This window comes from Psittacula echo (assembly GCF_963264785.1).
Source record: "Psittacula echo genome assembly, chromosome: 7".
Classification (NCBI taxonomy): Eukaryota; Metazoa; Chordata; class Aves; order Psittaciformes; family Psittacidae; genus Psittacula; species Psittacula echo.
The window spans coordinates 35,664,467-35,736,555 of record NC_137740.1 but is presented as its reverse complement, the minus strand read 5'-3'; the positions used below and the strand labels follow the sequence as shown (position 1 = coordinate 35,736,555).

At 37.4% G+C, this 72,089-nt stretch overlaps 1 protein-coding gene across 1 annotated transcript; it reads right to left on the bottom strand.

The window, feature by feature from the left end:
* Positions 1-29,577: 29,577 nt before the first annotated feature.
* ZBBX (zinc finger B-box domain containing) lies at positions 29,578-55,871 on the bottom strand (the record flags this gene model as incomplete). The annotated part of the gene is made up of 18 exons (XM_080624011.1): positions 53,387-55,871; positions 52,721-52,834; positions 51,072-51,165; positions 48,742-48,790; positions 48,501-48,610; positions 42,401-42,568; positions 41,736-41,910; positions 40,752-40,872; positions 40,337-40,467; positions 40,017-40,120; positions 39,515-39,621; positions 38,522-38,553; positions 35,207-35,448; positions 34,270-34,426; positions 33,625-33,780; positions 32,355-32,591; positions 30,648-30,783; positions 29,578-29,650 (listed from the first exon to the last, which is right to left on the bottom strand). Exons 1-18 carry the CDS (start codon positions 53,452-53,454, stop codon positions 29,578-29,580), a joined length of 2,274 nt encoding a protein of 757 aa, XP_080480137.1. The 5' UTR covers positions 53,455-55,871.
* Positions 55,872-72,089: the final 16,218 nt, after the last annotated feature.

The following is a 72,089-nucleotide window of genomic DNA, read 5'->3' as shown; positions in this document are numbered from 1 at the left end:
CAGCCCTTACGAAAATCTACTGCATGAATCAGCCTTCTCCTGAGGAGAGAGAGGTGGCCAGTCAGCAGCCATGGGAGGTGAGGGGATAAGCACAGTGGTCCAAGGTCATTCACCAGGCAGAGGACAGGGAATCCCAAGGCAGAAGGCAAAAACTGAGTAAAGCTCACAGACTTCCTGTGTCAGCTTTACATCATTCCACCTGCTGTATCTCTAAGAAAAACATAGAATTTCACCCCGAAAATGCTGTCTGACAACAGAGCAGTGGACAGAAGGCTACCTTTGTGTTTGCAAACTGGGCAGAGTTCCACATTTAATAACTTCACATTTAACACCATTATTTGTATTTGCTAAAATGCTAAGACAAATAAAGTTCAGTCTAAGACTGTTTGTTTCGACTGTTCAGCTTCAGGTATTTGTATTTGGTGGCTGATCGTTTGTTATTTTTACCATGGCTAAGATTACAAACATTTTGAGGAACAAAACAGTTAGAGCAGAATGTAAATCATCTTCCTAGCTTGTTCTCCCAGTAAAACTTAAAGCCTACTCCCATTGAAAAGCTGACATACTCTGCAGTTTAATCTTGAAACAGATCCAGCCTAGTAAAACAGTGTCAGAAGTTCAAGGGCTTGAGCTGTAGCCAAGAAAAAGGAAAGTTAGCCAAGGTGCTATACAAGTACATACACAGTCTGTGAATAAAAGGAGTAACTGTCCTTTCATCTGAGGGAGGTGAGGAGAAGCAGCTGAAAAGTTCCACTAGCCATGTGACTTAGCCTAGTTAGAGCTTAGCAGAGCTTACAACACCATGTGAAAAAAGTAATAAATTTCTGTTTGAGGAGGTCTGACTTGAGACATTACAATATTTTACATACATACAACATTACCCCATGCTCAAGACACCAAAAGCATACAAAATCAGAGTAGAAGCTAAAATAGCTAAGTGATAAAACCAGCCAGTTTATAGAAGTTGGTTACAGTGGAGAATTGGTGTAGGACCCCTAGGGAAGTCTGGGATATCCATCTCTGAGTCTTTCCAAAACTCCAGTGTCTGTCAAGATGTACTTACACGCAGTTCTCAATAAAATGATTTAAGCCATTTTTATCAGAATATCATTAAGAATCACAAAAGCTGAGTCAGTTCACAGCTGCAGACAGGCATAAAGATTAACCTCTCTCTTGCTGCTACTGCTAGCAACAGAAGATGAAGGAAACCCATGTAAAATTGTAAATCACAAATTTTTTTTTAGAGCTTCAAGACCATATTATTAATGATGTAATAAGAAAGTTGCAAGTGGTATCACTGTGGGGACAAAGTATGGTTTAAGTCATGGACTGTAGCAGTAATAGACCACTTTACCAAATCACCTAAGTGCATAGAGTCAAGAGATCCTTGGAAGGATGTGAATTACCACAACCAGTGCCTCTCTAAACTGGCTGCTTTGCTTTCTCTGACAAGTTGCTCCACTTCTGTCAACAGAACACAAAACCTCTAAATTTTTCAGTTCTGCACTATTTGCAAACCAGGATTTCTTCTGTGCCCACCAGCACTAAAATAGTGAAGGTTACTACCATCATTCTTCCAAAATACCAATGTTGTCCAAACTCTCAATTTTTCCAACTAGGTGACTCTTCTCCTATATCCATTTTGGTGAAGAAAATTTTTGATGCATCATAGAGCCCTGACGAATACAGTAAGGCTGTGGAGTAGGAAAAGTGCATTCTCACAGACTGTAAAATACTTGGTAACAACAATACAGATTTCCTTTGGTAGGAATAAAAAATAGAATTAGACTTAGAAAAACAATCAGCAGAAAATCTGGCTGACTATTCTTATATAAAAGATCTATGAAAGATTTTAAAGAGCAACACAGAAGACTTAAAATTTGTAGTTTAAAAATTTGTAAGTACGTATAAAAAAAATTCCCACACATTGATCGGTCTGATGTCTAGTGTCTTTCACTTATGAAAACAAGTTTGGAGTGACCCTTAAAAGTATTCCATAAACATATATTTTGGAAATAAGTTCCTCACAGAACTACAAGAGATTATGGTGCATGGCACATTTCAAAAACATAGCCCACTCTCTTCACTGAAAAAACATCTCATATGTTTGTTTGGATGTAAGGCATTATCCAAAAGACTTTCAATGAAGAAAAGATGAACATCAGCATCAGCATTAAAGATAAACACAGACCATGTTAATGGATAAACAGAGTACCTGGGGGAGGGAGGTGGTGGGGGTGGGGGTGTTTCTTTGGTTTTAACTTATTTGGAAAAGCTGTGGATTTGGATTTAGGTTTCAATTAATTATCATCTGCTTGTAAAGAAGCTAAAGAAATCTTTGATCTTAAAGGAGTCTTTCTATTCCAAGTTAAAGACGTGCATGCTAAGAAAAAACAGTACATAAAATCATGTTGTATCTTGTTAGTAACACATGGAAAGTGTGAAATCAGTAAGCCACAGTTTCATTGTATGCCACACGACAGAGCCAAGATTACAGCTCGTTTGCCTAAGCATGTGGCTAAAATGAACCACAATCACAGCATTCATCAGAAACATCCATAAACCAGTTTTTCAATATCCACAGCATCGGACAACAGTTTTAATCCCCCCCATCTTTGCAAGGCTGAGTTGACTGCCAGTCTCAAGGCTGGAGTATAGGGCTCTGGTAATGCATTATGCATTGCTATACATTAAACTCCTGTTGCTGTTTTACATGTTTTGAAGGCACCATCTAAGCAGCAAGTGCTAATTCACATTCCTCTATCTTTGAAAATAATAGGATGAAACAGGCAGTGCATAGCTAAATGTACAAAGAATAGTTCCAAGTCAGTTGAGTATGACCTGCTCCACTCTTAAACAGGATTTTCTTATAATCTAAATCAACACAGTTGTAATTGTTCTTTTAATCACCAGTATTCATCAGCTTTCTCGGCAAAAATTCACAAGGCAAAAACCTGTCTCCATTTCAGATTACCATCTCTTCATGTCATATATTTTTTTTGCAAACTAGTAGAACAAATGACTGCTATGATTAAGAGATTAGCTCTGCAAACAGCTATGTTTTAGTGAAAAACAAAGCCACAAAACTAGAAAGATGTTACATTAAATGAATATTTAATTCAAGCAATCACTTATAAACCATTACATGCTTTAAAGCATTTTCTTTCACTACAAGTCATTGTGTAAATGAAACAGCTTCAGCTCCAAGACTGGTTATATTTCTGGTCTGAGATTTCCCAGGCACAAATATATGCAGAAGAGAGCACAGCTGCTCTGTACTGTGCAGTAAATCCAGCACTTTGGAGATGGCACTGGATTTGCTGTACGTGCACAAATTAACTCTAAGTCTCCTGCTTTCTTGAACAGCCAGAACCGTCATGGCTCTGAGGGACAGTCTGCATATTCACGGCAGACATATCCAAGATTTCTAGAGCTGAAGAGGTCACTTAGAGCTACTGCAGAGCAGCTACGAGGTATGAGATTGCTTCATGTCCAACACGCAGAGAGAGTATCCTCGAATGATCAATCTGAACAACAAGAATGATTCCTCAGGGCATTTTTGAACAACATTCGGAAGAAAAGGATAAAATAAAATAAAATAAAATAAAATAATAAAAATAGATTAAAAAAAAAAAAAAAAAAAACACCGGAAAAAAAACCCAACTTCTAAGGGTAGAACCAAACCAGGAATAGCAGTTACACAAATAATCCAGTTCAAGTGATGGACAGAAGCTGAATGCAAACCTAAGCTACAATAGCAAAGATGGATAAAATACGAGCTGGAAGATTTCTTATCCAAATAAGAAGGGTCTTTTGCTTTATTTCCCTTTGCATTTACTTTCATGGCAACTGAAACAGGAAAAGATACCCACACTTTTTTTAAACTAGAAAAAACAGTCAAAAAAATGAAAAGGATCAAGAGTTTGGCATTCCTGAAAGATGGCTGCCCTTATTAATCTGCTTTATCACAGCACTTTATACGGCAAGTGAAAAAAAGATATGCTAAGGGGAAGTTAAAATTGATGGGTCATACCATCAAAAATGCATTCATGGAAAATTTCAAGATACATAGATAAAAATCTGAAACCTCACCCATCAGAAAACTGTGAGGTGCAAAATGAAACACTGCTTTTAGCTGCCTTAACTGTGCTCCTTCAAGGCCTTCAAGCCTTGCTTCTTCACAGAACACATTAACCTGCTTTCTTTGCTTGCAAAATCTAAGACAGTAGCTCAGGTGATATGGTTATTACTTTTCCTCACTACATCATTCTTTGTTCTTTTCTAGAACTTTTCTTAATCTGTACTTGGCTACAGACTATTCAGGATTTCACTAAGATTTCACCCAGCTAACACTAGATGGTGATGTGATGCACTGAATTTTTTTGATTGCGGACTGATCCATTCTTTTGGGGAATGTCATTATTCCAATTGACTAATGTTGAAATAATTGGGATGACTTACTTAGGAGAAAATAAAAAACCAAACAAAAAATCAAATCCAAAAATAACAGCCATAACTCTACATTCCCTGATTTTTTAAAACGCTAATTTGATTATATTCATTCCATTCTAAATTGGGGATGGTAACCTTAGTCAATTGACTTAGAATTGCAAGAAGGGAAATTACATACTCTCTTTTACACCTCTCCATCTTTTAAGTTTTCCATACCAAAAGAATCACAATTTCTAGATGTCTAGATGACATTCTAGACAAAATGTCTAGAATGACATTTTCCTAAATTTGAAGTGGGAAAAAAAAAACCAAACCAAAACAAAAAAACCCTAAACATAATATGCTACAACAAAAGGCCAAACTCTTGGCATTGAAACAAACTGCTCTAGAGAACAGTTGCCCCAACATTCCCCCTTAGGTCTTCGAATCATCTACAGAAAGACTGCCTGAAAAGGAACGGCATAAATCAAACCCTTGTCACTTCCCTCTGCTTCCCAGATCATCTATTCAAATCTGTTTGAAGTAGAAGAAAAAAAAAAAAAATCTCTCACCTGTCACTGGAAACTGAAGGAGTGAAGTCACTTTTTTAAACGTCAGTTTTAGCTACTCATAGTGATCTGTTCATGGAAATTTAAATATCATTATAAATACCATTGTGGTAAAAACTTTAATCTGAACTACCTTAGTAACATTTTTCTCTTTGTAAAAGATTTAAAGAGGGGGAAAAGTTTCATTTTATTAGTTTTTTAAAAGTTCATTTGCATATGTTCTACTTTCTTCTTGAACAAGAAAAATCTTAAGTTTTCATGACTGTCAGGCCACTTTAATGAGTTGAAAAAAGTGTTTTCTTATAAAGTATTCATCTCTTTGCTCCCATATTTTTTCATTTCTTCTTTTCTTGCTATATTATATTAATATTATATATCCTCTGCAATAAAATCCTTACTTCAATATTACCACATGTGACTTTTCCACCAAAAAAGTGTAATAAATTGAGTGCTGTACAGAATTCTGACTACAATTTCAATGTATCATACACAATTCATCTTTTTTCATCTGTCCTCCTTTTTAATTTCTTTCTTTTTATCTGGTGGGAGGATAAAGTAAAAGGAAGGGAGGAATGTGAGACTGATGAAGTAGCCTTGGGAGTGTGAAGGTTCACGAAATGCCTAGTAGCTTTAACTTGTCTGGCTAATATCACATGCTTCAAGTAAAATACCTAACATTGTCAAAAAACATAAAGGATCTGACTAGTATAGGAAGAAAAATCACTGAAGCTATCTAATGATCTATTTATATCCTGAAGCATGAGAACTAATGATCTGGTAATTTTTTCCCAGCTAGTGAAACAGCATACTCTATTCTTATATTCACAATAAATTAATTTAACCCACCAGTGATTTAGAGTCTTACTGGGACAACCAGAGATGAAGTAGTCTTAATCTACAATAAATTACTCCATTGCTTTTGGCTAAGTAGAACAGAATCTCATAAATATGTTTTCTTCATATACTAGTTTTTACAAAGATAACCACAAATAGTGAAGCTCTAACACAAAAAGAAGCAGCTGAACAATTCTGGTAAATATTAATGCTACTTATTAGTCCTTTGGAAACGTTCACATCTATCAAAAAGACATTGGAAAGATTATACCTTACAGGAAAGTGATCACACAACTCCCAGGCAGAGATGTGAAGCTGAATTACTCAAAAACTTATCTTTGGCTCCTTGAAATTATCAGAAGGTGCCTAAAGCTAGAGAAATCAGAAGGTGCTTAGCATGACCAGCAGGTCAAAGGAGGTGATCCTGCCACTCTGCTCTTGTGAGATCCCACTTGGAGTACTGTGTGCAGTTCTAGTGTCCTCAATGTAAGAAGGACATGGAGCTGTTGGAGCAAGTTCAGAGGAGGGCCATGAGGATGATGAGGGGGCTGGAGCACCTCCTGCATAAAGACAGGCTGAGAAAGTTGGGGCTGTTCAGCCCAAAAAAGAGGAGGCTGCATGGAGACCTCATAGCAGCCTTCCAGTATCTGAAGGGCGCCTGCAAGGATGCTGGAGAGGGACTCTTCATTAGGGACTGTAGTGACAGGATAAGCGGGAACGGGTTTAAACCTAAACAGGGGAAGTTCAGGTTAGATATAAGGAAGAAATTCTTTACTGTGAGGGTGGTGAGGCACTGGAATGGGTTGCCCAAAGAAATTATAAATGCTCCATCCCTGACAGTGTTCAAGGCCAGGTTGGACAGAGCCTTGGGTGGCATGATCTAGTGTGAGGTGTGCCCATGGTAGGGGGCTGGAACTAGATGATCTTAAGGTTCTTTACAACCCTAACAATTCTATCATTTTATGATTCTATGAAAGCTAATAATTAGTACTTAGACTTCAACATCTTCTCTCCCACCATAAAGATTATTGTGTCTGGTTCTTTCTGGGGATTTAAACTAATTTACATTCTATGGCTTGTCTCTTTAGAGAAACAACCTGAGCATGAAGGAACAATGAGTAGAGGCTACACACCAAGAAGGGTCTTAGAATTTCACTAGTAAACTACACAGCAATTAAGATCTACAAATGCAAAGGTCACAAAAAACAAACAAACAAACAAAAACAAAAACCCAAACAAGGAATTCATCTTGGACAGGTTCCAGAAGTGAGAAAAAGAGAGAAGCAATAGAAGTGTAAAATCTTGCAAATCAATTTATTACAATAGTGCTTGAAGCTCAAAGGATGGGGCATAGGATGAAAAGAAGCAGCTGAAGCTCCAAAGAGCATGCACACTGTGTATTAGACACATACAGAGTAATGGAGTGATAAAACTTGCACAAAGAGGGGAACAAAAAAAAAAAAAAAAAAGACAATGAAAAACAACCCCACCAGAATATAACGACAGGAAACCGCTCACTAAACCAAAATGTGTGAGGAGTACATTCATTGATTGTTAGGCCACCATAGATACAGCCCCACAGAGTACCAGTATCTGGAGCAAGTCACCATGTAAGTTCCCTTAAAAGTTGGTGTTAATCACAGTATTACTACATGGAGCAGCTTGAAGTAGTTAAAACATATGTCATACCCTCAGCTTGCCACACAGAAACACACAAAACTGCAGAAAAGTCATCCACAGTTTTACAAGCCTGCCTTTATCAGAGTATCGGTCCATCTTAGCCAAATGATTACAGAAGTACTATTCTAATTCCAATTTCTTCAATAACAGGAGACCATTACAGCTACAGAAAGGTTGGCAGACAGCTCCTCTGAAAGTGGAGACACTTCTGTTCTCAAGAGAGCCTGTGTCTCACCATCTTCTGAAAATATTCCATTTCAAACTCAAGCAAAGCTGTAAACTCTATGCTAATACATATAGAAGGCTCTGTCCCGTGCACATAAAAGCTCCACTTTCATGCCCAAACTGAGGTAGTAAACCAGTTTCTATTAAACAGATTAAAGTTCTTCTAATAGTTTGCTGAATATTTGGGGGGGGGGGCTGAATATTTGGGGTTTTTTTCCCTCTCATTCACTGAACACTTTTTTTTTTCTCTCCACAGAAGTAGACAAAGGTCTTTCCTTAGATTTAGCACAGCATGTAAAATCCCTGCTTCTTAACATGTAATTTCCCAGTTTGCTAATAAGTGCCCAAATGCCTACTTGAGATGATCTCCTACAGCCAGACAATCAGAGCTGTTCTAGTTTCTTGAGCTTCACATAGCTTCTCTATTTAATTAACTTCAAGTGCTGTATTCTCCAAGGAAGCAGAGGGAGAGTTTATTAGGTGGTGTGGTATAAATTACTATGTAATTTGAACAGAGTGGAAATCCAAGACAGTTTGTGTGCAAGACATCTTTAACACCCCTGCTGTTTGAGAGGCTAAAGGCCAGAACTTGGTTTCCAGCTCTTATTTAAGACCACATGGCAGTGTGATACCTCAGCATCTCTAGCAATTTGATCCATTAGGTATACACACAAAGACAAGCTCCAAAAGGCTTTGTACAGACTTTTAGATCTTAAATCTAAACTACCTTTGAAAAAAAACCCACATTCTTGCTTGTTGCCTAGGTGAGAAACTCAGAAAATCTCCCTTTTTGGCTGAACGCTTTTAAAGTTGCATCTGCAGGAGCCAGCCGTCAGGAGCCAGACACATAAATCCCAAGTCCCTAATTAAGCAGAGGGCCTTGGAACACCCTTGAGACAACAATCTATTATATATGTTCCAAACACAGCTAATGGACAAGAGCAACTGTACTGGCTTTAAATGACTGCCAGAGTATCACTTCTACATTATTAGATAATAGCTTAAACAATTTGAACAGCCCTCCAGCAGAGTGGCAAACAGGTCAACACAATCTTTATCCAAAGAGGATTCAAAACCACATCATCCACCGCTGATGACAATACCCAAGTGAGCATCCTGTAAAGCAAGCTATGTAGAAGAATGAAGGCAAACATGTTTGCAAAATCATGCTAAATTAATGTGCCACAAGGAAAGAGTGTAAAATTCACCATGATGCTGCAAGTCTTGATCATGACACCTGCCCTAAGTTGAAACAGTGACCCTAGGTCTGCGCTCATTACCGGTTTACACATTTTAGCTGCAGAGTCATTAGGTTAAGGAAGAAATAACTCACATGTGGAATTCTTTTTGAAAGATAGGACTTAAGCTACAGCTTCTGACATACTCTCCACAGTTATACCTTTACCACCAAAATACCTGCAATTGAGTCCTTCGGAGATGTGAATATATACTTAGGCTGAAGCACGTATTTCTGGCTACAAGAGGCAGGTTCAAGGCATCTCCTTAAGACATACTTCAAAATAGTAAGCCCTGTTCAACACTTCTTTGAGAATGTAAGTGCATAGTCTAAGCAGAGAGAGCAAGTAGCACACACAAAGGGAAACAAAGCAAGGTTTACAAAGCTATGACAAGCAACACCATCAAATCCATGTATACTAATAATTTATTCTCTCAGCAATCAGTTAAGTACGACTATGAAGTTTCGCAACATGAAATGGCCACATTTTGGTGCCAGTGGAAAATCTTTATTAATTCCATCTGCTTTAATCTTACTAATTCATTTTAACTGTCAGCATTAACATGACAGAATGTAAACTATTTGGGAGCCTTTCTTCATGGCAACATAATTATAAAGGGTAAAAAATTCTCTTGCATCAGGTTCATTATTAGAAAGGATAAGTAAATAAATCTATAAAATAATTTATTCTGTTAGTTGCTGGGAAACCTCCTTGTTGATATGACAACCATGGCATGGTAAAACAGATTACAGCTTGCTTCTCTCATCTGTGTGCATTCTACACTTTCATTAAGGGAAGCATTTCCTATCTGCTATACTATAGTGACACCTACAGAAAAAAAAAGTATTTAAAATAGGGGACTTGGGAAGGAATTGGATTAGAAATGATTTTTAAGTGCTGCATAACCACACTTGTGAATGTATGCAAGAAAATTATTGTTTGAAATCCAACAAGGATGCTTTTGAATACCATATGTCAATCTTTTAGGGCCCAACTTATAAATGTTTTCATGGTAGTCATGTCAAAAAAACATGCTAATTGCAAGTTTCCAAGTAATGTTGGTTATTATAATTGCTGAATATATGTTGCTAACATTTCTTCAGAGGCAGAATTTTTAGGTTTTGATGTATCAGCACTTTTTCCCCTGTAGTGCTGCTGAATTCACAAAAAGAAACATCTTCAGAACCTTCTATTGATTTGGTATTGTTGCATTGTATTGATGTTGTACAATGTATTTTCTCCTGAAAATGTACTCAAGACTTGGCTTCTGCTTTTTGCAGAAGGAAGAAATATTCTTTTCCCTAGGCCCCCTTTAATAACTCAAAATTAAATGCTCTAAGAAGTTATGCCACATCTTTTAAGGTTGACATCTTCAAAATCAGAAGCCATTTCAGTACTCTAATTCATTTAATATCACATTCACGAATACTAAATCCTGACACTTTAAGCACTATTGTCATTTTCCTTTTCAACAAAAATCTGGCAGTACAACCTCCTTTCTGTTCTTTTCCCAGTGGACCTTAACACTTTCAGGTATTACAGTTAATGAAGAGTTAGATAGAAGCATAACATCAAAGGCTTCTATGAAAAGGCCTCTCTTGAAGAAAGATTTGATAGAAAATCCTGAATCAATTAAAGAAAAGCCTTCATTACATTTCTGAATATAAAATTATAATTATTATATTATAAAATCAGTATAATTTTCCTGGAGAGGAAGTTCAGCACTGAGGGTATCACTAAACTCTGTTAAAAAATACAACATCCAGAATAATCCTGCTTTTTAAGAATTACAACATACACTAAACACGTGAGATTATAAGAAAAAGATACAATGTGTTAAACAATAACATTTTAGCATATCCATCATAAAAACAGATTCTACTACTCAGAAATAAAAAGATGTTAGTGATATGCAACCTTAGCATGACAGAAATCTCACATGGGCTCATAGAATCTCATGAAAAGGGTTGGAGGGAATGACCACATTCTGGAGATATAACAGTTCAAGAAATCTGCTGTTTCATTGACTTTATCTAGCATCCCCACTCAATAGAGGCGTCCTGGGTGTAAGAAAGTTACTTTGCCTTTTAGTCAGTAACAGTTCCACAACCAGAGGGGAATAACTGTGTAAGGTTTCTTCTCCCCCATATCCAACATTCAGATATAATCAGAGCAAAGGATTCATTTTATTTGAATTTTTAAATACCTGGACTTGGACCTAAATGTAACACAACAAACAGCTCCTGCAGTTTCCTTTATTCACCCTTATTCATTTAACTTATTCCTTTTCCTTTAAGATAAAAGGATTTTTCAGAGTTTTGTCAATTAACTTGACCTCAATTTGTACCTTTCCTCAACATACGTATTTGCTAAATTGTACTGATGACACTTATTTACACAGAGTAGCCACTATGATTAACCTGAGCAGACGATAAGGACCCTAGTGCTTGACCCCAGTCTTAGGACTGCAACAGTTCCAGGCTGGCAGCAGGCAGCTTCTGTAGAGTTCTTTGTGAGTCTATGAATAATATAGTCACAAAAAAGTTACTATCCATAAAACATTGTTTTATTACTCCCTACACTTAAGTGTTTATTCAAACTCACTGATGATCCTTTCTAAATCAAATGATAAATGAAAAGAAATTATGTGGTTACACCATCAAGAGATAAGGGTTAGTTTCTATCCCAGTACCCAAACTGAAATGGAGAAGACTGAAATAAATAAGCAAGAGGCAGAGACATTTTTGACAGACACTGCCTGTGAAGGCAAGAATTTTTTACTGTGTGCAGCAAGAGTTAAAAACAGCTCCATTAGCTCCTTCCTTAGAAAGCTCCTCACATTCCACCTATGTTAAATTGCTCTCTGACTTAAGTAATCATCTCTTTCAAGCCCTTAAGCAATAATAGCTGACTGGAGCTAGGGTGAGTGAAAACCAAATAACACCAGTATCAGTGGAGGTAGCACAGCAGAACCAGAAGTATTTCTGGTACCAGCAAGTGCACAAAGTATTTGCAGTTTAGAAAGGAAAGAATCTGTTTACATATTACAGACATACTGAAGTTAAAATATTAAAAATCTGAGTGTTGCCCTAGGCCTCCCAAAGTTTGTTGAATGACATAATTCATTTTAACAATTCTCTCAGAAATGGAAAGCAAAAATAAAATAAGTAAAAAATATCAAGTCAGGCATACCTGTGGTTTTGTGGAATCTAAGTCCACAGTTCACCCAAAGTGTTGGTTCTCATCTAGACTCATGTTCTCATCATCTCTGCTTTTCCTATGACATCACAGACAGCTTCTGGAGTCAGCAATGCGACATGGCAGGTGTCTGCCCTAGCAAAGGAATGAAATGGCTCCTCCTTCTACAGCTGTCTGCTGACGCCGCACATTTTTTTTCCCCCATATTTGAAAGCACTGTGCTATCCATCTAGCCATAGGTCTCAGTGCAGCTGCATCATGGTGTTCATAAAGTACTGTATTGTAGTTAATACAGTCAAATGTCCAAGTGAATGCTTTGTACAAAAAGCACACGGGTGTGGATGTGTTCAAGTTTTTAAAGCACTGGTGGCACTAGGTGTCCATCACACATCACACCATATTGTTGATGTCATTGGATTTTTCATTTACTTCAGTATCTGAAGAACAGCAACTCTGGATTTGATTTTTGGATCAAATAGCAGGGCTGCCTTAAGGCCCCTACACTGTGGCTCAACTCTCATACAAGTATGCTGCCTTAGCTTCCATTATCTTTTCCGACTGTTTTAATTTTGTTCTGTTCATCACATATCGGTAAAGAGTCAGTTATTAGGTTTCCTCCTCTCCTAATCCTTTGCTGTAGCCTAGAGAAAGAGATCATGTACTATTTTCAAGCAGTATCCTGCAACAATGGTAAAATAAAAACGGGAAAATGTGTTCCCAGATGTCTCACCTAGCTCTTTTGCACCACCAGTTTTTAAATTCATCACATCCAGGTCTGTTTATGGCAGTTCAGCATATTATGCAACAAGAAATGTCTTTGCTGTAAAGTGAGCTTTACACTTACTCTGATTACTTCTGCTCTTCATTTTGAGGGTTTGGACTGTGTATGCATATAAAGGGCTGATCACACTTTTGGCAATTGAAATACACCTCTGGACATCAGCATAATTTCATCTTCCCTCAAAGCAAATCATCTTGGTGGCTTTGTTTGGTAACAGAGCTTTCAGGTTTCACTTTCCGACTGTGGTGAATTTTTATGTCAGAGTAGTATTTCAGCTAGTTCCTGCTCTTTTAATCATTCAGGATAGGAGCAGGCTTATTTAATTCAGCTCACATTCCTTCCTTTATTTCATTTTCTTTTCTTTCCACAAATTGGATTCTCAAGTCCCATCTCAACATTCAAAATACACTGCAGAATATGCAACACTGACCTAAAAGAAACTGCATATACAAATCCCCCCTCTATATTTAGCTAAGCACTCCTAACCAGTAATTTCATTCCAGTAAAGTCCAAGCATAGCTTTTAACCTCTGCTTTATATGCTACCCATACATAAACAACATCAACCACATCACAGACAGGACAACATTGCATGGGGTAGGAGTGTAGAATTTAGATTTCTATAATGCCACCTGCAAAGTTTAATTTTATCAATAGTTCTGGTTCTCACACATGTCAGTATCAGTTCACTGATAGTTCACACTTCAGCTATCATATCTGAATATGTGGATTGAGACACTCTCAAGAAGTGTTAGACCAAGTGACATCTGTTTCAAACGCTCCTGAAAATCTCACTCTAAATGCCCTCTGAAATCCACCCTTTATATTACACATGAAGGCAGAGGAACAGTCACATAGTGAAAAGAAAATTTGTGATGTATGATCATGTTAGACACATAGAACACATTGCACAGAATTTAATATTACATATTGGATATGAATCTTCTCAGCTTTCAGAGGCAAACACCACACGCACCACATTCCTCAACAGGCCAATCTAAAACTCTTTGAAGTCATCTACAGATAGATATGCTTGGTCCTGAAAGAAGTCCAAAAATGTACACACAAATGAAGAATATTTTTGGCCACCACCGCAACAGATAACTTCAGAAGAGTTCTGAATTCAATGAGGACCTGATAAAACAAGCTATTCAAATGAATAATAAGCCATCCAACCAAGAGAGGAAGGAGAAATGTCTGTAGTATCTCAGGTAGTTTCCCTCTATTCACTGCCCTTACAGTTTCAGCCAACTTTAGCCAAGCACTGAGCAAGCAAAAATAGCTGAATAGTTTGAATATGATGAAAAAGCAAGACAGAGCAGTGCATCACAGGCATACTGATAGCATTATTACTCCAAGGACTTGGATAGTCACTGAACAAAGAAAATTACACAAACATAAGTATTTGAGCTGAGATCAGGGGACAAGTACCACATTACAGGAGAGAACCACCCTCCTCCTGACCTCCCCCTCCAAAAGACTGGAACCAGTCAAATTATTTTCTCTAAATTATTCAATCAAGAAAACTGTATTAACTCCATTATCAAAAACTAAGGAAAGATGTTTCATCTTAGTGTCTAGAAGACTAGTCAGTTAGTTCAGTTACTTTACTTTTTGTTTTGAATGCAATGGGACATAACTTGACTTTCACAGGAGATCACAGTAGCAAATACCACAGCAATGAAAGGCAGTTTTCCTTAAGTAACTCCAAATGTCTGAATTAAGCACCCAGCTGCTGTGGCAGGGCCAAGATCCTGAGCCAGCCCAAGGCAATCGTCCTCCTCAGAGAAATGAGTGCTTTCAAGATTTAAAAAAAATAGTTCACAGGTGGCCAGCAGTAAACGGGATATAAATCAGATTACAGAATTGTCAAATGCAAGATTAACTGTTCTCTATGCAATGGGGGGAAAAGGCTCTCTCCATTGTTATGTTTGCTTAGGAAATTACAGAAATCATATCCCTGAAAAATACACAAGTTCATTCTTATTTGTTGAATAGCCTTAGCTTTGCAACAGAATACAGCCTTCAAAAAGCAATGTAAGCTAAACTACTCCTTTAGCTTGGACACAAGAGTGTTTCCAGTTACTGAACTGCTAAAAAAGAAATTTACCTTTGCATAAACCCTGGATAGTGAGAAAATTATTTTGCTTCCACTTAGTGACAGAAAGTTCTTTGTCACATGCTACAGAAGACTATTCTTTTGTAGCTTTTTTTTTTTTTCAATTTAGGTTGGGGGGGGGAGGTATCTGTCTTAAAACCCCATTATTTAAAGCATCTTAAATTTGAATGTTAAATGTAACCATTGAGCTTTATTGGAGGAATAAGAAATTAAGAAACTATACAGCAAATTTCCCTGCAAATTTTCAAAGTTCTGTTAATAAAAGCTTCATTCTTTCTCAAATTGTGCTATTATGTATTCTTATCACTCACTTGATGCTTTGCAGTACAGTTTTCCATAAGCACCTCTGATCAAAAGCAGCCAAATATTTTCTTCTACCTCTGCCAAATGCCAGATTTCACATCTAAGCAACAAATAAGCAATTTTATGAGCATAATACAGTCAGACTGCCTGGAATCTCAAATGTCATTCACTTCATCATGTGGATAGCTGCCTTAAACCTCTTCTAAACCATTTAGCTACATTAATAAAACAATGTATCTCACATACCTTTCTTACCAAACATAGCTGTAATCATGAAAAGAAGAATTAGTCACATGCTGTTAGGAGGACCAAGGGGGAAACGAGCATCTTTGGTTAGTTTAGTAAAGTACTGTCTTTTGGGTTTTAATTGATGCCTCTTATTAGATACAATGAATTGAAAGAAAAGCACTAATGGAGAGAGAAGATACATTCAAACTAAAAATGCTATTTAAAAATAAATTTCTGATGGCCAAAAAAATAAATAAAATCAAAGTTAATCTAGAAGCAAGATGAAGGTTCCAACTTGACTCAAAGCACTAAGGTTCCAGAAGCACCTTGCAAACATGGTATCAACAGCAAAAAAACAACCAACCAACAAAATTACGTGCTGCCTGAAAATAAGGATTAGACTTACTGATACACAAGACTGCTTCTTCTAGATCCTATAATGGAAATTTTTTGTCCTAGAGCAGACAGGGAATTTGAATCTTTCTTCTAACATTACATAACAGTGCCACTGTATACTGAACACTGTAGCAGAACTAGCATCCACATAAAGAATTAAATACACGGCAGTTTGACTGCCACTCAAGCTAACATTTTCAAGGAACTGTAGATCATTATCTCTGAACTAGCAAATTCAAAACTCATCCACAACTTTGACTAAGGTTCCTTCCCACCCACAGACAGTAACTCATTTGTCAATATTCAATTTCCTCTATCATACAATTATTTCTGTAAGCTTGCACAGTCAGTTTTAATTAGAATATTCCAAGCATTTTTGTATCAACAGCAAATTGTCACCCATTTACCTCCTTTTCCAGACCACATTTGTTACATAGCTGAGGCCTTGTAATTGTCCTTCACATGAAAACATACAATCTTGTCCTCCAGTTTTGGTTGGGGTTTTTTTCCCCAAAAATAAGTTACAAATGCATAGAAGGCCTGCTCTTTATTTATGGCCTGGGCTTAAATAATGACAACTCCAATACTTGTTCAACTTCTTAAAAGCTTTTTATAAAATTTAGGAAACTTTTTGGAAAAATCTAAACACAATATGTAAATTATGTTACCCACATTAACATATTTGTTAACTTCTTCAAGAATCTACAAACTTCCAGGTACTGTTTATCTTCATAAAAGTTACAGTGATGACTCTCCAACATATGTTTATCTCTTCCTCTGACAACCTTACTTTTCCCTTATGCAGTACTAATATGTCAGACTTCCTTGTCTTTGAATTCAGCTACACACTGAAACACTAAAAAAGATAGTGTAATAGTTACTCCCTGCTATTCCTCCTGCACTGAGGCAGATTTAAGTGATATACCACAGCAGCAGCCTGGTAATTTTAATTCCCTTACAAGTATTGGATGAAGACCATCTGGTCTTCCTGAAGTGTTACTGCACAATTTATTGATTTGTTTCAAAATCTGAGGATTGCTGAAGAGAATAAATCTGTGTTATAAAGGTCAATTCAGTTCAAACTCTACAGAAAAACTCGTATTTTGCAATATCATTTACCTAGAAAAGCTCAACTACAGATGTGGTGTCTGTTTTTCTACAAAACATAGCTTGTTTGCCATCTTTCTGGCTGGGTTAAGTGAGGTAGGTACTACAAGGAAATCTGACTGAAGTCACAATACTAAAACTATTGTATATCTTGCAATCTTAATACAAATAGCCTTTATTAGGCCATTTACACTGCTTTTATACACACATGCTCTGAAAAACATATGAACATAAGGTTAAGCATCTAGAAATACATTACTGCTCTTGCAATACGTAATCTTTTCATTTTAAATCTAGTTTCCTTGTGGGAAAAAACAAAAACACCAAAACAAAAACAAAACCAAAACAAAACAAAAAAGAAACAACAAAAAGAAAACCACCACAAAACAGCTCCCTAGTTTCACAGTCATATACACATGCTATATGCATCCATACAATTAAACCTACTCTGCCCTTCTCTCTAACATACTTTTCCCTACTCCCTTCATCTTCTAAAAGAGAACCTGGAATCCAAACTGATTTTGATAGGGCTTTGTCTACTGAATGCTACATTTCTAAAAATAAAATCATTCTTATTTGATAGAAATGTACACAACTTCCAAAGTTTTAATTGGTACGAAAGAATCGTGTTGTGTGCATTTTGTGGAAGCTTTACTTCTTGACTGTCATACACACAAAAGAATTGCAATCAATTATATTGGTTGCCTGACCTGAGATCTATATGAAGTGTTTAGAAGGGGCTGCCTACCAAAGAGGAATACAGATGAACAAAACAAAGGCTGCAGCAAGAGAGATGACTGAGGAACACAGGTCCCTACTGCCTAACAGTAGGGAATCAAGAAAAAAAAAAATCAGGAGAACCTTCCCTTGACTGCAGCAAGGGTTGGGGTGGAGAGGGTTGTTGGGTGGGGGAAGAAGCCTGGGTATGTCAGGCCTGGACACCAGAAATTTCCGTAACTAGTGTCAAAAACAGAAGACTTACCATTAAAGAACAACTCTGCTATGCAATCAGACACATATTTTTCTGGTGGTCTCTCTCTTCCATTTGCTCATTACCAGCTACAATGGAAAGAAAAGGAAAGATTAAGGGCAAGAAGCAAAATTTCAGGAACAAGCAGTAGATGCTTCTTATAACAAAGGATAAAGGAAAAGAAGGAATTGTGAATGCTTACACAATAATGGTTTATTTGCTTTACCTTGCAATATTCTGTATCTTGATTAAAACCACTGGAATGAAAGGGGACAAGGACAGTTGTAGGACATGAGAAGAAAGCACAGAAGAATGTAGGAAGAAACTGGTCAAATCTGTAATGGTGTTCAACACCCACAAAAGTTTGCACAGAGTCTGGAAGCAAGCAGCTTACTTAGAAACCTAGGTGAAAGTTTGGCTTTTTACTCTTAAAGAGGGTTACTGAAAAAGGCATTTCTAAATTAAGTATTAAAATATACTTCCACTAAACAAAACAAACAGCTACAACATTCCTCAGTTATCTTTTATATAACATGAACCTAAGAATGGAACTGCTGCTACATTTGGCTGATGATCTGTTGACGTTTTGACACACCATTCAAATTCAGAGCATCAGAGCATTTTTCTTCTCTCTGAAGCAAACAGATTTTGCTTTAAATAGCCCATTTCACGCAGTGATACTTACAGGCGCAAGTCTTTGGTTGTCATTCATGAAAAATTGTTGCACGGATTTATAACTTATGAGTGACTTAAAAGCCCAGAGAGATTTTCACATTGTAAGACAACAGAATTTAAATCAAAATGAAGAGTCAGATATAGAATAGGTATCAGCCAAAGGAGGAGACACAATGCTCAGGTTATAATTAAGAAAAAATAGCAACAGCACACATAAGGATATTTAGCACTTACTGAATTCCTGGACGCAGGCACTGACACATAGCACTCCATGGGCAAAGTGCGCACCAACCACACAACTCATGCTCTGCAACATGAGCTACAATGCTGCAGCCAGAAACTGCGGAAAACTTGGAAACGCAAAAGCTCTGTAAAAGGATACAAGCATGTTCAGGTCAGCCTTACCATACAAAAAACATGTGCTGCCAGTAACACGCATACCACTCTGTTATTTCTTTCATAAAAATTTCTAAAAGTGTTTCAGTTTATTCCATTTCTTGAGTTTATGCCTATATCCGTATTTAATTTCTCATTTTGATTCAAATCCTGTCATCCAATAATGTGCTCTCAAAAGTCACTCAGAATTGACAAATCAAACATTTTCACATGAAAAAAAGTTCATGCCTAGCCTTACAAGGCTTAGCTCCCTGTCATGGTTTAAGCCCAGGCCGTAAATCAGAACCATGCAGTCCACTTCCCCCCACACCTTTCTTCCCTCCGCTTCTGGAAGGACGGGGAGAAGAATCAAAAGAATGCAGCTCCCACGGGTTGAGATAAGAACAGTTTAATAACTAAGGTATAACACAAATCACCACTGCTGCCACCATGATAATAATGATAAAGGAAATAACAAGGAAGAGAATACAACCGCTCACCAACCGGTATCTCGCCCCCACCCCACAGTGATCCAGCCCTTCCGGGCCCTCTCCATTCTACATCCTGGGCATGATGTGCTATGGTATGGAATACCTCTTTGGCTAGTTTGGGTCAGGTGTCCTGTCCCTGCTTCCTCCCGGCTTCTCCTCCTCCCTGGCAGAGCACGAGACTCACAAAGTCCTTGGTCAGGGTAAACATTCTGACCCAAAATTGAAAACATCAGCTTTATCAGTATTATTCCCAGGTCGAAAGTCAAAACACAGCACTGCACCAGTAGAAAAAATGACTGCTACTGCTAAACCAGGACACTCCCTTCCTTTTCTTAGTTATATTCAAACAAATACATTCTAAGATAATATAAAAAATTTGTAAAAGGCCTTATTAACTTAAGGCCAGTTAACCTTTTGGAAATTGAGAGACTTTCAGAATACAGTCACACATCAGAGTAGCATGGGCAACGATAATGGCAATAGAACTGGGGGCTCCCAAGAGAAAAGCAACAAATCTACTTATCTCTTTGGCTTTTCTGAGATCACCAAGATATCTCCATTGGAGGAGGAATGCAAAGAAGTCATCATTAAGGCTTCAGAGGTTTTCCAGGTTACTTAGTTACCGGCTAGTGTTAAACCATGATACTAGTGGAGCTCTTCCTCTTCCCAGCAGAGTTTTCCTGAATAGGATATCTGGTCGTAGTTATCTTCCTTCACTAGATGAACTGTTATTAAGCATTATTGCACTCAGTTGTTTTCTTACTTTCCAGAATGCACAGCAGAAAGCAGTAACAGCCTTAACACCAGGCAGAAGAAATACTGCATTACTCTGACAATGATATTCCTATGCTTTGGCAGAATACTTAACACTGCTAACCCCCTGGAGTGGCCCATAACTTTTGTTGTGTGTTTTAAGTTGATTAGCTTCCTAGCCTGCTTTGATTTCTGAGACATCTTTTTTATTTTGACAACATGCTGAGCATACAGCTGTCTGGGCAAGTTATCCACAACAAACAAAACTCTACAGTTATTTCTTTTTCTGATATTTGACAAATAAAACAAGCTTTTGTTGAGCAATAAGCGTTCTATCTTGTTTAAAAAACTGTCAGAAAAAGATCTCATCGTTCTTCAGCTACCTTGGTAAGTGTAGATGCTACACAAAGTAGTAATGATAGACACCTCACAGGCAGATCAAAGTCCTTTAAATGAGACAAAAAAACCCCACACTGTTGTGAAATGGTTTGTGTACTGTGGTTTTCTAAGCATATCTGACACTCCCTAAGTGCTCTGCCATAAGGCATGGTCCCTAGTACTGCCACACCATTCTTGTTTCTGCACCCTTATGTTGCAGAAACAATGTAAATACAAGAAACATTAATGTAGAAGGTGAACTTGCTAACTTCTACAGTTTCTGTATAAAATGTTTCAGGGAAGTGGAAGGAACATGATTTAAGATTATCAGTATGTTTAAGTGTTATAAGCAAGTTATATAAGCAAGCTCATCAACTTTCCCGGAATTACATTGCCAAATATATTTAAGGTAGAAAATTAACATGCGAAGTATTCTCTAGAAAGCTATTTTGACTTTCAGAACAGAATCATCTCATGCAGCATAAGAAATGTACTTGGTGATGCTTATCTAAGAAAGTTAAGCAAGTTTCAATTTGTACTACAAAATGAAATTTCATGTAACTATAAAACACTGTCTTCTGAAGTGCCGTAAGTTATAAATGCCTGTTAAATTATGAAAAGATACTTCATGTACCCAGCGCAATATAGAAAAAAATAACACATTTCTGTATTGGTTTTTGATGAACAGCATTTTAAAATGTAAACTCCTCAGAACACTAATCTCCTTATTCTCTCCAGCAGTTTGTAAAACACCAGGATGATTTCCAGCACCCTTTAAATACAAATCATACTGTTAATTTCAAAAATTTGATGTGAAAATAGGTCCTTGCCACAAGGCCTGAAAAGTTTCTAGTAAAATTAAAGCTGACTCATCAACAATAATATTCATAACTATTAATGTTACTTACAATTATTGCTAGTTAATCTATTGTAGGTGCTTCAATACCTCTGTTAAAAGTGTAAACTAGCAAAAATATTCCATATGAATCAGGTTATTGTCTCTAGCCATGCCGCATTTCCTATAAACAGAGCAAATTCTATTTCATTTAGCAATCATCTTTCCATATTGGCTATGAAGCTTTCCAGCTTGAAAACTGAAAAATCTAATTAGCTTGCTTGGTATCTACATTGAAGTTTAATGCTGTAATTAATCAAAATGGAAATGTTGGGGTTTTTTCGCCTTTCCAGCTCAAACCTATGCAACACATGAAATTTCAAAGCATTCAACAGCAAGTTAGTTTGAGAAGGAAACAGAGCCACATGAACATCATTTAGAAGTGCTCCTGCCTAGGTCTAGTTTTCACATTCCTGGCTACATCACAAGGAGAAAAGACTAATTTATAACCAAACTCATGTTAAATACTACAGCCGCCTGCATGGGAAACATCAGTCTACACACAGCCAAGATCAGGATTTTATTTCAGTCCACATAATTTCTGCAAGTGCTGCAAATAAGCACAAGAGATTCAGACAGCAGAATGTAAAACCTTTTTGACTGTCATTCTTATCACCTGCTATGACAATACCTGCCAGTGAAATTTTGCATGTCTGGGGAATTATTTTAGAAGTCATATCACAGAATTAAATAAAAAAGATGGACAAGGGTTTGTGAAAAATGGGTAATCTAAGGAAGTTTTAATGGTTAGTTTACAGCAAAAGTCAAGCCAGTCATGAGATCACACTGGGCACAGCATACTAGAGCTTTGGTTTTTTTTTTAGAATTACTTTCTTAGCTTTCTCAGGCAGTTTATTAACCTGAACCCTGTCTCCTACACTTGACAAAGTTTATAGCAGTTGAAAGACTGGAAATTATTTCCAGGAGCACTTCCCATAAACAGTACATAGGGGTACTGTTCTTGACAGGTCAAACCCCTCTTTTCCAGCAATCCTGTACATTAGGTTGACAGACTGGGGTGAAAGCAGATGAAGTCCAGCATGTGGTAGCTAATGAAGGCAGTGAAGTCCATTACAGTGATGCAGAAAGATACTGCAGTATGTAGTGCAGTATACAAAATAGATTCCAAAGTAACTTAAACAGCAAAAGCAAAAATGCGACTAAGAACATTATGTGCTTTTTCACTGGCAAGACTCCCACAGTCTTTATTAAGAACAGATAGGTTGTCCCTGGATGTTCTTCAGATTTCATCATTCATAATTAAGGCATTTGCATAATCTGTGCTGAAAGGGAGCAGGATATTCTCCTTTTTACTAATGGCAGTAAAAAGTAATCAGTCCTTATCTCTGCTCCTGTTCCGACCTTCTTCAAAAAAAAAAAAAAAAAAAAAAAAAAAAAGAAAAACATGAAAAAAACCCAAAACACACAAACAAAAAAAAAACAACCCACAACAAAACCACTTGTCATCTTTTAAAGAGACACAGGTTCCCAAAGGCACCTTTAAAAACACAAAAATCAGAAGGTAATTAAAAACAGAATGGGGGTGGGCAGGAGACGAGAGGTTGTATTTATCACCATAGCTCTTTTTATTTTATAAACTGTTGTCATAATTACTGGCTTGTTTCCAAGGCCCAACTTTTCTGAAGCACAGGCCATCTCACCTCCAAAGAATGCTGTATAGTAGAAAGAGGCTTTAACCTTGATTAGCATCTTCTAGCGCTGTGCACACAGATACAGTAACAATCACACACACAAATCACAAATACTAACAATCACACAATCACAAACACACAATGTGTGTGCATATACTAACAATATATGCAAGCAAAACCCAAACCAAAACATAACCAAAATGAGCAAGAAGAGCTTAGCCAACAAAAAAAGAATCTGTGAAAGCTTAATGACCGGAATTCAAGAGGTCCTCTCTTGGAACCTCATTGAATCAAAAGTTTCAGGGATTTTTTAAAAAATGTTCAATCTTTCTGTTGCATGGCTGGTGCTCTGATTGCAATCTTAAAAGCCTTTTCACAGCACCTCAACAGCTAAATGCAAATAATGCCAAGAACAGTAGCTGTGTTTTAAGCAACACGACGGCTGTAATTGATAATTTAATAGTACTTCTAATGGAATATACTAAATAGGAAAAGGAAACATAGTAGTGGAAAAAGTATACATATATTCAGCAAGCTACAGTAGCCAAACGGAAACGATGCAACTGAGCATAACCTTCTCAGGGTATTTCATAGTACATTAAAGAAAAGTGTTCACATTTTTCAAACAGGACCACATTTAATTAACTTTTCTTCAGGTTTCCCTGCAGATATTATTCAAATTTTCAATTAAAAAAAAATAAAAAGGCTTTGTCAGGGCTGTCATGTAGAAACAGCATTAGTAGAAACAGTTTGTGTGTACCACACCATGGGCACATATTTGTAAAAAGATTAGACATTATCACAGATGAGCTTCCTGAGCCTGAGCAGTGAACCTCTACCCTCTCCAGGTCACAGTGACAGAGGCAGACATAAATGCAGGGACTATTTTCTTCCAAGCCCTGTGGGCCTGGCCTCCTTTACAACAGCATCTCTCATGCTTCTGAGACACATCTGGCCAGACTAGTTCCCTTGTTCCCTTATAATTTCACCTTCCCGTGGGAAGTGTGAGCACAGAGTTACAGGGAGCACAGATGCGAAGCAAATAAATACAGTTTCTGTTTGTACTCTTCAACACATTAATAATAGACTTTTTTTTTTGTTATTGTTGTATTAGGTTCACAGGGATGTTGTGCAGACACATTTGGCCAAATCCTGAAGGATTTGCTGAGAGGGTTTTGTTGGGTTTGTTGGGTTCTCTTTTCTTTTCCCCCCCAGATTTTTTAGTTAAACTAGTGTACAGAATCTAATTCTAACCTACCAAAGTTTCACACTTGCCACTGCAAACTTCACCTTCCTTATTAGCTAATACTCAGAAGTGAACCTAAAATGACCTTTTGATACAGACTCCAAAACCTGACCTCTGCTTCTCAAAAAGCCTGTGCAAGTGCAAATTTTGACCGAAGTAAAACAAAACCACTGGAAAAGAAAAATACTTGTTTCTTAACATCTCTGTTCTAATTCCTTTAGAAATCAGCATTGGAAATTCCTCCTTTTACTGAGATTAAACATAGGGTGTTTTGAGAGCCTTTACATTCCCCCGTATACATGCAACGTTTTGGGTTTTTTGAGGCTTCCATTTCTTGTGCTTGTTAACTGATCTGTAATATTAATAAAAAGTAAATTACCATGTATCTCTCCCTTACAAGAAGCATAAGCATATTCAACATCCTAATTAATCCTAATTAAATAGAAAGTCATGCAACATTTCTCTTGACCAAAATAATTGAGAATTGCCCTTGTGTTTACGGCTTTCAAACCACAGAATTAATTTTTCACATGAAAAAGACAGACGTATTTTTCCCTGATCTAAAGGGTCTGGATAAATTAAAACTAATTGGGTTTATGTGTTTCTGATAATTGAATGAAATGCACATAAGCTATATTATGATGGAGGAAAGAACAACACTTAATTTTTATAAATGAGATGCAGCAAATGACAACATCTTAAAGTCTCTTAAAGGTTAGAATCAAACAGTAAAACAGACCTCTGCTCTTGTTAGAGTCTCATATCAAAAGTATGTACTAGAGACCTTTACAGTAGAGCACAAGTAGAGTCACAAACAATGTTTTCAGTTCATTCATTGCCAGAACTGGTTGAAATTATACATGAACAGAAAAATCTCAGTTCTCACTTTCCAATCTTAGCAGAAATAGACAGCACTTCATGTGGTTTCCACAACTTGACTACTTGGATGAGTGCCCCTTCGATATAAAAATATATATATATAAATATATAATATAAATATATATATAATAAATATAAAAAAATAACAAAATTAAACATTATCAGGCAGTGAGCCAAATGACAGCCAATTAAAAATATTTCAAGGACTCCCAGGTAAATGCTTTAGAAATAAGCATTAAACTGAAGTTAACAGCTGTTAAGTTCATCTGTATTTGAGAACAAGACACATTCATGTTACACTGCACATTTTTCATTAACGGTCATGGAAACATGGCTGTTTCATATTGAGCAACAAGATAGACACATGTCAGAATCTGGCATAACAGCCCAGCACCCTGGATGGACAGTGCTGGTCTGATACTACTTTACCAGTGGTTGTTACCTTCCCTGAAACGTACTAAGATACTTAAAGAAAGACAAGAACAGAAATCTTGGAATTACATCACCTGGGAATAGCATAAATTTCACATGAATACTTTATCATTATGCTGGATATTCTCTTCTGGCAAGCTGAAGGAAGAACTGATATTTAAAACACAGGTAACAAAAACTGACTGAAACATATCTGGCAACTTGCTACCAGCTATAATTACCTGTAAAAGTTCATCCACTGATGTCAGGCAATCTGGCAGGTACACAGGGAAAGGCAATTTCAAGAGAATAGTATGAGCTCCACTCAATGCACTATTAGCTTGAGGTATAAGCAAAAAGAAATGCTGAGTGGTAGGAAAGAATTCTTTAATGAACTGGAACTAATAAAGCTCAAAATCTTAATATACGGGTAGAGTTTCCCCATCAGATATGGGCAGAAGATCTCTGTGAAGCACAAGGTTTCCTCCAAGCATCCAGAAAAATCCTAAAGATTTACAATGCACAGAAGACATTTCCTACTTTTCCCAAATTATTCCATTCTCTGGTACCAAATATGTTTGCAACAAGTTTCTAAGCAAGAGTGGCAAAGTGAGATTTTTCCTGGGTTTCACACCAAGATCTTAATTGAAAAATCATGGTGGAGAAAAAAAAAAAAGAAAAAAAAAAAAAAAAAGCAGCTGTGGGTGTTGGAATTCTAATATTTAAACTTCACACAGAAAAATCATCCTTCATGTTTCCTTTCTGTCTTTTCAACTAAACATTTTCTCCCAAGATAAGAGACAGACCTGTAGAGTCTGCCAGACTACCAAAAAGCAGGTGTGTCCACATGAATCGTAGAATACTTTAATACATGAAGAACATGTTATCCTCTTTCGAAATCCAAACTGATTGCCAAGTTAATTCACAGGACTTGAGTTTTGTAAGATCAGGTTACCAAAAGTTCATGTGCACAAAACCACAGGAAAGATCATTTTTCTGTGCAAATCCCTTGACACTTAGGTTTAGCTCTAGCCATCTCTACAACAGGCACAGAAGGAAATAAAAAAATAAAAAAAGAGAAAATCCCCCAAAATGAACATAACTATTTTCACATTGTATTTGTATCAAAGCAGAAATGCATATCACAAAATCATGAGCAGCAAGCTTTCAACACTAGTTCTTTCTATTTGTAGCTGAAAAAACAAGCAATTGTTGTCCCAGAAGTACATCAGGTTAGATGCTCTTTTCAGTCTTCTAGCTAGGACACCAGTTCCACCACTACATCTGAAAGAGATGAAAAAAAAACAAACCTCCACACAAGACAGACATCTGTGAGCATGGTAAACCTAGGAATACAAAACTGAGATGCATTTAAATCATCACTGACTAGCCATAGAGATTACTAATACATTGAAGGAAGCTTATTTTTAGTCTAAAATTTGTTACAGGTATTACCAGAAGCATTTTTTTTTTCTTTTAAGAAAAAGGAATGGGAAAGGAAAACTACTAAAATCAGATGTTGAAAACAGTTGGTGAGTTTCTAGTTATCTCCAATAAACAAGAAAATTATTTTCTTCTTTCAATGAGGATTAACCCCATTGTTGAGGCCCCTAGGCACACACTACAGTAGCACCTGCTTCATTGGTTTTCTAGTTAAAAACGGCTGGGAACAGCATGGAAGCAGTCAACCTATGAGTGCAAGGGAAACGAGTGTAATAGGAGTATTTGTAAAAGTAACTCAAAGAGTTATATTCATGAGAGAAAAGCACTAACCTTAATCTACCAAGTAGAATACCTGCTTTCTGATTTTACTCTTAGAATTTCTAGCAAAGAACTACTGTAATAAATCATCAATATATATGGTAAACTCTATAAAGAAAACTGTAGTGGAAAATATACCTTTATCTTAAAGACAAGAAATGAGGGAGGAAATCAAATCAATGGTCTGTTCAGCCCAATAGCTCTAGTTTCTATGAATTAGTGTTACTGAAGTAGTTTTTTCTGTAAAAGAAATTGTTGAAAATATTAAGTCAGTGTTGTTTGATATTAGTGTAAAGTGATGGGGTGAGGGCATATGACAAATGCATACTACATTAGAGTCCTCTGGTTTGGGAAGAATACAAACAAGTATGTGTTTAATTGTCAGAAACTAAATAATATATTGAAATGTTTCCACTGATACATTAGGGTCACTTGCCACCTCTGACTGCAGAATCACAAAGTTTTCAAGATGAGCACTCAAAGACATTCTTAAACATTTCAGGCTAGAAACAAAATTAATTTCTTAAAACTACCTACTTTTCCTAATTAAAAAATTAGTGATGAAAATCATGACTTTTAATAAAAGTAGGATATGAAGCTTCCCTTTCTATACAAAAGTTAATGTGAACAATTACCATTCGTATGGCGTCAGGTGATTTACCCATAAATGGTTAAGAGCAATTGTCAGACAAAAGCTTTTCATTAACCCCACTTTCAAGATTTCCCAGCACAATGAGACAGGAATCTTTGTGACTGTGATTTGATACTTTTTTGATCAAAACTGGAGAGGGGGTGTGGGCAGCTTTTAAGGTGGTTTGAAAATCATCTTAACAACCACAGTGCAGGAAACTAAGAAAAGTGTCCACTGCATCCAAATGGTACACAATGAAAGAAAAACCAAAAAAGGTTAATAAAAAGCTGAAGCATGCTGCTGTGCCTAAGAACCCTACAGATTTTACCAAAAGACACAACCTAGACCATCTTGAAAGTATAACTTCTTGCCACCACGGAAAACCAGCAAACCCTCTTCACATTCAAGTACCATGGCAGCACATAACAGTCAAGTGACCTCTTATTGATGTTATATTAATTGCATTTAACTTTACATTAAACTGGGAAGAGGAGACGAAAAGGAAGAAACCTTTCTATGTGTCATGAATACAGCAAGGTCAAAAGTACAGCTCAGGCCTCATCACAATCAGATAGAGAAACTGAAATGGTTTGGTGAAACCAAAACCACCCAAGATCAACTTTTAACTGTATTTAGTCTTTGTTCTCCTAATCATGAAAGGCCTGGAAGATAGCAACCTACAGTACAGCTGAACTTGGTATGCTGAACATACGCCCCTATGAACTGTCATATTGTAACAGCGAAAACAGTACAGTGCAGAAAGAGAACCGACTTCCCACCAATGCTGAGCAGAGGGAGTAAAGTCTACCGCTAGTATCTTCTACCTTCTGAAATGAAATTAAGGAGTGTAGCCAAAAAAGCAAAAAACTGTAAAACTGGTAATTTCTATTCTGCAAGACGGAAGTCTCTTGGTGGTAAAATTTATGACAAGGAATAAAGCATACTAAACCTTATTACGCTTTCCACTATGCATCTCACCATATAAACTTGGCCATATTGAGACCCCCAATTTAAGAACACTCCAGATCATTACCTCTCAGCTTGGCAGTGTAAAACTACATTTGGAGACATAAAATTCAATCTGCAGACAAGGAACCTTATACTGAATAAAAATAAAGGAATTTTAAAAGTCCTAAAAAATACCAGCACAAGCCAGTTCTCTTTTATTCTGTTACTTCCTCATATTAATAAAAAAAGCCAAAATCAAAGGATTTTAAAGGATTTTTATTTAAAATTTTACAAAAGAATCCTTATTGAGTGCTGCTGAATATGTTATTTAAGACATCTCTTCATCTGCTTCTTGGTTTTGTATGATACACAAAGATAGAAACTGCATTAAGTTCATTGCATGTTCACTGTAACGCAAGAACCTGTTGCTTATCCTCCAGAATTTCTTCCTCGTCATCCATCTGGTCATCCCAGCCCCTTAAAAGAAACACACCAGAATGATTTTCAGCAGCTCAAAATCCTCAAGCTACACTGCCTTAAGCTTTAGTGACACATGTTCACATATGTAAAATTAAAAGGCAAGAAAATAGCTTTTTCTGTATATTTTACAAATATACGTACAAGCAAATATATTTCTTCCCGCCCCCCCCCTCAGTTTTTGTCACATACATTTTAACCTCTTAAACAAGTAAGAAATAAATAACATTGTCACTAGTTTGCCTTACTTGAGAAATCCCACATCCTAGAACAGGTAAACTAGGGAAGTGGATCTTATTTATACTATCTGCACTATTTGCAAACATTGTTTTGTTTTGCACTGATCTGCAATTTTGATATTATGAACATTAAAAACCAAAACCAAACAAAACCCAAATCAAACAACCCTAACTAAACCCAAACAACCACAAGTCTCTGAATCAGCTATATTCATACAGGATGTAGTTAAAATCAAAAGTGTCTCACTGACCTTACTAATTACAAGATCATAGTAATAAACCAATGACAGACAGAACTTTGGGGAACTTGTTTCCAGTCATCTCCTTTACCTCTAAGGCACTATAACAGATATATCAGACTACAGACTATGGTGAATTAAATGTTATCATCTCAGCTAATCACAACTGCTCTTTTCAAAGGTACCTTACAACCAAAGAACTTAGATGATTTGTAAGAAACATACATTATAAATCTCAGTGCTATATATTAACAAAACCTAATGCATTAAAAAAGACATAAACCCAAAATTCATAGTTTGGAGTCTCAACAACAAAATATATCACTTAATTCTTAATCTGAGTTGCCTGAGTACTGGTTTAGAACACCAAGATACAAAATAGGTCATGCTGACCTTTGTAATCAGCATGTAAAGTACAAGTAAAAAGTCCAGACTGTTCTTAGTTCAGTTCTGGCAAGATGTTTGGCATATTGAGCATATTACAATATCATAAAAACATACTCAGCAAGTTTAAATAACCTGAAAGTATCAAGTCCTGTGTGGTCTGTTAGCTCCAGGTTTTTATGGAAATCTGTAGTATTTCTACCAATCTTCTCTGAATCTCTGATGGAGGAAGTTACGTCTTCAGAAGTTAAGCAGTAATGTTTTTCAGGACCTGAAATATTTTAGATCATTTCAGGAACAAATACAACAAACAAAAAAAAAAAAAAAAAAAGCAATATCTACCTTATGAATTTTAGAGAACTTCACAGTATCAAAAACTTGCCATTTAAAGTCTCAACACAACTGTAGCTGATGAAGGTTGTCACTAAAAGCCCTAAAATAAATATTGACTTTTATTATATGGTTCTTGAATCATTTGAAGTACAGGAGAGAGTTTGCTTCTAAGATGTTTACGCCAATAAAATGCGAAACCTCATATATAGGGCCCATTAATACCTATGCGACCTCAAAATAAATTGCAAATGTAGAACTCGGGTAGCTGACTCATGGTAGCACATATGTATTTAAAATTGAGTAACAAGATATATCCCACATCTACCAATACAGAAAGGTGATCAAATGGGTCACAGTCTATGATTCTCATACAACATGCATGCAAGCATGTTACTGTTTTCCCAGCTAGCCATAAGTGTCTGCTATGAATTTGTAAGTAAGTGAAAAGTATTCCAAGAAAGTGGAACAAAAAAGGAAAGAATGGGATAGTTCAACATTTACTTCCCTCCCTATTCTTCTCTGAGCATACTCAACGCGGATGCTCATTTTTCAAGCATTAACAAGAGAAACTTCCAAAAACACATGGGTTCTGATGAGTAGGTATCAAAAAAGGAAGGACAACTGTCCTGAAATATGGTATTTGGAAGCCTGAGAAGAGCTGTGGGAAAAATGCAGCAAAAGCTAAGGTAAAAACATTTAAAAGGTAGAACACACACTCTGGAATCCAGACTATTTTTGTTCACTGAAGACGTATCATAGCCAGGACCTACCAATATAAAAGCACCACAGCAACTCAGAAGGGATAGACCAAATTACAGTCTATCAAGGCTGCTTATCACAGAAAGTATCTTGGACACTTGACATTGAAATGGAACAAAAGCATCCCAAATTATTTTTTTTTTCTCCTGTATTCAAAAGACAAAACCCGGACACACTCATTCGGTTCAATCATAATGAACTCACCCTTGTCTGCACACTGGATCCTCCACACATGAAAAGCAAGTTAATGGGTTTAAAAAGACAGAGGAAAGGGAGCTGAGTCAGCCCCAAGATGAGAGGTAATACCATGTCTACTGTGTCTTAGTGGCAGTTCTCGTCAGGGCAGATTAATGAAGTTTCCTGTCCACCTTTTCCCCTTCTTGCTATCCTTTCATCAAATAACATCTAGCTTCCAACACTACCTGGCATGCTCATTATTAAATATCCAAGTAAAGGATACCTATTTAAAAGAAATTCATGATCTGAAGTAGTACCTAGTGCATCCTGAAGCCTTTTGCAACAAAAATGCAATGGGCAAAATCTTAAAGTTGTGTGAAACTGCTTGCTTTCTCTACATTACAGGTAGGTTAAAGTATGGTTGAATGGAAATAAACCACTGTTCAACCACAGAAGCCTTGCATTGACAAGTAGTTTAGTAGATTTTTCCATCAAAATCAGATCTCAGAAGGCAAATGAAATAGCTTCTTGTTTTCATTAAGCTACTTGTAAGCATGCAAGAATGCCACTTACTTGTATAACTTCGTAATTCTTTTTCCAGAGTAAGTAGGGCTACTTGGTCAGCATCATATTCCAAAAGATAATCATCTTGTTTAGTTACATCATTGCACTTGTGTTTTGGTATCTCAGTATTAACTTTCAAGGTATGCACAGGTGAACTCTTCGGTTTTGGTTGAGTGCTGGTTGGACAATTTCCAGTCAGTTTACAGTGTGGCATATTTGTTGACCAAGGTCCTCTAGAGTCATTCCCTGAAATAACAGGAATGGTCACAATTCCCAATAATTCAAGATTTCATGCAGAAGTTTTATCTCAGCTCATTAATGACATTAATTGTAGTTAAAATTATAAAATCATCGAATTGTTTGGGCTGGAAGGGGCCTTAAAAGGTCATCTACATCCAACCCCCTTACCATGGGCAGGGACACCTTCCACTAGACGAGGTTGCTCAAAGGCCCATCTAACCTGGCTTTGAATTGATCTGAAGAGAATACTAATTTTGCTTAAGATTGTGAATTAATAATTCTTAATAATCAAATTAAAATTATATTAGGAAGTAGCCTCATACTTTAGAGGTATCTTTCGGAAAAAATATTTTTAAATATTACGTACAATAGCACAACTTTTGTGTAGAAAGCTTAAAACTTTAGTTCCGTCTTTTTTTAACTTGAGGTAACATGAATAAAATATAGGGAATCTCAAATATTTTTCTGGGATTCAAAATTGACAGTTTCAATTTCCACACGTAACGTTTTCAAAATTAAAATGCCAAACTGGTTGCTTAAGATTAAAGAAATAATGTAAGCTACATTCTTTGAGATAGAGACAGTTTAAATTGAGAAAAGTAAGTAAAAAGTACAGATGCAGTTATGTCTTACTTGTTTCCTTTTTTCAGTTCATGTACTAAGACTTATTTGAATAGTATGAAGAAATCTTATTAGATCAAAACCAAATTGTTGCAAAACACACAGTAATACATAACCTTGTTCTAGACAGCCTAAATATTCAAGCTAAGAGGAGAGTAATGGGGTAAGGCAGGAGTAGAAATTCAGAAAAATAAAAAGTATTATTACTGACAGCTGGAAAGAGATATTTTTTAACATGAAACCCCATTCTTACAAGAACAATACCATGTATATAAGCTATTATACCCCAAATAAAAATACATAGATGATTCTGTTGAATTTAGGTCAATTTAAATCTTCATCACAGACAGTGCTTCTACCTTTTACTAAGGAAAAATAACTTGTCTAAGTAGGACCTCAAAGCTGCTGCTATCCTTACCTGGGTAGGACTGCCACACTGCCATTAGGGTTGAGATTCTACCTTGAGCATCCAAACCACTTGAAGATCTATTCAACTGACTTTCTAAGACACCTTGAACTACAGAGTCATCAGCATACTCACTTAAGCTCCTTTCAATAAACCACTTTCCATCTCCTGAAAGTAAGAAGTATTAGAGGAAGTTATTTGCAGGTTTTGTGTTAATATGAGTTTACTGTTACTGTATTTGTTGCATTTAATGTGTGTGATTTAAAGAAGTGATGCAACAAATTTCTACATATAATACATAAAAAGAAAAAAATCACATGTAACACTACCATGCTTAAATTCAAGTTATACACTTAATCAAATTAATATCCATTTGCACCATTCATTTCACATAGTTTCATAAACACTACTAAAAGCAATAGGTACATACTGGAATAAAATTCTGAGGGGATATAAAGAAACATATAAATCTATAGTACTATATTGATGTAATTTACCTCAAGGTAGTAAGTTTCTTTTATCATTATAGAGCAACAGTTGTGCGTGTTCATATGGCTGCCACCCCTAAGTGACTTCTAGATCAAAGTTACACGAAGGATGTCTAAGAGCAACAGTGATAAACGTGTATCATTTAGGACTTTATTTATATGCCTTTACCTGGAAATGAGATACTACAGTCCACAGGGATAGAGTCAGCACACAACGAAGAACATGCTTCAGGCACTACTCGTGTAGGGTTTACACCTACAAAGAAACCTTCAAGTCCCCTGTACCATACAGAAACAGATTTCCGTCTTTTGGCTATATCCTGTAATTTGAATAAAACACAAAGACACTAGAAACAGGAAACTTAAAAAGTTGTCATTTCATAAAACTCTGAATTATTCTGACAGCCTAATTAATAGTTATTCATAAGGATGATGGTTTTGCATGATATATGCTTTAAAATCCTATAAACTTTGATTGCTAATGTTTTGAGAGTTTGAGTCTATTTTTCCACTGTGGAAATGAAAAGCAATTTTTCATTGCTTTCACTTAATTTTGTGTGCATCAACTAAAGTAACAGTGTTTAATAATAACTCCAAATCTAATGTCCCAACCTTCTCTATGCTGAAAACGAAATTGAAAGCAAAATATCAAAAGAACATGTAAATAATTTAGATTAGATAAGAGTATCTACGATTTCTGGCATTCAATCAAGAGGTGAAGCAACCTTGATAAAATATGGGAAAAGTTGCCTTCTCCCCCAGGACTCTTTTTTGGTTTAGTCTGTTCTTTCATTTGCTTTTTTTTTTTTTTTTAACATCAGCAGAAGACTGACAATGCACAGTGGAAAGTATAGAAGCCTTCATTCCCTACATAGGAAATACGGTTGGCAGTGACAAACCTCTGATTAAAATTATAATCTTGATTGCTTCAGGATTGGGTTTCTGAAGGAGAATTGGGAAAAGTAGTAGAGTACTTCATGGTAACTATACAACCATCACTATCTCCTAACTGATTCAGAAACATGAAATACTGACTCATGCTTAGTTGGGAAAAGAGATTAAGCAAACCAGTTATATATTTAGAAATCAAAGATATAATATTTTACCAATGAAGATTTTGTAATTACAGGCAAAACCAAACTCTGACTATTGCAGACACTGTCCAGTTCTTGGGAATCATTATGGTTTTTCTGCAGTTGTGTCTCAAGGAGAAATTTGTTGCTCATTAGTTCAGTTGGGTTAGAGATCTCAGGTAGTTTAGAGGAGGTAAGTGATCTTCTCATAGTCTTTGCCTTAATACTCTCCTTTTGGACAACATTTCTTTGAAGACTGCAGACAACCATTTTCTCTAGAAGAGCCCAACAAAATAATCAAAATGAGATTATTTTTTACTGGAAATTAATATGAACTATAACCTGCAAGTCTACTGCATTTTCTTAATGAACTTAAAATATGAAACCTCCATTGAAGTTACCCCTAAGCCATAAAACTACAAACAAGAATAGTCAGCTTCCATTAGCTTCCTGCCTGATATCCAGAGATGCCAATATATATGGACAAGACTTACTAGGAAGTAGTACCAGTTCCATATGTTCCTGTACATCACTGTCTATGAAAACATTAGATCTCGATAATAACCTTAACACATTTCCAACTACTACTTTTATGCTAATGTAATTTATTACATTTAGAATGCTATAATCTAACCAGAGCCAGTGTATTAACTGCAACAGTACAAATTTCAAAAAATTTCTTTATGCATATATGTAATGGTTTAAAATGCATACTGTCAGGCTGTGAATGATTCTGCAAGTTCTTTTTCTTTGTTTACAGAAGACATAGCCATTTTAATTTTTATCAGGTGCCCAAAGAATCACATAAATCACATCTCATTAGTCAGCCATTGTTTTCTTTTTTACATTTTGAAGACTTACTTAAATAAGCAGTTCGAAGCAGAAAGAGAGTAAGTGCTAGGTTCTGAAGTGCTGAAGTAATTGTTTGGTACTTGCAAGAATGAGAACTGAATTACCATTACATCCTAACTCATTTCTTAGCACTGAAAAATTGACAATATATTTTACATAGGGTAAGAACATTGGACCCCTTAAGAGTGCCAAAAATAAACTGCCAAGCTTTCATGGTGATTTCACTGACATACAACAAGCACTGGAATATTTATACACAAATGATCATAGGATGTTTTGGGTTGGAAGGGACCTTAAAGATCATCTGGTTCCAACCCCCTGCCATGGGCAGGGACACCTCACACTAGACCAGGTTTCTCAAAGCCCCATTCAGCCTGGGCTTGAACACTGCCTGGGAGGAGTGTCACTGCAGAAGGCTGCAGTGTATTAAGTCCCAAGGCAGGATAGATGTGTGCCTCCTCCAGGGGCATTTTCAGGTCTTGCCCAGTGAAGGAAAGTATTTCATTGCTCACCATTTTGTGAGGCCGATGAAAACCAGCACAGTTTGCCATATAAAACTCAGGAAAATGGCTGCCTTCCCATCAGCATCTCTTTACACTGACTGCAAGGATGAGAGGATGTGTGGTCCTGCTTAGAGCGGATACCCAAATCCACAATGACCAGAGGGACAGTAGATGCCTCGGGCTGTGTATGCAAGAGCTGTTTTGTGTGGGATGTGTTCTGGATATGTGGGTCAAAATGTGGCTCTGACATCTTAAAGCTATGGGTAGACATCAGGCAGAGCACTGAGCTTGAGAAGGGGTCTTTGTTAATGCTGTACCCTTTTTCAGCAGCAGTCACCATGAAGAAGAGTAAGGATGGAGTGGGAAAGCCCTGCAGAAAAGGCTGAAGATAAGCTGTCCTTCATGATGCCTGGCTCTAACTGCTTTGGCAGGCCTGGCAGTGCAGCATGATTAGGATGGGGAGGAAGAAACTGTGGGCATCTTGCTTCTGCTTTGCAGTAGCCTTCTTCCTTGTGGTGACACTCCAGGTACAGGGGCAAGGGGGTGGGGCATGCATGAGATCACTCTCAAAGTATGACACAGTTCTGCCAAAAGAGAGCACTGAAGGTGACAGACATTTTCTGTGCAAGTCTGTGCTTTAAGAAGAGTGTTTCACACAGTATCACACAGTATGCTAGAGATTGGAAGGGACCTCAAAAGATCATCTAGTCCAATCCCCCTGCCGGAGCAGGAACACCTAGATAAGGTTACACAGGAATGTGTCCAGGCAGGCTTTGAATGTCTCCAGAGAAGGAAACTCCACAACCCCCCTGGGCAGCCTGTTCCAGTGTTCCGTCACCCTCACTGAGAAGAAGTTTCTTCTCAAGTTTAAGTGGAACCTCTTGTGTTCCAGTTTGTACCCATTACCCCTTGTCCTATCATTGTTTGCCACTGAGAAGAGCCTGGCTCCATCCTCATGACACTCCCCCTTTATATATTTATATACACTAATAAGGTCCCCCCGCAGTCTCCTCTTCTCCAAACTATAGAGACCCAGCTCCCTCAGCCTTTCCTCATAAGGGAGATGCTCCACTCCCTTAATCATCTTTGTCGCCCTGCGCTGGACTCTCTCCAGCAGGTCCCTGTCCTTCTTGAACTGAGGGGCCCAGAACTGGACACAATATTCCAGATGCGGTCTCACCAGGGCAGAGTAGAGGGGAAGGAGGACCTCTCTCGACCTACTGACCACCCCCCTTCTAATACACCCCAGGATGCCATTGGCCTTCTTGGCCACAAGGGCACAGTGCTGGCTCATGGTCATCCTGCCGTCCACTAGGACCCACAGGTCCCTCTCCCCTACACTGCTCTCTAACAGGTCGTTCCCCAACCTATACTGGAACCTGGGGTTGTTCCTGCCCCGATGCAGGACTCTACACTTTCCCTTGTTATATTTCACCATCTGTCTTGCAAAACTAGTAATCATTTATACTGTTTCTCAACCTACCTATATAAAAGCACTTTTCTATGTAAAAAGAAGACATGCCATACATTAGATCTAACACAGTACATATACAGTGGTCTGTAAAATCACTTCAATCTGCTTCACAATCGGTTTCTTTTCAGTATACATCTCATACTGGGGCAGCCTCTCCCTCAAATATGAGCTCACAGCTGTCAGGTTACTATCACAGTGGATGCCCATCCTTTCAAAATAGCTTACATGCCCTATCAAATTGTGGTCAAGGGACCCGCATAGCTCAGGAAATGGATTTAGAAGAAATAAAAGATAAAAATATTTAAAGATAAATTATTTATCTTTTATTTTATATCTTTTATTTTATTTATATAATAAATAAAAATATTTAAAGATAAATAAAGAAATAAAAGATAAGAAATAATTTAATGACTTCCCTCCCTCACCCACCCTCCCCCCCCATACAACCATGATAGACTACCACGTCCTATACAAGAATGATGAATTGTATACACTTATGTATACTGTACAAAAATTTACCTTGAGAAATTTCTTCAGAAGAAACAGGATTTCTGTCAAAAGGAAAAGGGAAAATACTGTATGTCATCTGTAGAAGTTAAATGACAATATAACTTTCTCATTACACCTACAGTTTCTCTTTGCAAAAGGTCTGGTAGGTACTGTGTCATTCTGATTTGCAACTGCTGAACCACTTTGAGACAGAGGAAGAAGACCAGAAAAATACAATGTAACAAAACAGACCACATCCCATCATAAATAATTTTGGGAGATCAGAACAATTGCACATATATCATTAATTATTAGGAATCTTAGTTTTGCATGGAATGACAAGATTAGCAAACTGAAAGTATCTGAAAAGTATACAACACTGACCAGTTACAAACGTGTCTCTATGCTAGTCCCCACTCCTACTCAGATAAGATGATACAAAAGAGAAATTCTACCTGTCTTTCATGACATACACATGTAAAGAAATGTATCTTACACAGTTTTACATTGGGGTGGTCAAGCAAACAAAATAAACAAATTTCAAAGGGAAACCTCTTTAGTTACAGGCAACTAAACACATCTTTTGGGTCACTGACAAAGCTGAAGACACAAGCTCACTATTCGCTAACTTTAATGGTAAGCGTGTTCTGTGCCTGTTAACTGACAACCTGTTCTCAGACTGTCTTACAAAACAGTCATTAAATCATCAGGTCATTCAAATGAAAACTTTCAAGGACAGAAAAAAGCAGTCACAGACAGGATCTTGGAAGAAATGTAAAGGAAGGGAAAGAAGTAATGAAGTGTTATGACACTGGCACAGTCTATGTCTTGCGCCAAGGATGGATGAGATGTCTATCTTAACCATGCCTTAAAACAATTTACAATTTCCAGTCAAGGATTCTCCCATTCCATATGAAGTATGACTGTCTGCAAATAAAAGCGCCTGTTTCTTAGGAATGTAGCTAAATCATAAGATAGGATTATTCCCTTTTCTCTTCCAAATAATCTCCACATTCCTGATACCTTCCACACTGCTTGAGTGGTTCAGCTTTTCTTTGCTTATTCATTCCAATAGCCCCAGCTTCCATCATCAAAAGGTTAGATGATTCTTCCAAGTCCTTGTCATAAGACTAATTAAAAAACAAAATTAAAAAAAAGCAATAATAGATTAAAAAATAAAAAAAATAAAAAAATAAAAAAAAATAAAAAAAAAAAACCACACACACACACAAAAAAAAACAAAACCAAAAAGCCTACAAAAACCCAGTAGCTCAAGTGATTAAAATCCTGAAGATATTATTTCTCTATATAGCAAGGGTCCCTGGACACAACAGCAAAAAAATACAGGGAACCTTCTGAAATATAAATTTTCCATATTTGTATGGAAAAGCTAAACAATGCACCAATATTTTTTTAATTAGAAATTATTTAATTGTTCCTACTTCAAATATTTAATACATCAACATTTAAACAGATCACATCAGATCACTGCAAAGGTTTGTGAACTCCTTTATTAAATACTTACTTCATCAAGGAATTTAATTTTCAAAGAGGACTCTGCTCTTGCAGGAACAGTGTCAGGCACTTCTTTTCTAAAAACAGATGTCCAATATCTCTTTACCTCTTCAACTATGAAATATAAGTAATTTGACATGTTTAATCCTTTACTGCTCAAGATGCACTTATAGAAGTGCAAACTTTTGAATTAATAAAATTCTCCTTTCATTATTGTTACTTTTTTTAAGCAGAAACTGCTTAAGTACGTGACTGTTCAGTAATCATAGGAAAAAAATCTAAATAAAAAGTATTTAATAGTTAGATTCAATGAACAGAAGACTGTTACACCTGTTAAGTCATCGACATCATCTTCATCATCTCCTTCTCTCCCTCCTTCAATCATAGCTTCATGTACACTCAGTGTTTGCACAGGCCTTAAGTCTTTAATGCAACTAAGAGAAATTTGATCAACCAGAGCTCTAAAAAAGGAAAACAAATCAATCTTAAAAAGCCATCATTTTTACATATAATACCACAATTGCTTAAAAAATAAACAAAACACCACACTAGTTACTGCATTAATTCTGAAATATTAAGTCATCAAGTCTGCTAATAACAGTTATTTTATTAAAATAAAGCACCCTGTATACAGACACCTTAACTCTTGATAATATATCTAATACTTCTAAAGTTTCAATGAAATTTTTGTTAATGCTGTTAAGGATTTCTGACTTTTTATTAGTACCAGCGACTTCAACATTACCTTCTGTATTTCTTAAGCAAAAGTTTCTCCATGTAGCTCAGACCATCCTTCTTGAATTCAATTTGGATAGGTTTCTTCATAACAGTAAGATTGGTCTGTACCTCACAAACTCCCACAGATTCTATTAGAATAGTTAAAAAAAAAAAAAAAAAGTCTGCAATGTATTCAGCTATTCAGACTTACAAACTTGCCACAACCGTAGTCTACGCCTAGCTAAGTTTTCACATAATTACAAAATTAAAACTGCAAGCAGTATTATATTTACACAACACAGCAGGGGTAGCCAGTAAAAAGTCATTTGTTACAGCTTGTCAATTAACGGAAGATTACCACACTGGAAATCTCTAACTCCACAGATAAGAATTCCACCATATAGCTGGAAAGAAGAAATAAAGGAAAAAAATCAGTACAATATTTTTTTGTACAAAAATACACGAATAATGAGCACCATCCAGGGACTAGAGGAAAAAGACTAGCTTGCATAAATCCAATCAGAAAAGAGGTTTTTTCCGTATTTTTCCATGCATATTTCAACTGATTACATCTTTTCACTGGAACAAAGAAATATTAAGAGCCTGTGGAAGGCAAGCAGAAAATGTACTTTGATGCAACATGCAAAATCCTGAGCTATGCACATTCCTTGTCTCAGTTAAAAGCCACAAATTTATGCTTAAACATTACAATTCATATAAAAGTCTTATGTGGGAAACAAAGTCATGGGAAAGTTCGGAGACACAAGCTAAACAATCTGGCCAGTGCCACAGTTCATTACAGGAATTGGGATAAATACTAATCTGTATGCTATTAAAAAAAAAAAAATTATAGAAATTCAGAGGTTGTTGTTAATTTATAAAGAAACACAGAGAGAAAACTTAAGAAGAAACATTTACTATTCTAACAGAACATCTACCCTCACAAAATCTGCTAACTCACCAAAATGGCTCCTTATGTTTTAAAATGCAATTAAACCAGAAAAAATCATACCTGATAAGACACCACTGGCACACAGTTGTTCTCTGTGATGACGATTACCTTTTCTCCATTGAAGCAAAGCTTCCTGAAAAGACTCTGCAGATTCTTCCTCATTAAATGTACCATCTAGTAATAATCCTTTGTTGTGATATTCAGTGCTTGTACAGGTTGATGCTGAGGACAGTTCCTAAATCAGTTCCAACAAAAATACAGCACTTCTTATGACTCTCCTCAGTTACATACAACAGCAACAATATTTTTAGTGTCAACTATGGAAATGCAGCACCCTGTTGTCTGGGCTTATACTATCTACCCTAGGAATCAAGATATCTCAGTTTTCATATGGTCTTGCTCACAATTAAATTGCAATGTTCCATCAAAACCAAAATAAGAAAAACAAAAAAGTTTGTATGAGCACGCACTAAAGAAATATCTAACTTAGATGCTTCTAGTAAGCAGAAAGCAGCAAACACGGACAACCCACATCGTATGGACACGATGGATATTATATCGACAGATGTGAGTAAGGGCAATAGGCTCTGCAAGTCTGGGAGCCTGATCCCTCCCTTGACACCCTGTGGAAAAGCCTAAGGTCACTCTACCTAAGATACCCTAGCAAATAAATTTTTTTTTTTTTTTTTTTTTTTACATTTTTTTCCTCCGAAACTGTACACTACCTCAGCACTGCCCACAGACGCTAGCAGAGATGAAAACTTGTCCGATGTGACCTGATGCTTGCTATTTACTGTCTTTCGCTCTTGATTAATTTTCAATTCATTCAGATTTATTCCCTTGATGAAGTGATCAGCAACTTCCAATTTTCCAACATGCATATCAGCTTCTGTCTGTTAATAAAACATTATTAAACCATTAATTTATTATAAACATACTCAAACATCCCACAAAACAGCATATTAAAAGGAAGCAGGTAACCGCATATTGAGGAGTGATGATGACCTAAGCACATCCTAATTTCAGCAATCAGTAGTGTGAAAATGCATGAGCAAATATTCAATATTCCATTAGATACTATATCTGACAGAATAGGTGAAGCATTTTATGCAGCACATATCATTTAAACGATCTATGAGCTATGTACTTTATTAATGAAGTCCTGCTTACTGAACCTTTTCAGTAGACAGAAACACATCTGTAGAGGTCAGCAAGAGGAAAATGTTCATCTAAGGGACTAACTGGAATACCCATTCATACACAAAAAAAAAAATAGTCCAGGGAAGTCCAACTATAAAGAACTAGGTTAGTTTCACTGAAACTGGCTACAGGAGAATAACAATTTTATTGTTGAGACATTACTGATTTGCAACCTTCATTAGAACAAAGAAAATTACTGTGGAAATGTAACATGAAGGTTCTGACCACCACCTCCTGAATTATTAACAAGCAAAACCAAAAAATATTTTATGTTCATCCTTTCCCTATGCCCCCTCCCTGTGCACAGAGGAAGACCAGAAGGAAAGATCCTTTGTCTACAAAGTCCTCAAATGTGGCAGACATTCTTTCCACAAAAGCACAAGAGCAGTAAAGGTACAGGCAGAAAGTGTAACAGAACAAGTCAAAGTAGCCATTGCAAAATCAGAATGTTAATCTACGCTATAATCAACCCAGTGACTTTAGAGCTGCTGTGACGGAGATCACAGAAGCATATACTCAAAAAAAACGGGAGTTTCTCTCGGGAATTGACCTTCTCCTTGGTTCATTCTGTTCCCCATGGCATGTGCACTCAAAAGTACATAGCTAAAGATTGTGTTGATTTATTTTAAACCACATGGAGAAATTAATCTTAACATTACAGTAGAAGTCACATTCCTCTGAAGGAGATAGTTTTGTTGGTGCAGTCTGATACACCTGCTCTCTTTGAGCAAGCATACTTGAATTATATATATAGTTCTTTTGGTACTCTGGCCCACAGTATATAATAGGAGACCAATATTTAAAAGGCTCGCCCTACTGTATTATTTGTCTAAAGGGCATCAACATATTCACTGAAATTTTGCTAAATTGCTTCAAAACACCTAAGCAAGAATTGCAAAACTGATTTTAGAGAATACTTGCACAGCTTATTTGTTCTGATCTCATGTTAAACTTCTCAGCAGTTTAACTCAGACACTAATTTTCTCCTACTTCAATGCCTACCCAACCTAAAGTGGTTCGGCATCAAAAACACCTACTCCCAAAGCAGCAGTAAGGGACGGGGCAGGAAAGAGTCCAAGGCAGAAGCAGTATGACCCATAATGAAAGTGAGAAAGCACTTCTCTGGACTCTCACGCTAGAGTGACTGCTTTGCAATTTTCTATTGCATATTTTCTCTAAAAAATAGACTTTCCTCCTTACTCTAGATCAAGAAGTGCATAACTTCACTTGGACTGCCGCATCTTTTCTTCCCTTTGAAAAAATGGAATTGCAGCTACTCTTCTCTACTCCAAATGCAAAAGACACCTTTTTCATCTCTCTACTTCCTGCACTCTTTTGCTAGTTCCCTTTATTAATAGCATTTTCTAATTAGTTTTAGAGTAGGACTGGAGAAAAGAGGGAAGACAAGGGGGGGAGCAGAGAGAATAAAGACAACCAAGGTGGAATCCTCCTGATGCAGACAGAGCCATCACAGCCCTCCATGATTCTCTGTTTAAATCCTCATATTCTTCCACTGAACCAGTGTATCACCTCTAATCCCCACAAATAAGCTTCCAACACCTTAATCCAGTTTTTTACCACCAAAAATGAGATGCGACTTATCCCTTGAAAAAAAAAAAAAAAAAAAGGCCTAAAAGAGAACGTCTTACACATGTCAATATTTATCATTGTTATCTTACTGCTGCTACCACCCAGTTTTCAGTTCTAAGCTTAAAAGATCTGCTACAGTCTATTAAAATAAAATAAAATCCTAAACAGTCTGCAAGTAGATGTGTTTGGTGAAATATTTTTATATTAATGCAAAATAGCTCAGGGAAAAACTTTTATATCTACTTCATAATTCAGGATAGCACATCATCCCCAACAGATTATTTATCACTGGCTTTTCGTTCCTCATGGGATGTTGTATCGTCCTGTAACTGCCTTAAATTCTCACCTGAAGTTTTCCCACCAAAAGATGTAATCTTTCTACTAACATATTATAAGTAAGCATCATGTCTACAAGGATGTATTTATCACACCAACAGCTTTAATAATTTACAGCATTACTAAAAGGATTATATTTCTGGGAAGATAGAATGAGATCATCAAATAAATCTTAGCAGGATAACAGAATGACATATCCAGTGACATTATCAAAAAGCAAAATTTGCCTTCATGAAAATCTCATACAGTAGAACTGAAATAGTTAAATTGATTAACATCCACTCAAGACCCTATCTACCTTTTCTATATTTATGTTAGCTTGCATTCTCACAATAAAGTAACTTTGATTATTTGCAATCATATGAATTAAATATGAATGCAAGCTCTTTTTCATAAGAAGTTCCTGACATGGCTTCTTTTTCATTAAGTCCAGCTATAAACCAGTCATCATTAACATAGGAATGAAGAAAAATGAAAACAAGCAAATAACATGTATTTGAAAAGGTATTTTAAAAATTAAACCACGGAATTCAGCAAAACCAAATCTGGAATAACCTTGGAAAACAAAATAGTGGTTTTGCCCAAAAGAGAAAATCCAAAATACATGCACACGGTGGTCCAAAAAAAATTATTACAATCCATTTATGAAATGCAATCAAACATTATGCATGAGAAATTTAAGTTTGGTACAATTAAGCATTACACAATAAATCTACGAGGAAACTTTATTACCTTAACTATAAAATTATAAAATTTTCATTATTCCAAAACAGATATGCAACAAAGTTGCATGTTAGACATTGAACCTTACTATACTGCATAATAAAATCACTCACAGCTGAGGTCTCCACTGTATTATATAACATTTTACTTTCATCATACTTTATTCCTTGTGAGAGGAATCCAAGTAAGAAAGAATCAGGGATGCTGAAAGTGGCATCTGTCACAACAGACACAACTGTAAGTAGGAATTCAAAGTTTCAAGCTTCTTTATAACTACATTTAAATTACAGGTAACATTGCCATTTATATTCATCAGGGTATATAAGAGTATGACTCATGAACATCTCTGGCCATTTTTAGTACTTAACAAAACTTCTTTTTCTAAACTGTTTGACATCCAACAATCCAATAATTTGGAAAAGTCTCAAACATAGCAATAACAGTATTTCAAAGAGCTTGTGTAAAAAACTCCTCACCCAGCAATTTCTTACATATTTCCAACAATGTAACGCTACCATTGGTTCAATTTAACTCACTTTTCTATGAGCAAGTTGAACTGAACCAGTGAGGTGTGCCTGACTATTCAAATCCATGAAGGCACAAGTAAAGAGAAGAGAGGGTAGGGAGTGGACATCAGTAAGTATTGTGATAAAGCAGCTATGCTATTTGCTTCTATGAAAACTCTTCTGTTTTTAAACTGGAACACTTTCTACTGAATAAGAAAGTCCCATGTGACTGAGCAACCTAGTCTAATAGAAGGTGTCCCTGCCCATGGCAGGGGGTTTGGAACAAGATGGTCTTCAAGATACCTTCCAACCCAAACCATCCTATGATTTCATTATAGTGTGAAAGTAACCCCTTTTAACAATGTAACAATGCCAAAGCAGTGTGAAAACAATGCCTTGTTACTCACCAGTGTTGTCCTAATCTTACAAGTTCAGGACCTATGATACTTTCTGGGATCATGAATTGAGGAAGCACTAAGACAGTGGGGGGGGGGGGGAGGGGAGGGAGAGGGGCGGCCTTAAGGAAAAGGCAATTCGGAGTTGAACTCATCATGAAGGTAAGGATTTGCAGCCCTCCCATTTGAGCGGCTGAGCAGAACACTGGACAGTTGCAAGAGCAGCTGCTACACAAGACAAGGAACAGCCGCGACCGGTGGGAGGAAGGGGGCGGGGCCGGGCCAGGCAGGGCCGAGCGGCCGGCGGCAGCATCCCGTGGGGACGCAGCGCCGCCTGCCGGTGCGGAGCGGACGGGCAGCGCCCTCGGTGGTGCTCGTCGCAGCCGAGCGGACCAGGCCGAGCCGCGGGGCTCCGGCTCCAGTCCGCCGCCTCCTGTGAACGCACCTACCGGGGGCAGGGTTGCCGCAGGAGTTCGGCGGCTGCCGCCCCACCGATCCCGCCGTGTTCTGAACGTCAGGACCAGTTTTAGGCAAGCTTTAATGGGATTGGGAGCAGGAGAAAATAAAGAAACAAAACAAGCAAAATCCCGGTGGCTTCAATGCCAAGTATCTTAACTGAAATTTAAAATCCACGCATATGCTTTCCTAAGAAAAACCATTAAAAACATACAAATAAAATGATTGTTCCTCTTGGAGTGTTAGCAGTTCCAACTTCTTTAATCTGACGTAAAAGCAATACAAATACATCACAGCATGTGTTACAGGGTGAGGGAGAATCTTTATAAGAGAGGAGCTACTTTATTAGAATAGAAATGTTATTTTGGTATTCAACTACTCTATTTGCAGAAGTTACTTCCAATATCTAATAGTATGGGGCTACATTGCATTTTGGATTATGGTTTTCTATTTATACTTTCCAAAAGGCAAAATCTCTTTAGTGAATATAAATCACCTCGTACGTGAAACTACTAATTTTCCAACCCAACACAGCCAGTGTCAGAAAGCAATCAGAATTAAAAATTTACTTATCAAAGTGGGGGGTTTTTGTAATTTAAATTTATTTTTGTAATTTAAAATTAAAAAATATTCACAGACCACTCAATTTTGTCCTACTTGCCTACAACATTACATCTTATTTTAATCATATGGTAGTGTCCTTTAGTTTAGTAAGAGATTAGTTGCCTTCAATCACATTACCACACTGGGCAAATTAATAAAAATACTTCTTAAAGAAACTCTCTGTGAAAGAACTTCTAATAAGAGAATCATTTAATCTGCTTCCTTGCAATTCAGGTAGATCAACATATAAAATCTCCCTTTACCTTACACACTAAGGTAACAACTAAGTAGTTATCACAGAAAGAAATCCAACAATTAAAGCAGATATCACCACTTATTTTGGGAAACATGGGAAAAACTATTACCATTACTTCAGTTCCAGAAAGATACTTAAATTAAGGAGGATTAAGTTAATCTCAAATATTTAAGTAGTGTTTTCCACTTTTTAAATTGCTGCACATGCAAGAATCACTATGGCACCTCAAGCTGACCAACTCGGAGAACTGACTTTTAACAGCAGAACAAACTGCCAAACTAAAGTATTTAAAATAAAAATTTTCACCAAAAAAACAGTCAGGCTTCAAGTTCAAGTGAACTCCTTGACTTGATCATTGCAAAGTAGCGATACTGCCATCAAAATGATTCTTTGTTCCGGAAAGGGAGGCGGCAGCTAGCATATCACCTTCCACAGACTACCACAGCACAACTGATCTGTACAAGAGAAGCTGATGTACGGAAAGCTAATGGAATATTTAGACCTCCACCTGTGTTTTAGGGATGCACATATGTTTTTCCATACCTCAGTCTTTTCGTGAAGGAGCCTGGCAGTAAACTGCAAGTTAGAGAGCTTGCCTCTACAGACAACACACAGCTTACAGCCTGGGCAAACCCAAGGTAATTAATTTTACAACATATTACCCTAGATAAAATACGTATGTCTAGATACTGCTACAAAGCTATTATATATACATGTTATATTCTGTTGCTATAGAGTAGTTTTTGAACCATTTACTTACCAGCAGTGCACTCTTAATTTCACATTGTCCATGTGCTATCCCCTTCAATCCAGGTTTTCCATGTATTACAGCACTTGCCATTTCACTCTTAAATGGTTCTTTTGCTGGCTCTGGAAAAACAAACAAAGCAACCCTGTACTCCAGTCTCCAATTTCTTTATTGTTTAATTGCAGCAACCTCCAAGATGCAGACTCCACCAAAAGTTGGTGAGGTTTTAATTAGTTGAGAAAGATGTCTTTACCTTGGACCTGTTCTTTGAGAATCTTCAACTTCACTTTTCCTGAAGAAACCTATATGGAAGAATATTTATATACATATCTAAGGTGCTAATGAAAATTAATAAAGTGTAACTTTTGTAGAATAAAATGTTACTGCTCCTAGGTAAATAAGCCTGTGACCAGCTTCCCTCCCCATTCATGAAATGGCATCATCCTTGTTTGCACAGCCAGGCATGCAGCGTTTCCCACTCATGTGACCTACAGAACATTCACAACCACAATGACTTAAGCTCAGATGTCAACCAGTGAAGTCTACTGCACATATGCCTACCTATACCTACACCTATAGGGGAGGTGTTTTTCTCCTGTTTCTCCCTATTACCCTTCCATGATCTAGCACCCCAGTAATATTAATATTAAATATAAAATTAATAATTTTCAACTTTTTTGCTCCTCAGTTTTTGCCAGCAGAGTCCACTCTACATATTCACTTACATCCCACCACCTCTTATAAATCTGCAGGCATTTTAATTTTGCCTTTCTGAGAATCCTGCCCCACACCTCATCTCCTTAGTCATCACAGCTGAAGTCTTTGAAGTAGTAACAACTCTGAGCTACTTGTCTCAGAGAAAGGGAAAGAGGTGGGTTAAAGGAAACCTTTATGTTCTGATCTCCTCTTCTGCTTCAGGAAAGCAAACAATTTTATTGAAATTGAGACTGCTGGCTGTGAAGACCTTCACACCAAACTGCTGCTGCTGCTTCAAAAGACTTCAAATAGCAACTGTGACCACTTAGTCTGAAGTCATCTTTGTCTGGTTTTCTCTTCAGACTTACATAAGCTTTATTCAGCTAGTTTCAAATGGTCTCTCTTAATTAAGAGTGCTCATTTCAACACAGCATACATAGTGTGGGTTCCAGGAAAAAAAAAAAATCGTAAGATAAAAACTCTCTTTTTATGTCCCACTCAGTCCAATTTGCATGCCGCTCCACACACATCAATGTCTGCCAAAGGAAAGAAGTATCTTTAAGTTGAATTAGTTTGGATTTGGGGATGCCCTGCAGATTTTTTCATACTAAGTCATGGAACAAGTAAAGAACATAAGCTCTGTTATCTGTATTTTAACAGCACTCATGAACATGGATACACCTAATGCTTGCTTCCATGATGTATAAAGCCGCAAGGACAAAAGCCTAAGGTACTAAAATATAAAATATTTATTATATAAATATAAATAAAAATGCATATATATTTTATATATAAAAATAAAATATATAAAATAATGAATTCCTTTCAGCAGAGAATGAAATATTAAGACTAGGTTATTAGTAAGAAGTGATAACACTCCCTACAAGGTCCAAACTTTAACTATTTAAAAATTTGACCAACTTTCACCATTCCCATACATCTGCCTTATTCTTAACATTTTTTGAGAGTTTGACTAAAATTGACCTTGTTATTTCCAAAAAGAAATGAGGGGAAAATACCCCATTGTTCACATATTAAAAAGAAAACGATTTGTGCAATGATTTAGCGGGGAGGTTCTGCATCCCTCCTTTTAAGTCTGAGCAAGGATGTTATAGAACAAGAGTTAACTGATAAACCTAATCCACATTTTAAAACACTCAGAAGTACTCAGTCACAGCCCAAGAGAATGGATTTAGTGCAGTCATCACCCAAAAGAATGCTTCAAAGATCTGTTTAACCCACACTTGATCACTAGCATCAGTCCTCAGGGCATGAATGTAGTGTCTCAGTCTCGTTCTGCACTTACTGAAAGAAATCCAGAAGCATCATAATAAAGATTATAAGACATGCAGAAGTAAAGAGGAGGAGGGGGGGAAAAGAATGAACCAGAGTCATATGGAAGTTCTAGTGTTAATCATTATGCAGTGCCTGAATTAAAGAAAATCTTTAACAGTAGTATGTTTTAATGTTGTGTGCCTTTCTTATAGCGTTTATCTATGAAGGTACAGAACTTGCGTTCAAAACTTCACATGAAGCCTTTATTTCAGATTCTCAATGGATGTCAGACATTGGAAAGACAGGCTCCTGATGACGTATATCACTACCAAATTAGACTCTAACAATATTAAATCCATAGAAGCAATTATAATTTCCTATCTATTGCAATTAAAAAAACCAACATATCACCAGACAGAATGTGATGTTCCTCCAGCTCAAAGGGAACCATAAGCTTAACATGGAAAAACAAACAATCAGAAATTTTACTCGGAAGGTGCTTAACCTTTTATTTTTACAGTATTTAAAATTCCCGTGTTCCGTAGCATAAATCTAGCTCTAAAGCGTCTTTTTCAAATAGCTTTATCTGCAATTATACTGATAGTTTACTACCTTATTATTGTTTTCTTTGCTTTGTGACAAAACTCGGGCTTGGGTGGTCACTGGTCCTGCCCGTCCAGATTTCCAATGATAAGCACTTGATCTCCTATGAACCAAGAGCAAGAAAGAACTTACAAATTACATCTTCTATAATCAACAGAAGCATGAAGGTTTTCCTTCATGTTCTTAAATAAGAACATCACAAAAATTAACTACTTGTACACAGGATCATTAATTCTCCAAATCACAAGCATCTTCTTTTCACAGAAACCTGCTTCACATCTACTTTAATAGTAAATATATCACACATGTAATAAAGTTCTGAGATCATCAAATTGGTCTAAACTTTTAAACATAAGAAAACCCCATCAATTCTCTAAGATTGGGTTTAGACAAATAGAAAAGTAACAGAAGTACACTTTAGATAAGTCTTCATTCTCTCAATTTACTCTAGGGCATTCATCCAGCACAAATAAAACACATCTTCTAATAAGCCAAGAACACACACTTTAATTCACTGAAATTAAGATTTCAGTAAATATCAGTTTAGATATTAACTACTTTGACAAACATGAAAGGTAGTGGGGAAGAATTTAAGACCAAGTGACAGTAAGCAGTGATTTTCAGCTTTAGCATGCTGCATAATACATTATTGCATAACATTTATGAAGTATTCAAATGACTGATCTACTCTGTTTCACAGAAAACCAAACATAGAGCAAAACAAACTAAAGCATAGATAGCAAAAGGTAAGGAAAACATGTAGGAGGGAAGAGGAATGATCTTTCCACCAGCGGTGCAAATGCCATTGATTCCTGTCATCTGAATTCACCGTAACACCATCAGGGTTTGCAGGTACGAGGCTATGAGAACAATGTAAGAACTACTGCATAAGAATAATATTGGGGGGGGGAAAGTGCCACACAGTACCTGGAAAATAGCACCCCAACAGCTCAAGCAAAACTTTACCAAGCTGCAAACAGCAGGCCCTTAGCATTAGCAAGACTAAGGCAACAAAGTATCCAAGGCACTATTCATATCTCTAGTGACAAAGCATGTCAGGCAGAAATACAAAGAAATGCAAGTAGATGTTACAGGTATTTGCTAACATTCAGAGTGAGCCAGTAACAGAGCTGAGAGATTTGAACTCCCACCCTAAAGCTTGATTCACCACGTTATGCTTATTTTCCAAGCCATGTTTTCCATCATACAGAAAGTATCTTTCTGAGAAGCTACACAGACACATGCAAAACCAGACCAAAGCAATAATAAGAACATCATCCTCTTCAGAAACTTTCAAAATGACACTAAAATAGCGCAAGTGAAACTGCTTTCTGTCTCCTGCTTTAAAACTAAGGTGACAAATCCCATCGGACAGTGAAAAAAGGAAAAGAGGGAATAAATGAGGAAAAGGGATCTTTGCTGTTGAAAGACTATCCCTATCAGGGAGAATGTTAGTTTACTTGTGAATAAAAAAAATAATAAAACTTCACATGGAAGTTTAAAAATAAGAAAGCCGTAGTTTATTAAAGCAAGTTTATCACTGGGAAGAAGGATTGAAGACAGAAGACCAAACACTACTGTGAATCCCAAACTTTCCTCCAAGGTGTGGAGGGAGCATCTTACTGGATTCCTTTTTTTGAAATACAAATTTAACCTACTTTCGCTCTTGTTTTTCTCTGTCCATGTTTGACTGTAGTTGCTGTAATTTCTTCTCCATCTCTTCATTTTCCATTTCTAAATGTGCCTTCTCCAACTGCAATTCTCTAACAGTTCTGGAGGAGATAAGTAATAAAATAGTCATTAGAAATTACATGGAAGACTGTAAGGCACCTGAAGAAGTTTAAAAAAAACCCTTGATGTTAAAGGCACATCACCCTTTTATCTCCCAACAGGACTGAAAACAGTTCTGGAAAATTTAGGGCAGGTCAGGTGGACCCAAGATTACCTCATCACAGAGGAGTATGCTGACAGTGATATGGCTACTCCAAGACAAGCTTTAGAGTAGCCAATATAAAACTGATACAATTGTGTCTATATTTGGAAAGGTTTGTGTCTTAATTATATCAAAATAAACTATCCCAGTGAATTCTTTAGTATTGCTTGTTTTCAAATATATATGTTAGATATACAGAGGTATAAGACCTATAACTGACTCAGAAAGTAGATTAAAGCCTAAGAAAAGTAAGGTTTAAGAATAAAAGTATAGGGCATATACTACAAAAGAATGATTCTTCTTGCTCTTACACAAATAAGCTGTTCTACTTAATGTTGCATGAAAAATTATGAAAAAATACCTCTTCCACAATTAGATGAAATGCACTTACTTTGCTTTTAATCTCACAGAGGTTCCAGGTTTTGAGCCTGGGAGTATTACAAAATTGTTGACATTCATGATAACCAGTATAACCTCTTCTACAAAAAAAAAAAAAAAAAAAAAAAAAAAAAAAAAAAAAAAGAATTTCAATGAGCTATAGTTAGCAATCTGTTGAAATGTGAATTGAAATTAAAACAATAAAAACCTGTTACAAATCAAAAAAATATTAGTGTATAGAAGAGAAACAGAGCACAGAACTTGTTTATATGAAGCATCAATAAAAATTCTAGAGCAACTTTAAATTAAATTTCACTGAAAGAAAAACTTTTTATTACATTTATGATACCCAGGGAAAGATTTACTTGTCTATTTAATTTGGGCAATTCCCTAAAGTTCAGTGAAAGCAGTTTGATATTAAATAAAATGTGGCTCCTTGAATCAGATCCCTGGAAAGCACAGAGAAGGAGAAAATTTTATCAATGGCTGTGAAGTCAAACCATCTCCACTGATCTGGAAAGATAAGTGCCTTGTGTCATATACAAATTGATATAAAAGAATATGGTAACTAGCAGAGCACAATTATTCCCTACTCTCAAAGCTCCAAGACAGTGGTATTTTAAAGACAATTTTTCCCCCAGTTTATTAAATACTCTTCCAACAAGCAAGTTCATACATCACAGAAGCATGTTTCTTACTGTGCCAGAAAAGCCAAGCACTCCATTCTTTCTTGTCATTTCAAAACAATTATTCTTTTATCACATCTTAAGACAAAGACTTTATTAATTTTGAATTAAAGAAAGTTCTAAAATTAAAGTCAACTTAATTTTAAAGCCTGCATTGCTAAATGAGCACAAAATCCATACACCTTCTGTCTTAGCCTAGCTCAAATTTCTTCCTAATCAATATAAAAATAGCTTTATAACTTAAAGACAGATGAAGATGATGCAATTTATTTCAAACTACAGGAGTTTAACTGGAGAAATATAAATAAACCCATCAATAAATAAATGCATCAATAAACCCATAAAATCCAAAGGGATACATATATGTACTAGCTCACATACAATTGTCATAACCAGGAACACAGATTTCCCACCAGACTAGGTCCTATCCATCTACCAGTAATTCAAACCAAACTATTTCCTCTGAAGAATTCGTAGTTTAACAAAAATAATAATTAAAAAAAAAAAATTAAAAAAAAAAGGACACAAACTTTGCTTGCCCTGTACATTTGCTAACAGCTAGCCTAAATACAGTAGTCACATGTACTAATGTAATCTCACTCTATCAGGATAAATTCATATTGTTCATGCTTCTATCCATGACAGCAACCATTTCAAATGTCACTTATTTTTAAACAAAACAAAATACCCTTTCCTATGTTTAGTGCCATACAACAGACATAAAGATCACGAAAACCAGATTAAACTACCTAATGTTACTTTCCATAAGTTGTTTTCCCATACTTGACAATTTTGTTACACATTGGAAAGACATACTGTCTCAATGACTCTGACAAGTCAACATCTGCTCCTACCAGTTGTGCATCTTCATGGTTTAACCAAGAACTATGATGTCAACTTGTATTTTAAGTAACTTCAAACAGAAAGGACTAGCAGATTAATCTCTGTCTCTCCATGAAATCTACACAAAAAAACCCAAACAAAAAAAATCACATTACCAAGTATGCTTCCTGAGATAAATGCTGTACCATCCACATTATATAACTACAGTAATTGCCCTGTGAACTCCTGCATTTGCCCAGAAGTAGGCAAAACCAGCAAAGAAGCAGGTGGTGGTAAGAACAGGTGAACAAATGGAGCAAAGTCAGTACTTGCCTTTAATGCTTCTATCAAACTCTGGTCTCTGCTAAGCAAAGCTCACAGATTTCAACCCGTTTATACGACAACTTTAAGAAAACACAGAGCAATGCCCAAGTCTGGAAGACAAAAAAAAAAAAAAAAAAAAAAATTACAAAAAAAACCAAACCAACCACCCAAAACCCTTACGTCAAAGCAATGGGCTTTTTTTGTGCGTGTGTTTCGTTACCGATGGCTCACGGAGAAGAAAACTATCCAGAACTGTAACCTAAAACCAGAAAGCCATACGGAAGGGGGGAAGAACGATGAAAAGTACATAAGACGAATACAAACTCCTGCTGTAAGGGTGCGTGGTGTGGGCAGGGTTTGGGGCATTCCCACCTGCTCCCAAGCACTCTCTCAGCCCTTCGGCACTGGGCTCTTGGCGAGCAGCAACTCCCGGGCGGGACCCTTCGCCCCGAGGGGAACCCCGCACGGCTCGATGGGCCGTAGCCGCACCACCCCGGCCCCGACTTAGGCTTGGGCCTCCGCCCCTGGGTCGCCGCGGACGCAGCGTCCCCTCGGGCCGCCGCCGAGAGCTCGCTCCCCACCTCACCGCCATCAAGGAGCGGTCCAGTCTGGTCCTACTGCCAGCCCCCGTCCTCCGACCGCTGCCGCCGCCCGCCCCGCGCGCATAGCCACCACCGTGCGCTGTTCCCATGGCAGCGCGTGTTGAAGGAGAGTCCATTGGACGCTGCAGAGGGGAGGGACGTGGGGAGAGACGACTCCGTGGGGCGGGGGGCAGGCTTCCGCGAGGGCTGCAACAGCGTTGCGCCCAGCCGAGCCGAGCAGGCGCAGGGACGGTTTGTCGCGCTCCGGGTCTTTCGCAAGTGCCTCTGAGGCGCCATGTACGCGTTTGGCTGAATTCAAACCACAAGCCAGCACGGCCGCTTGTGAGGTGCAGGTGTCCAGGCCAGTGGCTGCCTCACAGGCAGACATCTCCGTGGGTGGCCCAAGAGCTCCACACTGCAGCCACCGCTGGAGAGGAGCAAAGCCAGACGCTCGTGCTCCCTGCAGCTGGCCGGGACTCTGAACTTTTCATTCACTGGCTGGCTTTAAAGCTAACCCACAAAGTCCCTTTGCGTCACGTGGAGCCGGTTCTGTTGCTGTCACACACACCATCGACAGCCATCAGGTCTGTAGGGCAGGAGCGACGCCCTCCAAGAATCCTGTGGTGCAACAATTCATTTACAGCACATCTACCAGCTGACTTGTCAGTTTTCAAGGTGTACTTTCTTCACTTTTTTCCCCAAGATAACTACAAAGACTTTTCTACAGTGAGAAACAAAAGTACGTTTGGTGTTTCAACACTACTGCATGGGGTAATGGTTGTTATGAACTGCATTCTCAGCAGAAGTGGTAGGGGATGCCCTGAAAGGCACGGAAATGGGGGACGTGGCTCAAATTATATTGACTGCCTTCTCATTCTAGCTGAGTCAGAGCAATCTTGGATCCACCTTTCAGTAGATAAACCCAATTGCTATGTGGCTGTGCTGCAAAAGGAAGCCATGTCATAGAATCATAAAGTCATAGAATGGGCTGGGCTGGAAGGACCTTAAATTAGTTCCAACCCTGCTGCCATGGGCAGGGACACCTTCCACTAGACCATGTTGCTCAAAGCCCTGTCCAACCTGGCCTTGGACACTGCCAGGGATGGGGCAGCCACAGCTTCTCTGGGCAACCTGTGCCAGTGCCTCACCACCCTCACAGGGAAGAACTTCTTTCTAATGTCTAATCTAAATCTTCTTTCAGCTTAAAGCCATATCCCCCCTTATCCTATCCCTTGTAAAAAGCCCCTCTCCAGCTTTCTTGTAAGGCCCCTTTAGGCACTGGAAGGCTGCTTTAAGGTCTCTGTGGAGCCTTCTCTAGGCTGAACAACACCAGCTCTCTCAGCGTGTCTCCATAGCAGAAGTGCTCCAGTCATCAGGGCATCTCCTCCTGGACTTGCTCCAACAGGTCCACATCCTCCTTATGTTGGGAGCCCCAGAGCTGAACCAGTACTCCAGGGGCTGGGTGTTTCACAAGAGCAGAGGAGGAGAATCACCTCCTTTGACCTCCTGGTTACACAGCTTGTGATGCTGCCCAGGAGACAGTTAACTTTCTGGGCTGCAAGCCTCTCCCCAGCACCCATACTGCTTCCACTGCAAGTCTTCTCCTCTCAGCTTTTTCTCCCAAAGCCACTGCAAAACATCCCTATATTTATCTTTGTATCTGGGGGTTTCTATGTTTTCATTCTAACTTCTTATTTATTCAGAACTTTGTCTCTGGAGGAACCAGCATAATCTTCCTGCTGATTTAGTGCCATGCTTTAAGCAGCTAAATTTAAATCAACCTTCCTGAGTGCAAGGAGGATTTGAATAGCTTTTTGTCGTGGTTTAAGCCCAGCCACGCAGTCTCTGTCTCACTCCCTCCCTTCCTCCCCACCCCGCTCCTGGAGGGATGGGGAGGAGAATCAAAAGAATGTAATTCCCGCGGGTTGAGATAAGATCAGTCCAGTAACTAAGGTATAACACAAATCACTACTGCTGCCACCAATAATAATAATAATAATGATAAAGGAAATAACAAGGGAAGAGAATACAACCGCTCACCACCCGCCGACCAATACCCAGCCCGACTGAGCAGTGATCTAGCCTTTCCGGGTAACTGCCCCCAGTTTACATCTTGGGCATGACATGCTGTGGTATGGAATATCGCTTTGGCTAGTTTGGGTCAGGTGTCCTGTCTCTGCTTCCTCCCAGCTTCCCCTCCTCCATGGCAGAGCATGAGACTAACAAAGTCCTTGATCAGACTAAACATGACTCAGCAACAACTAAAAACATCAGTGTTATCAGTGCTGTTCTCAGGCTGAAAGTCAAAACCTCAGCACTGAACCAGCTACTAAGAAGGAGGAAAATGACTGCTACTGCTGAACCCAGGACACTTTTCAAACAAGTTATCCCATTATCCACTGCTGACACTAACTTCTAGTTATTGCTCAGGACCCAGAGAGCTGTAGGGCTTCCTTGTGACATTTAATTTTTCAGGAAAGCTCTATCTATGCCCACCCTGTAGATATGTGCAGTTGTAGTTCATGCATCACTTTTTGGCTATTACAGAGCACATATTTATCTATCTGCCAATAAGCAATAATTTCCATGCCATTCCCTCAAGGGATACATAGAGTGCATGATAAGATAATAATTTTTTAACCAATCATATTTTCCAGTTTATTTGCTTCAAGTCTAGCCCTTCCAATTTTGGTGGTAGACTGTTATTTATGATTGATGCTTCTTTAGGGAAAAAAAAAACCCAATCTTTACAGAAAACCTGGTATTTCAGGAAAAAGCACTCTGCTTATGATCCAAGCCAAGACTTAATAAGTACAAACTATAATCTCTTTGAAATTCATGCTTTCTAAGCTGAATTTCATTTGGGAAATTTGCATTTGTCCCATATGTATTCAAGCTAGGAGGCACAAAATAACTTACACCATTTTTCTTGACTATATAATCTGTCTGGCAATAATTTTCTTTCATCATCCATTGTGGTTGCAGTACAGTTTTCAAGAGTTTACTCTGACAGGCAGTTTGTATTGAGAGCCTGTGGAAACATGTATGGATTTTTTGATCTTGAGAAGGAACAGTAGTTTGTGTCATGTATATCAATCTAAAAATATGTCCTAATGGTCTCTTATTTGAAACAAATTTGGAGTTATTTTTTGTATGACCAAAATTGCTTGGTGTAAAAGTAGAAATTCATTACTTTCTCTTTTAACAAAATATTTCCAAAGACCACACAAACTGAAGCCAGCTTAGGCTCTCCTAGCTGGCAGGAGACAAGTACTTTGGAATAAAAAGGGACATAGGCGTAAAGAAAAAATAGTCTTCTTAGAAGATGTTTACACAAACCTTGACTTTAAAAACAACCAGTTTATGAATACAGTGGAGGCTGTATCATTCTAAACCCCTTCTGCCCTGTCTCAGTTGTGGCAGAGCTGAGTGGTATCCTCTACATTGTAACCATGCCATTAGCTACAGCCCATGTGTATTCTGGACATTATTTGAAACACTATGTTGTAGCATTTAAACATGTTCTTTCCCATAGGAAAACCATATTGTTATTAGCCACTTAAATACAGTTCTTAATATCATGTATTCTATAATGCCTAACAGAAGGGCATTGTACGTGGTATAGTTAACCTGTTATCTTTAAAGAATGTAATACATTATTCTAGATAAATTATGTTCCAATCATTGTTACAATACTCAAAACTACTTTTAATTACAAAGAGTCCACTAGGAGAAGTGCAAGATTTTCCTTTTAGTTTATACGTAAGATAATTTTCTAGAAAAAAAAATTTGCATTCTGCTTCAAAACTTACATGATTCATACTGACTTTGTGAGCTCTGGATCAAGTACTTCAGCTGGAAGACTATCAAGAGCCTGCTTTATATGAGGTGTGAACCACTAGATTTGTATACATTGGAGATAAAGTAATGTAGAATTTCATGCTGGCATTCTATACCTCACCATATTTGTAATCAGATTGTTAAGTTTCAACCATTTTATGTGTCCTCTCTGGTGTTCAGGTGTTCAGTTCTATTTTTCTGCTTCATTTACTTTAATCTGATTTTCATAATCAAATATAATTTCATATTTTTGCAATCAACTTTCTCAAATGTAGAACACACAAAATAAAAGAGTACATGCCTAATTTTTCCCAGAGTCACTTTTCTTGAAAGTAAATGTAAAGTTTATAAGAAGAAAAAAAAAAAAAAAAAAAAAAAAAAAAAAAAAAAAAAAAAAAAAAAAACACAAACAAACCCAACCTGAAATTCAACTAAAATCCATCTGGTGGAGTTGTGCTATAAGTTATAAGCATTCTGTGTTTCTTAAGACTATTCCTGTTGGCATTATCTACCTTTGTTCTCATACTGCTCTTGACAAGAAGGGAAACCAGATTTGTTTACTTTGTGGGTTTTCTCTATTTAATCCATGCCAAAATATTTTTAAACTGGTTTTGAAACTCTGTATTTAAAGCTACAGTTAGAAAGAACACTCAAGCACAGAGGCAAGAACCTTACCAAGACTGACATTCAGGGGTTTGTTCCAACACACATTCCTGTTTTAATTTGCTATCTCTTAAGTTGGTTTAAAGCTTCATTTTCAAACAAAATAAAAGACTGTTTATTCCTAGTGGAAGCAGCTTTTACTGCATCAGGACTGAGGAACTCCAAAGCTCTTAAGAGGTTTTCAAATGAATTTCCTCTTTAACTTTAGGTAAAGTACATAGGACTTGGCCCGCTTATTGCAGAAATGCAGAGCTGCAAGATGCATGGGAAAATAAGACTCTCTTGAGTTCTGTACTGGGCAGCTTACAGATGGATGAAGACCAGGTATTTGGCCATTCCATCGTGTTCCCTGACCACATTTCCATACTGTAAGGCTCAGCCCTCAGAATAGATGACTGTTATACAGTTTGTGGCCCTCAGGCTTGATTTGCCAATTTTACTTCCATCCAGACATTCACAGAGTCACTGCATGCCAATCTGGAGAGGTGGGCTGGTGGGCAAATTTGCCAGTGGAGGAGAGAAGGCTACTTTTCAGAAAAGTCACACTTCTCCTCCTTCCTGCATCTGTGGTGGGCTGTAGCACCGGCATGCCTACGGCAGAGACTGGCAAACAGGGAGACACCACCTTTTGGGAAAGTGTTTCCCAGACCCAAGGTGTTAATACTGAAAATGAAGAAGGAACAGAAAACATAATTCTGGTTTTTATAAAGCTCCTTTTGTTCACTTTCCACAAACATTCATGCAGTTCAAATTCCATTTTCATTAATATTTACCAAAAGTCAATTTTAAAATCTCATAAACCAGCATTTGCAGGAAATGAATCTCAAATTTGCTCTGGAGCAGCTTGTTTTTATGAACAGGCAGAAATGGAAGTAACATCATTTTACTTACCTGACCATGCACTACCAAGAGACTTTCAATAAAATCAGAGTATTTTTAGTCTTGAAGAGGAGACTGCATTACTTATTAGTTGTGGATTATTTGCTCCATTTTGTCATACAGCAAGGGCCTTGTTTTCTCTCGTCCTCCACCAATTTTAGCAGCAGATACCTATATGGAATGAAAGTGACCAATCAGTCAGTTGTGAAGCATATTGTACTTTTTGGCATGTCAGATCCCATTTAACATGGTCTGGAGTGTTAAAGCTATTTAAATGCAGGTCAACCCCTGAACAGCATAATCCCCTTTGCTTGATAGGAGAGAGCAGGTTAAAGTCTGCTGGGAAGACAGGTTGCCTGTTCAAGGAAGACGGTGGTGAAAGCATGCCAGTTATCCAGGAAGCTTACTTGACCCTCGTGGTCAGTGAGCAGAAGCTCATACTCCATGTCATAGAATACTCCAGCTTTTCAGCTTGTCACTCAGTAAAAACCCTGAGATCAAAGTTGTATTATATGTCTGGTTTACTGTCAAAACTGTCTTTTGCACTTCACAGAACTCCAGAGCTACATTATCATGTTCAACGATGTTTTAGCATTATTCATAAATAAGGATTTCTTTGCTTAGCCAGAGCTCCTTGTTTGATTAAAAGCCTTGGGCTCAACCTTGGGCTCAGCTAAGCAGACGAAGAAATGATCTCAAAACTGCACAGAGGAGCTCATGTTGAAGCATCGAAGCTTAACTGGCAAAAAAAGATATTGCTCACCTTGAGGAGTGGTGGATGTAAAGACTAGGTAATTAATTTGTGCTCACAAATGTCTTGAAGAAAAGAGGCTAGTTTATTGGCCTTGCTTCACCCAAGATTTTGTGGGACCAGGTGTTGCAGATTTCATTACCAAATGTCAGGCAACTGTATAATCTGCAGCCTACACATCTGAAGGTAAAGCAGGCTGACACCTACAAAGAAAAGCACTTTTCAGTAATAAATGGAAGGGATTATCTTCAGTGCCTCCATGAATACAGCTGCAGGATAGAGTTTTATTTGTTCACTTTGTAAGGATAAAAAAAAATTAACTTGTCATAAACCATTCAGGTTTAAGACAGGCTTTATCTCCCTGGTTGGAGGAAAAGATTAGCACTTATTAAAGCCTAATCTTAATCATATCCATTTATAAATAGGACTTCAAATTGTCTAAAATATTTAAACATGATGAAATGGAAAGACTTAAGACAGCTGAAGTCTTAAGAGCAAAAAAAAGTCAAAAGCCTGGAGATTTATCTACAAAGATTAAAGAAGCTTTCATGGCAAAGTCCTAAGAAAATAAAAGACAATAAAAGATCAGAAGGAAACAAACAGCTTTTGCTAGTGTATGTACAGGAGAAATTAAGTTATAGATGCACTAAAATGACTTAAGAAATTATAAGCACTTAACCACCGAGTTGCTGTTTCATAGTCAAAGATGACACAACCATTTTTCTTTGTCTAATCATTCGGTTTTTGGGGTGTTTAGCCAGTCCTCACTTTTCATATAAAGGAGTGTTAAAGCATTCAAGTGTATTCAAGTATTAAAAATAGAAATGTTACTTTTTCCCAAACCACATGAAAGAGAAAACGTAACTTATTTTTCATATGCAGATATGGTGAAGAAGCAAGAGTGTTACTTGCTGATCACAGAGTGAGGCCAGGTGGCAAACATTGCATTGAAGACCTTACATATTTTAGCCAAAATTTTCACCTCTGTCCAGAATCATGCTTCCCTTTTGCTCAAAAGCTTCACCATCATAAGTGAAAATGGTCTCTTATGCCCAAACCTCTGAGGATCATAGGTACAAAAGGCCTTTTCTTGAAGGCTTTTCAGTAGTGAAAAACAGAATTATTTGGGTTAGAAGAGACTTTAAAGATCACGTAGTTCCAACGCCCTTGGCATGGGCAGGGACACCTTCCACTAGACCAGGTTGCTCAAAGCCCCATCCAACCTGGCCTTGAACACTGCCAGGGATGGGGCAGCCACAGCTTCTCTAGACAGCCTGTTCCACTGCCTCACCACCCTCACAGTAAACAACTTCCTCCTTATATCTAATCTAAATCTTCCCTCTTTGGGTGTGAAGAGCAGGATGGAAATATAAGCACGGTGATATCCACTGCTGAGAGGTTTTACTATAATATTTATTACCAAAACTGTCTTTTTCCAGGTGTGTGCATCATGAGATATATCCATCAAGCCTGAAGATTACTGTGTCAATACTGCTTTCAAACGGATAGCATTTTTTTTCTGGGTAGACGGGAATTGGCAGTTGGGTTTTTATGGAAAGGTAGACTGAATTTGGCTTGCTCCTTCTCCTCACCAGTTACTGATCTATGATAACACATTTTTAAATGCCCAAGATTATACAGATATGCACCTGAACTCACCTTGCATCCATTCTTCTCTTCCTCAGATTTGCAGCACTACTTGTCTTACACAAAAGCCCAAAGTCTCTCAATGCTGCTTTTCATATAGCCATTTTTTAAGATTGTTTCTACCTTTCCATGACTTGCCTTTAATATAGGTCTCATATAGGTCTTAGCTGGTTTAGGGCAGCATTTACCTAAACTTAACTGAGCAGTTCTGGTGTTTTATGGTTAATAACTTTTTGCTTTGAATTTCACAACTGCAGCATTTTAGTTTCTTTCTATTCTGGAATAAAACAAACAAACAAACAAACAAACAAACCCCCAAAAAAAACCAAAACCCAAAACCAAAACATCAAAAACCAGGAATCAGGAGATAGTATATCTAAGATTTTTTTTTATTACTATGATATGCATTATCTTCCTAAAAGGATTGAAACTCAGAAATCCTCAACTGAACTTTATATATTGACATTCGCTTGATATGGTTAGTGAGTGCACCTCAGTTTTGCAATTCATTTCTGTAATAGCTTTGGAGAGTTTCTTTAAAGCCTTGTCAAGGTATTTTTATGTCATCATCAATATTTTAATCAAAAACTGGATATGAGAAACAGTTTATACATGAACAACGATTAGCTTTAGCATCAATACCAAATTATTTCCCATAACCCTAGTGGAAATAGTTCAACAATTTCACATATATAAAAAAGGGAAAGAATATGATACACAAAAAATGCAGATCACAGTCATGTTTTACAGCCAGAGTGCCAACATATCATCTTTTAAAGAACTGTCACTTCAATTGCTTACAAATATGAGGAAATACAGCTTATTCAGCAGGTCTGTAGGGGAAAGAAAGAGATGCTTCTGTAGAGAAGAAGGTTTGAATATAATCATTAAAATAATTCTGTCTTGCAAAAGTTTGCAGTTTTGCTTTTGCTAGTTTTGCAAGACTGCAGTCTTGCCAACTTTTGTTACATTTTTACTGTTCATTTTTTCCAGCTCCTGTATATTTAGTAGACTATGTGCAAAATGTGGTAAGAATGGTTTGGTCTGCTTATATTAAAATCATTTCATTGCTAAACCACTGCAACAGCACATTGAAATAAATAAAAACAAAAGCTCAGATGCTGTTTTTCTGGGCTTACATGGATATCAGCTCTTAGAAGCACAGGTCATATTGCTATCATTTCTAAGTTGCTGAATACCTTTTAATAAGCTGTACTGAAAGCACTGTGATCACCAGACAAATGTTACTGGAGTCACATTGAAATCAGTGCTAGGTGGGTCAGAAAAGCTGACTGAGCAAAACTCAGTGTGTATTGTCAAGGCCTTTGTTATGTTAAAATAAGAACTCACCTGATTCCTGTGTTCAAGTTGCTGGGAAACATTCCATTATAAAAGATCTTCACAGCTTTTCCAGTTCTGTAATCAATTCTTGAATTGTTTTCAGCAGGCCTTCAGAATTCAGAAGGTCTACAGAAATTACTTGTATTAGGTCTGTACAAGTTTGCAGGATGTAAACTTTCAAAAGATTTCTCTCCTCCAAAAATTTCATAACAGATATGCTTAGCTCCCTTTAGGTGCACAGCTCCTAGGGTGGTATTCATGTCTCTGGACAAGCTATCTAAATGCAGTGCACAATGGATGAAGAAAACATCTCAGGAAGGTGATCTAAAGCAGTGATTGTGCAAATTCTTTCATTCTATGCAAGAATTTTTTGTTTTGGTTTTAAGAACTATAACTGTGAATATATCTGCTTCTAAAATACTCAGCTCCTTATCTCTCAAAAAAAATGGGGAGCTTTTGGCCCTTGATCATCTCAAACAAAGAAGCCTCTAATAAACATTTTTTACCTCCCAGCAGACCCTCCTTTCCATAATTAGCAACTTAGAAACATCCTTGGCTCTCCTACTAGCAAGTGGGATTTCCCAGTCTCCTTCAGGCTCTGTTTTTGTGCTTTGTTCTGAACTGTCATTGTTGGCCTCTTTTTAAATTACCACCTTTATTGTTTTTCTAATTGTGCCTGCTTTGATAACAAAGAAGAGGTTAAGCCTTCAAAACTTCAAAAAGAGATGTTGTCCTGGGTTCAGCAGTAGCAGTCAGTTTTTCTCCTTCTTAGTAGCTGTTGCAGCACTGTGTTTTTGACTTTTGGCCTGGGAACAAAGCTGATAACACCGATGTTTAGACTGACCAAGGACTTTGTGAGTCTCATGCTCTGCCAGGGAGGAGGAGGGGCCGGGAGGGAGCGGGGACAGGACACCTGACCCAAACTAGCCAAAGAGGTATTCCATACCACAGCACGTCATGCCCGGGGATGTAACTGGGAGCTACCCGGAAGGGCACGTTCTCTTTTCGGTCGGGCTCTCTTTTCCGGCGAGCGGTATCGTGTTCTCTTCCCTTGTTATTTCTCTTATCATTGTTGTTGTTGGTGGCAGCAGTAGTGATTTGTGTTATACCTTAGTTATTAAACTGTTCTTATCTCAACCCGTGGGAGCTGCATTCTTTTGATTCTCCTCCCCGTCCCTCCAGAAGCGGAGGGAAGAAAGGTGGGGGGGGGAAGTGGACTTCGTGGTTCTGATTTACAGCCTGGGCTTAAACCACGACAGATGTTTTATGAGTTCCAGTTACGTTAGGCAACTGTGAACAGCAAGCTGCTCAGACCAGGACACCTTTGAGCAGAAACTGAACTATGATGCTTTGGGAACATTAGTATCACTATCAGTGATCTATTTTCCCTGATTTTACGTTATGATTCTGAACTTAGGTATCTCACTTCTGCTTGAATACTGGTAAAGATGCCAAAGGTTTTTACTAGATAGATTTTCTGTTGTGCTTTTCAGAGAAATCTATTTACAAAATGCTATAATTAAACGTAATCATTGTAAACACTGGTACCCTACGAATAAGCCCTCTTTCCAAGTAAAATTCTACTAAAGCCTACAAAAAAGTACTTGCTATCTCATAACTACATAAGGGCGTGGCTGCTACAGTACAGGAGGTGGCTGCTATCTACATCTCTGTTGAAATTCCAGCCTTGGTCATGGCTCCACCAGAATTTGAAATGAAGCAATTAGCATATGTTAGGTATTTCACTATAAACAAATATGTCTTTATAGTGTAAATTTTGTAGTCTAGTTATTGGATCATTACTGAGGAACGATCCAAAAAAAGACGGAATATTTATCAGGAAATTGCTAACAATAGCACAAATAAAGAAGAAGAAGATTCAAGTTGTGTGTCTAAAGAAAATTCAACAAATAAACAAGCAAACACAAACCAGCTGTTGCACTAAGAACAAAAGAAGAAAAAAAAGGGAAAAAGGAAAGCCTCACTTTAGAAGAGCTTCACTGGAGTCCCTTTTTTGTCCCAGAAAGCAATAGAAATTAACCATCTCTTCTGGCATGCCAGAGTTAGTTACAAACTAAAACATTAGTCCTGCAAGTAAATACAAGTGAAGCTCTTGCTTTTAGAAAACACCTGTAAAAATCATTCTAGCAGAGGAATAAGATCAGGCATTTTCTTCCAATTCCAGCAAGCTGACAAAGGAAAGAATTAGATACCAAGTCACAGTGTGCATGAATTAATCAATATGGAATTTGAATATATCTCCATGATAGTTGTATTAAGATGAACACAAAATTATTGCATGGGCAAAGAATAGGCTGCTAGAGAAACAGACTTTTTATTCTTAGTAAAATACTTTGTTAAATCACAAGTTAAAGACAAATTAAAATTATGGGGAGAAAACCTGCCTCAGTCTTTATGTGGGCAGTATGTAACATCCATTTTCTATAAGGACCTAGCACAAATAAGCAGCAATAGTAACTGACTTGAAACAGTGGGTGATTTTAACTTCTTCCACTCAAGACATGGCATTTCATTATAAAACTTATGCACAGGGCATATTGTAACTATATTTGTAACTATATTATGTTTAAACTATAGTTATTACTTCCCCTGCAAGCATTTGGCAAACAGAAGAGTTTAAATGCCTCATTAAAGTGACAATAGGTATGCTCAAGAACAGTGGTTAACAACTGAAAATGAGCTAGTAACAAATTAATATGAGCAAACACCATCATTGGAAAAAAAAAAAAAAAAAAAGCAAGTTATCCCCAACTCTCTCTTAGCATCCTTGTTAAATGTAGTAAATCACATTTTCTGCAGTAGAACAAGTTGACAAGCAGCTTAAGGACCAGAAAACTAGAGCAGAAAGGCAAAATTAATATTCCCAAGGTGTAACACAAAAGTGGTGCCAGCTGTCAGGGCCCAGCAGCCCAGAGTTTACTGATGTTCCACAGTCCAGGACTCTTCCAGTTCTTTGCTCCCATACCACAATATTTGGAAGTCGAGTGAGCAAGAGTGTCAGTATGCACAGAGCAGGAGTTCTTGTCTTCCCTGGGGTGGATAGCAATGAGTCCAGGATTGAGGACCTGGAACTTCTGCTTAGCAAAACCAATGGAAAAATTCCCATTAAATTATGAAAAGCAAGATGAGAGCTTAATACCATTAATAGCATTGATATCATCCTAATAATTCTTTATGTTAAGCCTTCAGTGTTTACATCATGGGGGAAAAAAAAAAAAAAAAAAAGATAATGGAAAGAAGCCCAATACCAAAAATATGTTATTGAAGTGAAGACTTACTTCTACCACTTCCTCCTTAATTTCAGTAATTTAATCTCAAATCAGATGAACTCTAATACTTTTTTCTACTAAGAGGGACTTTTCCTCTTTTGTGGCTGTTGCAAAATCTGATGTCATGGTTTTCAGAAAAATGTCTAGGATAGAAGCAAAAAGTTTTGTCTAGTAATTGACAAGGCAATAACTAATACTTGATATATGTGAAGAACCCCATTTATATTAAAATACCAGTTCTGGGAAAAATGCTGTACTGATACCACAGTGACAGAGAACTCTTTCTTAGTAAAGCTGCTCATGAGCAGCGCCTGTGCTGACACTGTTTCACTCCCCTGGGTGGTGGAACTCACTGGAACAAGCCTAACCTGACCAAAGTCTTCACTCAGAAGGAGGTATTTTTTATTATTTGTCCAGAAGAATTGTAACAAAATTTGCCAACATTTTGTATGACAAAATTGCAACGGTATCAGCCATTATCTTTTAAATAACAATAAAATCTAAAAGCAGGTACCACATGAAGTCTGTCCACAGAAGCCTGTCATACCTGTCAGAAATAAAAAATATCTTTGCTTGCATGAGAAGTATTAATAGATGTGAAAATAGTTTGTGTTCACAGTAAGAAGTTGTGATACATGGCAGTGTGTGTCATTTTGCAGTAGACTATTATTTTTCTATTAGGAGAACACTACCCCTCAGAGTCTAAACCCCATTATAGTAAAAGAAAACTTCCCTGCTAAATGTCAAATTTCAGATTGCAGTAATGGCAAAGTCCATCATTAGGAACAATTTACAAGACAGAGACATTTTGCTTGGTGAGTTACCAATATCACAACTCCTTAAGCTTTAGAAAACACCATTCAGTATAACAGTATTAAGAAATGCTTTTGATGGCTGAAAATCTGAAGAAGATCACCAGTGTTTTCAGAGCAGCTTAGCAGCTTTCCTGTCCTTTACAGATTAGCTGTTCATGTGAACAGGCTACGGTGCTGCTGATTTCCAGTTCCACTGAGCAAAGTCTTGATCTGCCATGGATCGCAAATTCATTGTAAACCAAACATTCAGGACATAGGGGAAAGTGGAGAATACTGGCAAAAAATGATTTCACAAAAGCTGTTGAGAATTTACCATCTGTTTTGTTTTCTGTCCAGGTACTTCTGGGCTCTGAACAAGCTTTTGTGCCTTGGAAATTCAACAGTTTTACAGCCGTCTGAAAAAATTCCTCGTTGCTATGGCAATATCATTCTTTCACAACAAATCCTTCTTGAAGGTGAGGACATTGGCAAGATTAAATGTAAATCTTTTTATTTTTTTGATGGTGTGACAGACAAAAGAGGCCAGAGCAGGGAGAATTCCTCACCCCCAAAACAAACATTACTAGTATCATCTTCATTCAAACAACATAAAGCAGCTGCATGATAGTGTTGTTAGCCATCCACAAAATGCATCTATAATCCCTTGAAACTCACAGTGCTGTACCACTGATGCTGCTTTGTGAATGAATTGCAATGTCCTGAATGTTGCCTTCGTGCATGGAGGTCTGTTTTAATGAAACAGAAAGTTGAGAGAGATCAATGCTGACTTCCTTTCCAAACAGCCCATTAGTGCAATCTTTGTAAAGGCAATAGGTAAGGAAACAAGATGTCTGTTAAAACTGGCAACCTCCTTGGCAGGTTCACATAATTTTCTGGCAAAACCCCAGCAGGAGGAAGATACTGGCAAAGTAATGAAGGCTGAAGAGTGTGTGAAAAGAATGTGATAGCAAAGCTCACTCTCCCCCCTGCCTTTTTTTTTTGCATGCACTCTCCCGCTGCACACCAGCACACCTCCAGCTAAAAGTACCCCAGGTCTGGGCCTCAAGATGAGCAGTACAACAAAAAGACAGATATGGTGACATTTCATATCCTCCTCTCCATTCAGAACCCTCCTATAAATACAATCAGATGGCTACCAAAGCTGCTGTCGGCCCTGGTTGTCTACAGTGGAAAATAAAATGAAGCCACCCCTTCGGCATTAAGAGCTAATCTATCCTTCTGCAACTCAGACATGTGCAGTGATTTACGACCAAATTCATTCCACCCCTAAAATGCACTTAACATCACAAACAGGCTCAGGGGCTACTAAAAAATATTAAAACACAGCTCAGCATAAGCATGGCAAATCTGTCTGTTAACCTTATGACTTTCTTCAAAAGGCAATACTGAATAAAATTAATTTCAAAACATGAAAGAAAGCAATTTAAAGATAGTGTACCAATGAGATCTTTTGGTTCTCTAATAAATTGATGCCAGAAGCTGCAAATTCAATGTGTTTGACTGATTGCTTTTCAGCATGGGCAGCATCTTAGAGAGACAGGTGATTTTTTAAGTCACTTTTGTGCTTTAGCTGTCATTATCGAGAGTACTTGTATTTTGAAATCTTCAACTCACTGGCTACATGTTTCATTCTAATTTTTATTTTTGAAACCAGAATCAACTGCAGTTCCAAAGCATCTCTACTGATGTCACTAGCATTACAGCTAAGCTGCTTTATGCCAGTCAATCATTAGTTCAGTTTATTACAGCCCGTGTTTTCTTCTCTTAAGTTCCATACTCATCTTACTCTGGCCCTCTGATCTTGTCATTTTTACAACCTTTGCAGGATATCAAATTCATTTAGGGTTGCAGCCACCTACAGTCACTGCTGTGCTCATACCATGTTATATCACAAGGCAGTCTGAAAAGAGACTTTCCTATCAGTGACGGACTGCAGGAGTCAAAGAGGTGGTGTTCAATGCAACTTGTCCTTTTAAGTCTTTCTAATGGTGGGGAAAACATTGTCATAACTAGTAACCACCTGTCTGAATGAATAGGCCTGCATCATAGAGTTTTGGTCTGTGAATACATGATAAAGGGCAGGTTATTCCTTGGTAATTTAATTGGCTTTAGAGTGTAAGAAGGGCTCTGGTAAGAAACAGTGGTTAAAAGCAGCATTAAACATACTGCAGACTTTTTATTCTAAGTGCAAATCAGTGACTGTACTTGTTAAGATTGTATTAGAATGATAAAAAGTAATAAAAATAGACTTACTGCCTTTCTAAATTTTGAGATGCAAATACTCTTGCTTTAAAAAACATTAATTCATCTTTTCCATATAGGTTGCACACATTTTGAAAGTATTATCAAAAAATGTAGAATTGCCTTTTGAAGTTTTGTTGGGTTTTGTTTTTGTTTTTGTTTTAATCTTTCACTGTCTGTCTTACTTTTCTGAAACAAGCCATTTGAAAATATTCATTCTCTCATCTGAGAAGAGAGTGGAACTACATCCCCTTTCAGGCACAGGACCATAATTTGATTCCAGAAATCTCTTGTGATAGTAACAGATGTTTCATTCCCCCAGCAATTTTGGCAGGGAGCCTGTGGGTAAAGTTTGTACACTGGGCGTCAGGTCACAACTGCACATTGCATGGCCATAAACCTTTCACAGGTACCAAGCCCTTTGGCTGAGATGTAGGAACCTACAGCTTCCCTGCACAAGCTGGAGCTGAAGAAATGCAGCACAGCAGTCAGACTACAGTCTCCAGCTGTTGCCTGCCCCGTCCCATCATCAGCAAGACTGTAGCTGAAGGACTGACTGCAGAACACCAAACACACTCACACTATGTATCAGAAAGTCACAACCCAGAATCCTAGAATGGTTTTGGTTGAAAGTGAAGACTACCAAGTTCCAACCCTCGTGCCACAGACAGGTACACCTTCCACTAGACCAGGTTGCTCAAAGCAGCTTGGCTTCCAAGTACTACGCTTATCTGAGAAAATTAAATAAAAACAGCTCTGATTTTCTTAAGTTTTATTGCTCAATGTCTTCAGCACATATATAAGGAACTTGTAACTGTATCTTTTGGGAGCTCTGT